The sequence below is a fragment of the Indicator indicator genome, chromosome 7 (genome assembly GCF_027791375.1).
Source record: "Indicator indicator isolate 239-I01 chromosome 7, UM_Iind_1.1, whole genome shotgun sequence".
Classification (NCBI taxonomy): Eukaryota; Metazoa; Chordata; class Aves; order Piciformes; family Indicatoridae; genus Indicator; species Indicator indicator.
In genome coordinates, this window is record NC_072016.1 from 12,922,850 (window position 1) to 12,992,611 (window position 69,762).

The 69,762-nt window shown below is 50.4% G+C and overlaps 3 protein-coding genes across 3 annotated transcripts in view; all 3 read right to left on the minus strand.

Annotated features, from left to right (window-relative positions):
* Nucleotides 1-1,232: 1,232 nt before the first annotated feature.
* DNMBP (dynamin binding protein) lies at nt 1,233-28,495 on the minus strand. Its single transcript, XM_054382305.1, has 16 exons — nt 28,336-28,495; nt 25,342-25,464; nt 22,361-24,295; nt 9,142-9,329; nt 8,447-8,546; nt 7,802-7,949; nt 7,065-7,082; nt 6,203-6,402; nt 4,674-4,804; nt 4,340-4,444; nt 4,001-4,129; nt 3,244-3,576; nt 2,643-2,825; nt 2,311-2,509; nt 1,776-2,215; nt 1,233-1,418 (listed from the first exon to the last, which is right to left on the minus strand). Exons 1-16 carry the CDS (start codon nt 28,478-28,480, stop codon nt 1,233-1,235), a joined length of 4,563 nt encoding a protein of 1,520 aa, XP_054238280.1. The 5' UTR covers nt 28,481-28,495.
* Nucleotides 28,496-42,351: 13,856 nt separating this feature from the next.
* On the minus strand, nt 42,352-53,800 carry CPN1 (carboxypeptidase N subunit 1). The gene is made up of 9 exons (XM_054382419.1): nt 53,578-53,800; nt 50,561-50,757; nt 49,760-49,915; nt 49,090-49,272; nt 47,508-47,619; nt 46,653-46,792; nt 46,254-46,353; nt 44,392-44,510; nt 42,352-42,483 (listed from the first exon to the last, which is right to left on the minus strand). Exons 1-9 carry the CDS (start codon nt 53,798-53,800, stop codon nt 42,352-42,354), a joined length of 1,362 nt encoding a protein of 453 aa, XP_054238394.1.
* An 8,264-nt stretch (nt 53,801-62,064) lies between these two features.
* Nucleotides 62,065-69,762, minus strand: part of ENTPD1 (ectonucleoside triphosphate diphosphohydrolase 1) — a 12,281-nt gene continuing 4,583 nt past the window's right edge. The window contains exons 4-11 of the mRNA XM_054382373.1: nt 68,595-68,745; nt 65,526-65,685; nt 65,341-65,343; nt 64,673-64,909; nt 63,934-64,194; nt 62,772-62,891; nt 62,435-62,572; nt 62,065-62,280 (exon numbers count right to left, since the gene is read on the minus strand). Of these exons, the coding sequence (XP_054238348.1) occupies nt 62,074-62,280; nt 62,435-62,572; nt 62,772-62,891; nt 63,934-64,194; nt 64,673-64,909; nt 65,341-65,343; nt 65,526-65,685; nt 68,595-68,745 (1,277 nt within the window). The 3' untranslated portion in view covers nt 62,065-62,073. The remainder of the gene's footprint in view (nt 62,281-62,434; nt 62,573-62,771; nt 62,892-63,933; nt 64,195-64,672; nt 64,910-65,340; nt 65,344-65,525; nt 65,686-68,594; nt 68,746-69,762) is intronic.

A 69,762-nucleotide genomic window follows, 5' to 3' on the forward strand; every position in this document is an offset into this window, starting at 1 on the left:
AATACAAGCTCCACACCTCCACTCCCACCCTGCTGAATCACAGAAGGGGGAAAGGGCAGGGCAATCACTCACTCCCTCTCAATCTGTGAGGTGTTCCCAGAACAAGGCAGACGCCTGCAAGACCCCACAGAACCGTAAAGGTTCTTCCTGGTCCTGCAGCGTCCACATGAGAGCTGTGGGCCTTGCCCCGCTACCCAGCACTGGCCAGGCACCTCCCAGCTCTCCCAACACTCACACAGGCACATCCTGTACACAAGGACAAATCTTTATTTACAGAGCAGCAGTACAGGGCATACAAACACCCCAAGAGAAGGCAGATTCCTTCCTTCAGGCAAGACACCTCCCTAGCAAAGGGTACCACCTCACTCCCAGAACAGTGCTCTTTCCAGTGCCCTTCAGGAAAGCACAGGTGAGGCAGTTTTGGTCAGAGCTGCCAAAAACCCATGCTGAAGGATAACCTGTGCTTTGCCTTGTACCCTGCCCCAGCCCAGAGCAGCCAGGTGGATGTGCCAGTGCAAAGATGGGTCTTGAGCACTAGAGATACTGCACTGCCAAGCAAAGGTGGTGTTCTGGACTTCCAGCTCACCTAGAAGATGAAAATCTGTTGGCTGTTGCTAGCAACAGAGCTTGAGGAGGCCTGAGGTCCCTGTTGGGAGCTCTGCTGTGGGGGCTTTCAGAATCTAGGCCCATCACAGCCCTGGAGCTCAACCACTCCCAGTGAATGCCAGAGCTGCTTCCCCAGCAGTGTGTAGATGGATGTAGCCCTGAGGTCCTGCACAAAGAGGCAAGACCAGGCTACTGCTTCTGCTGCTGCCATCGCCAAGAAAGCACAGGGCCCAAGCTGCTTTTAACACTACTTGACTAAAGACAGACTCCAGAAATTTGGAATTGGCCTTTGAGAATTTAAACCTACAGCAGGTTCTTGGCCTTGGTCATGCCTTATCCTCCTGGGTAATAGCCCCACGCTTTGCTCCTCTGCTCCTGGCTGGACACAGAAGGCTCAGACAGCACAGTTCCCATGCACTCACACAAGCTGCTTGCTCCTGCCTGCCCACCCTTCTTCCTCCCCAGAACAGATGGCAGCCAGCATTGTGGGGCTCAGGAGCATTGCACGATTGTGAGGAACACAGCCACAGGGTGAGCAGTGGAGGCTGCAGAGCTGGCCAGCCTCCCAAGGTCCCTGACAGTCCCAGCAGGAACAAGGCAGGGGGTGCAGTCTCCTGCCTGCTACCTCACGTGTACTCTGTCTTCCGGATGTAACTGGAGGGCACATAGCCCTGTTTCCCATGTGCCTCGGCCAGCCACCACTCCCGGTTGCCTGTGATGTCCTCAAACTGCAGGATCCTGAGTCTTTGGTTAGCTGACACACTCAGCTCATTGGTGTTTCGGCCTTTGAAGGTGTAGAGAGCATAGTATATCTGCCAGACAGAAGGAGAGGACAGTTTCAGTTGGGTGCTCATGGATCACAAGCTTGCTGTTATACTGCATAGCAGGTGTGGGTTTTTTTGCTCCTCCTCTCAAAAAGTGAGAGCTCCAGCCTCATTGTGGTCTTTCCCAGAGCTGCTCTCACCTACGCACCCCCCATTTGCAGCCTAGTTCTTTGCCTCTGCACCTCTGCTGCTGGAAGAAAATGTCTTACCTTCTACCACAGCCCTGTAGGACAAAGCAGCCTCCACCTCCCACCCTTCCCTAGTCACTGCCCAGAGCAGAAGAATTCAAGTGAGGATGTCAGTCCTAGACATCTCTCAGCCCCACTGAGGAGGCTGAGGGCTCACCTGGTTACCCTCAGACTCGCTGCTCTCCAGCCCAGAGTCTCTATCCTCCACTGAGGGTGCAGGCCTGAGATGTGCTTTGGTGGGGTGCCCACTGCAGCCCAGCTTGGGGCGACTGTAGCGATGCTGAGATGTCGCTGTACCAGCCTCCAGCGAGGCTGTCCTGTCACCAGAGCCAAGCTGGAGCACAGAGGAGGAGTCTGTCTCTGAAGGGGCTTGTGAAGCCTGGTACGGGTGTTCCAGGGAGGCAGAGTCCTGCAGGGGTTTCTGAGTGAAGGTGACAGTCCCCACACTGGGGCTGAAGGTCAGTGCGGTGTTGCTCTGGGGAGAGGAGCTGCTGTGCTCTGACTCGTTGGAAGAGTGGCTGCCCACAGAGACATCTGACTGGCTGTGGCGTTGGTTGTAGGGCTTCAGAAAGGAGCTGTACACAAAGCCCTTGGTTACTGTGGAGAGGAAGAAGTGAGCTCAGGTTGGTGCAGAGAGGGAGCAGAGGAGGGGACTCACAAGCAGGCACCAAGGGCAGGGAGCAGTCACTTACCCCCATTGTCTATGAGCCAGCGATTCTGGCTGCCCATGGGGTCTTTCTTTTTGATGACACCCACAATGTCTCCTTCCAGCAGGGAAACATCCAGGTCTTGGGCAGCATTGAAATTGCGGTCTGCCTGGAAGAGACTGTCTGGGGGATAGCGGACCAGGAGGGCAGCTCGGACCTCATCTGATTGCAGGAGGTAGGTAGGCTGAGGAAGAATAAGGCAGTCATGACTGTCTGTCCTGGACTCTACAAGCCTTGACATGCCTCGGTATAGACATGGCACTTGATCTGGACTCCCCACCCACGTTTGTCTGCGTAAAAGGCCAGACGGAACTCACCAAGCCAAGAAGGGGCTGCCGCCGGGCAGACTGACGCTCCACACTCTTCCTTTCAAAGGACTTCTTGGGAGCTCCCTGGGACTCTGGGAAGAAGGTGAAGGCCTGGAGCTGCTGCAGGACTCGACTGTGCTCATCCTGGAAGATGGCAATGAGGTTCCCCTCCCTGCTGGACACCTTCAGCAACTAGAACCAGAGCAGGATGATAGCTGGAAAGAGAGCTACAAGCAGAGACCACACTAGCTCCGAGGCCAAGCAGGGCTCCGAGTTCTGAGACTTTAATCAGTTCCAGATTTGCAGTCCTCTCTGGACTCAGCTCTGAGAGGTCCTCACACTCATGATTTGAGATTCTCTAAGGCAAATGTTCTCCTGCCCACTGCACCAGGAGCAGCCAGAGCCTTCACCGTCTCTAAGCATAACTGCATCATGACTCTGCAATCCCTACCCTGACAGCACCCTACAGGAGCCCTCCCTGAGGCACTTGGGGCCTGAAACTATAGCAGCAGTTTCCCTTGCAATGGGACAAGTCCCAGAGAGGCTGCAGGACAAGCCCTCTGCAGGTATTATTGCTGCACTGAGTGCTGGCTGTGCTCCAGGAACCCACCGACAAGAGAGGTCTCAGCTCCTCCAGGGCCAGTCGCACAAAGTCACAGTGTGCCTCAGCATAGCCCCGCAAGCAGCTGGCAAACAGCTCCTTGGCGAAGCGCAGAAACTTGGGCAGCTCGTCCAGTAGCTGTGCATTGAGGGCCTCGTAGTTGTTGCGGGCTGACTGGAGCTCTTCCAGTGTCCGCTTGTCCTTCAGCTTCTCCGCTCGCTCTGTGCAGTTGTGGAAGTCAAGGAGCTTGTCAAAGCGCTTCTGCACCAGCTTGTGGGGCCCTGCAAACATGCTGAGCAGCTGGTTCAGGGGCGAGCTCACCAGCCGCTCCGTCCGCTCTTTCTGGTGGGCAGAGATGCAGAGAATAGGTGAGACAAGGTGCCTTCTCCCACCATGCAGTGAACACCAGCAGCTCACCCTCCAGCACACAACCTTCCCAGAACAGCACAGGGTCTGCCTGATGACACCCACCAAAGCTCCAGAGGTCCCTTCCAACAGGAATTGTACTATAACCTTACATAACTGTACCAGTGTGGGCGATGCTATGGGAAGTATTTGAACCACTCACAGAGAGCTGTAGTGTTTCAGGTAGGGCTGAAAAAAGGCATTACCTAACAGGCATGCTCAATGTACATCAGAAGCTCTCAGGAGAGAAGAGCCAAACAGGAGTGCTTACACCTCTGTCAGGCTGTGTTATCCTCCCAGCAGCTTCCCAGAGGTTGCCCCAGAGGAGTGCCCCAGCACACAAGGGCACAGCCTCACTCACAAAGTTGGAGAAGAGCTGGTCGCTGATGAGCCGATTCACTTTCTGGAACTGGTCCAAGTCCCCACTGCCCTTCTCTGTGCACAGGTCCCACATGCTCCCTGCTGCCAGCGCCTTCATGCAAGCTGACTCCTGCACCAGGGACACAGTCAGCACAGCCATGTTTGCTGCCCAGCAGAAGAGGCCTCCGAAGGCAACTAAGACCCTCAGAGAACAGACCCCTGCTGGCAGTGTTGAAGGCAGGAGCACTGGCCAGGGGCACTGCAGGTATGCACCATGGAGGCAGGAGGGGCAGTGTGTGATGAGACCCACAGGGCAGGCATCACATTCAAACTGACTCACCCGGACATGCTGCAGGTAGAGAGAAAGGTCCCGGATGAAGGACTTTATTAGCCGCTCCTGCATCCGGAAATTTTTCTCTGTCTCTTCAAAGGCTTCATCCTTCAGCTGTGAGAAAAAATGTCTCAAGGGAGGCAGTGCAGGACTCCAGCACCTCCCAGGTGTGAGATACAGGGCCTCCTGTCCACATGCTGGACAGCAAAGGTGGGTAGTTCAGACTGTAAACTCACCCTGCCTGGATCAGAGCTACTCATGGGGGAAGGGGTGTGGAGGGAACAGCAGATACCACCACAGGCACCACAGGGTGTAAGGACACCGGGCAGCTGATCCACACTACCTGGGGCGCAAAGCCTGTGAGGTGCTTGAGATGACTGCTCACACGATTGGATTTCTTGATGATAGAGTGGAAGTTGAGCTTGGAGATCTTCTCCATGAGGCTATCCTCATCCCCTTTCCGGTACTTTAACACTAAAAAGATTGATGTAGAAATCAGAACCTTTGTCAGCACAATGCCCCTGTCTTACAGTGTCTCATCAACGATCTCATTGCTGGCTCTCCCCTTCTCTAAGCCTCTGCAGTCCCAAGCACATCATGTATCATACATCATATCCTAACACACATCATCTTGACATCCAGCACTGTGCTACCTGTAATCCCCTAACTTGGTTCTTGATATGCCCTACAGTTTGCAGTTTGTAGACCCACCATTCAAACTCTTCCACAGAACTATGCATAGCATTAGCCTAACACAACATAGGAGGTGGTGTAGAACAATCACTGGACATACATGAAGTATTTAGTTTGCTTCCTGAGAAAATGTAAGTAATCTTTTCAGGCAGCCTGTGTCATATCAGCTTCAGTGGGGCTACATGGAAAGAGTAAAGTGTAAGAATTGCAAGAGTCAGGGGCTTCTAAGAGAAAACAGGGAGGGTGGCCAACAGGTCAAAGGAAATTTTCCCCTCTCTTTAGTCTCAAGGAAGCTGCAGTTGGACACTGTTAGCAGTTTTGGAGCCTCCATACGAAGAGAGATGTAGGATAATGAGAGCTCCTGACCCACAAGAGCTCAGGCTCCATGAGGAGAGCTGGGGAAGCCAGGTGGGCTTCGCCTGGCTGGCAGGAGGTAGGGGGGGATCTGCTCACAGTTGGCAGCTACTTGAAGGGTAGCTACAAAGGTGGTGAAGCCAAACTCCTCACAGCAGTTCCAGACAATACAAGGAGAGACAACAGTCACACCTGGCACCTTGGGAGCTTCAAGGTAGATCAGGGAGCACAGCTTCACTGTGAAGGTGGTACAGCCCTGGCAGGGCAGACAGGCTGTGAAACCTCCATCCTTAGGGGTCAGTGAGAATTGGCTGGAGATTCCCTCAAGCTGATGGCTTATCAGAAACAATGTTTGAGACAATTCTGCTCCAAGTATAAGGCTGGACAGAAGACCCCAAAGAAGAAGTCTGGCAGCTAGCACCTCCACGATTCTGTTTTGTCTACAGATACACCTTCAATCTTAGTCTCCAAATCTCAGTACAGCAAAGACTGCCCTAGCAGATTAATTCCCTGCGTGTTTAAAATGGCATTTAACTTTAGCTATATATTCTTTAGTCTTATCAGTGTTTTTGTTTACATTTAATAGATGTGGTCAGCAGTTACACACATTTCAGCTCAAGTCAGAGGTATACTGTGTGAAGTACTGCATTTTAAAAAACCAAGCAGGAGATACTTCTCTTGCACTGCCCTTCTCTGAGGGCACAGCCCTTGTGAGCAGGTTCTCTCCACCACTGTGGTTGCCAGCTAAGACTCAGGAGCCAACAGGTGCAAACCTCAACACACCCACTCCAGTCTCTCTCTCCCCAGCACTCCCCAGCCACTCACCCAGGTCCTTCCGGCGCTTGTATTCGTTGATGTTGACATTGATTTCTTTAACTGCGAGGACAGCAGCGGTGAGCGGTGCCTTGTCAGGGTGAGCCTCGGGAGTGGCGCTCAGCAGCTCCATCAGCAGCAGCGGGTACCGCATCACCCTCTGCACTGGCTTGATGAGGAAGGAGCCCAGGTTAATGTAGTTTGTGCAGCCCCTAGGAATTGGAACAAAAAAGAGGCATCAGGTTTCAGTCCAGCTCTGCCACAGAAATTCTGCACCCTTCAACTAACTCCAACTAGACCCAGAGTATCGATGCCTCTAAACCCGCTCTACTTCTAAGTCATATCATCCTCACCCCCAAACTCACCACACCACTGAACCCTCAGTGATCTCAAATCATCCCCAGATTCCAAACCTCACTTACTCAAGGTGACTCTTTCCAGACATAATCCTCTCCATCACCACACCAACCATATAAAATCCCACAGGAACAGCCACATACTTGGTAGAGTGCCACTTACCTGAGACTGTCCCATCCTGCCCAGACCTGAGCCCCACTGTGGGACAGAGTGTGTTCATGACCACAACTGGCACAGGGCTTGCCTGGCTTCTTGGGACTGATGGCTCCCAAAACCTGTTTCCTGCCCAAGACCTCTCTTCACCTCATCACCTGCCTGCATTGTCTGCCTGCACAGCCTACCCACCAGCTCTGTTATAGTTGTGCCTCAGACACCCTGCTCCTCCCAGGTGTGCCTCTACAAGGCATTGTTAGGGCTCCCCGACATGCACGCAGCTAGTGGTAGGATGTTAGTTACAAGGGAGCAGCTGGGCCAGGGCAGATGGATGAGCAGAGACTAACAGGAAGAATGCACTTACCACTCACTGTACAGGCTCCTGCCGACCCACAGAGTGCCAAAAAGCAAAGAAAAGCAACGGGTTACTGGGGTGGCAGGTGTGCAATCCCACAGCCAGTGCCCTCGTGCCATCCTGCAGTAATGCTGCCAGGGCAGTGGGCAGCCTTGTCCCTCCCAAGCAGCAGCTGGCTCTGCTGGATGCCAGGGCATTAAGCTCCACAAGTTTTTGACCTGGCAGTTGCTGAGCCAGTGAATGAAGCTCCTTTCCTTATCAGCTGTGGTGAACCAGGGCTTGAGGAAAACTATCCCTCAGTCCAGAACATGTCCCCTTTTCTGGGCCTTGGTGACTTCTGCTCAGTTTAAAGGGGCCTACAGGTGTCCCTAAAGGGGCCTACTTGTGTGCTGAGGCAGAGGATGTTGAGCCTGATCAACCATGCAGTGACACAGCCAGCCCCTCTCAAGTCACCACTTGAACTGTCCAAGCACTGCTGGCATAGGGGTGGCAATGAGAGTGGTGAGACCCTGGAATGGGTTGCCCAGGGAGGTGGTTGAGGCCCCACCCCTGGAGGTGTTTAAGGCCAGGCTGGATGAGGCTCTGGCCAGCCTGATCTAGTGTGAGGTGTCCCTGCCCATGGCAGGGAGGTTGGAACTAGATGATCCTTGTGGTCCCTTCCAACCCTGACTGATTCTATGATTCTATGTTGGAGACTGATCCCCTCCAATCCCAGCCTGGTAGCTGACACAGCCAAAGGCTCCAACCTGAGACTATCCAGCAGCTCCAGAAGTAGTTTCTGCATCTTCTCATCCTTCTCATAGGCTTCCAGCAATGCGATGGCCTCGTCATGGTTCTGGCAATACACCCTGTAGACACTCTCCAGCTCTGCACGCTGTGCCAGGAACACTGGCCCTGCAGACAGCAGCAAAGCAGGGATTCAGTGTCTCCTCCTCCCCAGCTGCCTCCAATGATGCTGGCACGTCTCACAGCAAGAGGACCAGTGTGCCCATTCTACACACGCAGCTCAAGTAGTGCTACTAGAGCACCCAGGATGCTACCTTATCACCCACTACCACAGAGCTCAATTAAGCCAGGTCTCCCGGGGGTGAGAAGCATCACCGGAACCACACAGAGAGCAAAGGCACAGGCTGCCCAAGGCCTGAGTGGCAAAAGCTGGCAGTGCAGGAGTGTGGAGTGGGCAAGGGGCCATGGAGGGTCACAGGCACAGCATAACAATCCACAGTACAACACAGATCTGCTTGGCTTTGCTGTTGGACTGATGAGCAGCAACAGAGAACAGTGGGGAGGAAGCCCAGCCTCACGGATCCTCTCCCACCATTTAAACTGTTCAGCCTCAGCACCAAAGCCCATGCCAGCCTGCTGAGAAACGTTTACAGCAGAATTCATACCAATGGCATCTGACGCCTCCAAAGTGGACAGCAGCTGCTTGGAGAAGCTAATTACCATGTGGATGTTTCCAAAAAGAGCCTCAAAGTCTACGTTCTGCATCTGGGGAATAGGAAGAAAGATGTCCTGTATGGTGTAACATGTCCCAGTGAAACCAAACAGCCCCGTCTTGCCCTCCTGCAACTCATCACTCCCCAGCTTCAGAGCAGTGACCTAGTGTGACCTCCCATTACACTGACTTCTGTATTCACTCCCTCATTCCTCAGGGCACTGAAACTCTCACTCCTTATGTGCTCTATCACAGTGTCCTCTTCTTCGCCAGCAATTCCATCCCTGCCTCTATTCACCTGTTACTCTCTCTCTTATCCCACCAACTCTGTCCCCATGTCAAGACCCCATCTTTTCTTTCTCCTGACAATGAATTTAACTTACAAATCAACTGAAGAAGAGTATTTCCTGCCCTAGGAAATGAATTTGTGATAGTTGTTGCTAGGTCTCTTGCTCTCTGCAATAGTGAGAGCTTAGCAGGATCCCAAAACAGATGGGCTATTGCTATGAGTGCAAGGAGCAGTGAGAACCATCCTGCTGAATTTTCTCCATGGGTTCCTGTGCTGCTGCCTGACCACCTCCAAGAACAAAGCAGACTCAGTATTCTTGCTCCATCTTACCTGTGCTGCACCACAGCCTGTCCCCCTACCTGTGCCTGCTGCAGTGGCACCATGATCCTCTCCACACACATCTCCAGGTCTCTGATATAATCCCGCTCTGTCTGGAGCAGTTCCTCAATAATCTTGGACCTCTTCTCCAGCATCCTTTGCTCTGGGCTCTCAGTGGCAGCTGAGGAAGTCTCCAGGGATGGTATCTGGGAGGACAGGAGAGTCATCTCTGCAAGGCAAACAAGCAAGATCAGCATTCTCCTGCTAGGATGCAAGGGCAGGAGACAAACCAGTAGCTGAATGCAACCTGAAATCTGGCAAACAGGACTACTGGATAGCAGGCCTGTCCATGCAAGGACCTTTCTGACGAGGCTATCCTCTTCAGGGCAGCTTCAGGGCATGAGGGAGTCCCAGTCTGCTCCCACAGCCTACCCTTGCAGCACCAGTAATGCTGCAATGTCCGGACAATCGAGGCAGCAAGCACAAAGCACTACAAACCCGCTCCAGATCGACCCCACTGATGCCGGCCGTGTCCAGACCCCTCTCCTAGCCCGGGTTCCAAACTCTGCTGCTCCAGGAAGCTCGACAAAGCAGGGCAGACGGCAGGGGAGCCGCACTCCACTCCTCGCCCTCTTCCCAGACGGGCAATGGCAACCGCTCCCTCTCCTCAGGCTGGGAACAGGATCTCCATTCTCCGGCCTCGGGACATTTCCATCTGAATGGCCGAAAAGGCCTCGGGCACTGACAATGGGGCAGCCGGCGGCAAAGCCTGGAGCTGGATTAGCGCAAGCTGCGCCGGGAAGGCCGGGCCGGCGGCGACTTTCGCCGGGAGGCAGGGGCAGGGGCCCAGAGCTCCAGCAAGGCGGAGGCCTGGGGTGTGACGGATGCGCTCCGTGGGCGGCCACCCTGCCATGGCGGCAGCCATGGGGCAGAGAGAACCCCAGACTCCCAGCACTGGCCAGGAACCTGCTTCGAGCCCAGGGCGCCGTCCCGTCCCTGCAGCAGCCCTCCGGCACGGTGCCGGTGCACAGGGCACAACGCAGCCCGGCTGCCCTGCGGCAGGGCGTGCGGGCAGCTGGCCAGCCCCGTCTTGCCTGTCCCAGGCCACGGCAGATCCTTTGCCTCCTGGTTTTGCTTCCCACCTGCGGCTCCCAGGCTGACCCAGCCCCCCACAGTTTTCATAGCGACATCTTATCCCCCCAGCAGATTCCTGGGCCCCAACCACTCTCTATCCCAACAGCTTGCTCTGTCTGCTTTTAAACCATGTGCTCTCTGGGCAAAAACACAGCAACGGCACCCTGCCCTACGCCCCCACGGCGTCACCAGATTCAGCAGTGTCCCTGTCCCGCACTTCACTGGAACACTCCTCTGGGGCAGGGTCTGCCCCAAAAGCACTGAAGTCTCCCTCATTTTGTGGCAGCTGGCACCTTTGCAAACGGGACCTCTGAGTGCCGTGCAGCACTCCAGGCTGTCTCAGGTACCTGGCTTAAGCCAGTTACTGATTTGACAAAGGCTTGTCCACTCCAGCTGTCTCCCAGCTGCTTGTTCTCAATGGGATTTTATTAGAGCTGTGGACGTGCCCCAGCTCAGACATTTGTAACAGTATTTTTGCAGGACAGGCACTTCCACCCCCCTGAACTGTTTACAAACTTAGGCAACAGCAGCTGAGCCTGGAGTAGACAACCCTGTTAGGGCTTCTGCTCTAAGAGCAGGCTCAGCTGGACTCACCAGAACACACATCAGGGCTTGGGACTTACCCTGGTATCCCAACACCCTCTGTGCACAGCCCGAAGAGCCACCCCTCCTGCTCTCTGCTCACAGCCACCTCTACCCAGGGGCTGGCCACCTGCCCTCCACCCCCAGCCCTACCCTGCTGGGTGATGGCACTAACCAGCAGCAGCATTCAACACGAGATGGGAAATTGCTGCTTCTGCCTAAGCACCCTGCTTGCTGCTTTGCTAGGTTGGGATTTCTGAATTGAAATGACCCAAGAAAGAAACGAAATTAAATGAAAGGTGGCTGAAATGAGACACTGACTTGGCCCATAACTAGCTGAAACCACACCAGCTCGTTGCAAAGGAGCAGTGGCAAACAGAAGCCAGCAGCATCAGCATCAAACTGCAACTTCTCACAGCTACCTGGGCTGAGGATAAACCACTGTGCCTCTTGCAGAAAAGTAACTTCCAAAATGAGTCCCAGACCTATCTCCTGATGTTGGAGTTGCTGCCCTGCCCTGAAACTGAGCCTAGAGAGAGCCAAAAGGGCCAGCTCCACAGAGGAGGATTTAGTGGCACAACCAACACAACCATCTAGTGAACTAAGCCTGCTCAGTGAACTAAGTGGGCTTCACTGATTCCTACTGGCAAGTATCCTTAAAAATACCCCCATTACAGCCACTCTGCATAAGGGAAAAGGTTGTTTGGAGTTGACTCCTCACCAGTAAGTCCCCAATGATGAACTTTAGAGAGTCTGCAGAGAGGGCCTGTGAGCAACTGCTGGTTGTAACGTTTGCTTTTCCACAGCATCTGCAAAGCTTCAGTAGCAGACCAGACCTTTCTGTGCAAGGTTCTCTACAAACACAGGAGGGGACATCCTGTCCAAGACACAGCGCTTGAGCCTGAATAGGACACGAGACAGAAAAATGTACAGGAGGGACAAAGAAACACCAAGATAATACACTCAGCAGGTCTCTGAAGTGCAAAGTGTTAAGGTAGTAATAATAATAAAAAAGAGTTATTTTAAAGAAGGTAGTTTTTGTTATTTTTTAAAGGAATAGCATTTGTTTTGCAGGAAAGCAATCTCAACTTGGAAGGCAACCTGGAAGAAGCAGGAAGGTGTTAATTGTAAATGCAAACAGATGTGTGAAACTGAGGTGAGGTGGGTGGGTGAGCTGATACCAGCATGGGGTGGTCAGGGAAGAATCTTGAAAATGAAGACCAGCCAGACCAACACCCAGAAACGATCCACACAGCAGCATTTGGGAAGACAATGGAAAAGATTACACGTGCCTTCAAAGAATAGGATTTTGCATTTATCCCCAGGCAAAATACTACCAGATGAAGCTTTGCACAGGATGTCTCAGGAGTTCAGTGCCCCACCAAACAACCTTGCTGTGGGCTCAGCTTTAGCTGCAGCTAAACTGCAGTCACACAATGTGTCTGGCACCAGCTCACTAAAACGGAGCCAGTGATGGCAGTGCCACCAGCAGCTCCCCACGCTCTACCAAGCAAACCCTGGGCAAGTAAATCTAGGTCAGGTCCTTTCAGAGAGTGTCCTGCGGCGAGGCTTTGACTGACTCATGAGACTGTCAGCTTCATGCAAGTCTCAAATCCTCACCTGCAGAAAGGAAATGAAAACCTTCCTTGCACAGATGTTAAGCCCATTGTACTCATCACCTCAGCTTGCTTGACATGCCACAATGCTGGCCACTAGTTCTACCCACTTACACTGTATCAGTGTTCATGTCATTTTGAAAACGTACACACATTAATTCTGCTCTGCCCTTCTTGCCCTTTCTATTTCAAGATCTGTTTAAAAACAAGACTGTGCTGCAGCCAAGTCTCTTAGGACTCTTTGCTGTTTATCACTAGTCCTCCTTCAGCAATTAACTCGAAAGTCATCCTGCCTCTTTCCAAACACACTTCAAAACATTCAAATACACAATTTGTTTTTAATATTTGTGTAATACTTAGGGTTTGTTTCTGACACATTAAAAAACTCTCACTTCTTGTATTTCACATCATCTTTGCTGAGTGCTATCAGTTTCTTTTTTCCTGTTTGTCACATGTTCTTGTGTAGATTAATAGCAGTTTTCTCTAAATGAGGCTTATTAAGCATTTCACTTAAACCCATCCATTTCACAGCTGTGGGTTTTGGTCATCTAGTAAATGCTTTTGAAACAGATCTCCATTTTTCTTCACAGATTTTCTATTTAAATATTACCTTTCAGTTTGAGTCCTCACATCCATTAGCTCTGGAAGCATTGTACACCACAGCTGAAAAGGGCTCTGCAAGAATGTGACTGTTTTTTCTAATGATGCCACCGAATTCTGATCCGGTGACAAATTCTTGTTTTATCCATGACATGGATGCCAAATGGGCATTCAGAAATTCACTTAAAAAAAACAGTGTTCTCAATCACAATTTTCAGAGACTCAAAATTTGTTATCACATTGGTTGCATGAGCTCTGCAATCTGCCTCTCTAAATTCAAACCTCAAACAAAGTAGGTTTTTTCTATCCCCTTTAGTGCATTTGTGACAAGTCCATGGCTCCTCAGATTGGTTTGGTCTGCAACAGCCTCTCAGGAGCACCTGCTTGTGAGCTGTGCTAGTTCTCCTGGTTGATGCACAGGAGATTCAACATCAACTTGTAACCCAGCCCCTGGCAGCAAAGTGTCAACTCCTACCTCTACCCTTCTTGTGGATGCTACAATTTAATATTGCAATCACACGGACTGCACTTGGAATACTACTTCCACCTATTTGCTTCCAATTGACAAAAGCTTCTAATTACCCAGTCTCCTAGCAGGAGCATGCATGCAATTAGAGGTTTTCTCTCTGCCCTAGTCTGGAAGCAGAGTTGACCCATGAAGACCAGATCCAACAGAATGTGTGCCCGTCATGCATGGACTGGGGGGCTCACAGAAAGGGCTGCATCACCCCCCAGTTCCTCCTCATTGGAGCTCACCTGCCAGTATCCCCTGTGGCACGGTGCAGCCTCACAAGGCACCCAGGCTGCTGATCCAGTCCAAAGAGGGATGTGCTGCTTGTCAGTGCTGAGGACAACCCCTTGCACTGGCTCAGTAAGCAGCAATCTCGACAGGAGCTGCTCCCACCCATGAGGCAAGCCCAACCCCAGCTCAGCAGTCAAGCAGTGACTCAGGGTAAAACAAACCAGCTGCAAATATCTGAAGTATGTGGATGCCAGGAGGGGAGGAGCCACTGGCTACCATGACAAGAAACTAGGGCAGAGAGTAACAAATCTGAGTGAAAGGCTAAACTTCAGGAGGAGGAGCAGGATCTGGCTAGGGTGAAACTCTTGCTCTGGACATTGGTAATAAGCCTGTAACAGAATATATCTGCTGCTTCAAAAGCAACCGGCTGCATATATTCAGTGTCTCACTGCTCCTTAGCAGAAAGCAGATACTGCAGCAGAGAGGTGCAATGGTAAAAGAGGACTTCAGTCAACAGAAGTGAACTCAGCCACTGGCCTTGGCTGAATCCTGAGACTGAGGAGCAGGAGATAAATCCAGACAAACCACAAAATGAACTGAACAGGAGCAGACTGGGGACACTTCTCGAGGGCCACTGCAATGGCTTGACATTTCAGAGAGGTCTCATACAGAGCCTGCTTGGTGGGGATGTCTCTATGCCAGGTAAAATGAAAGCCATTGTTCCAACACAGCCTTGTTCCAGCACATTCAGTGTGAACATGGGAGGGCCCCAACCCGTGACACAGAAAAAAATGAAGTAACATGAAGTCTGCAAAGAGCTATCATTCCAAAGCTGAAGCATCAACTAAAGTGACTGGGATGACAAAAGAAACCCTTTCAATGATGCAATCCCACAAGTAAGCAGAGAATGTAAAATTCTTGATAAATTTGGAAAAAAAGGCAGAATTATGTAATAAATGTTTTGTTTCTTTCCATCTAAAAAGCAGAAATAAGACTTTGCTAGCTGGCACTTCAAAAACTCATTGCCAGTGGAGAACATCCAGAGAAGAATTCCTAATCAGGTTCTCCAGGGACTGTGTTTGAGTTGATCCTATATAACATTGTTAAAGCAAATGGAAAATCACTGCTGCCATGTAGAAACTGAACATTGATTCAACAGGACCATAAATGAAGATGAGGCAAATGAGTCACTGAGTGACCCAAGGTATTCTGAGTAAGACTGAACTATTCAAATCAAGTAGGTTTAATGCAGACAAATGCATTACTGTATTAATGGGGACAAGAAATGCAGCCACATGCAGGGCTGTATGCTGGGGTGTAATCATTCGTCCAAAACTCAGCAGGAATTCCTTGCACACTGGAAAAACAAACACTGAAAGGTCTTCCTCTGAGTCTTTGCTAGGAGTATTTTAAGACTATTCACTACAAAGAACTGAAGATTGAAAAATTACTTAATTACAGTACCTGCCTTGAGAAGAAAATACCATCAACTAAAAAGCTTTTATTTAGTAGAAGAAAGGTTTGGGTTCAGGGCTGAAATGCAACAAATTAGCATGCAAAACGTGTAAGAGTGATGGTGACTAAGCAGCAAAGCTATGACAGGCGGGTTCTCCTTCTGTTGACGTGGCAGGCAGACACATCTGCCAGAAGAGATGCTCTAACCAAGTAGTTGTCACTGGGCTGCACCAGAAAGAAAGTAATAACCAGAAAGAGCAATCTGGGAGAGAAGTACACAGCATCAGAAAAGATGCCTGGAACACACACACAGAGGGGAAAATAGAACCAGCTTTTTCCTACCAGCTGGGCGTCAAGGGTGTCTGTTGCCAAGTGTGGTGTGGGAGGGCTTCTGGGGAGGGTCCCAGATATTGGTGAAGTATAACACTGAAGAGGTGCTGGTTCTGGTGAGGTCTTACATTGAGGCAGCTATGGCAACAAAGCAAGTTTTTCAAGGAGGGCTGTTACTGGTGCAGTGCTGTGCCCCGGGAGTAACATAACAGGGTATTGCAACCAGAAGTTTGCCTCAGCATGGACAGAGTTACAAAACACACGGAGCCTTTCTCCTCCCCTTTCTACTGTGGGGCACTGACTGATGGTGAGAGCATCCTACCCTGCACCTTCTACAGCTGCTCTCCGACCCCTGAGCTTGCCACAGTGAGGAAAAATACCCCCACACCCTCCCTGCATGGGTGTATGCAGCATTGCATTTAATATCAGAGGAGTAAAGGTTCTCACCCAGCACTGCAATCTGTCCCCTCAACTCTTGTAAAGCTGGCCAGGCCAGCAACGTGCCAGCCTCCTAAGGCTATTTTATAGGCTGCTTCCCTCCCAGTTCTACTCCTGGCTCCTCCTAGCTTCCCTGATGCCCTTTGGACATCTGGGCACTGCTAAGCCTCTCCTTTCCCTTGCCCTGGGGACACAGCTGAGCAAAGTCCCACCCTACCAGGGCAGCTAGAAAGCACAGAAATGCAACTGGCAGAGCCTGCTTAATCAAATGCTTAACAGAGGTCGGATTTCACACTTTTTAAGATGACAGGCAGCCACAGCCTCCAGTTCTGCCACCTCTCTGGCTGCTGCACTGTGGTGCTGTTTTTCTCTATGCTCCTTCAAGGAGAGTCCACACAGTGGTGCTCAGGACAGAGGCTGGCAGAAAACGTGCAGGAGCAAACAGGTTTTCAGACACACAGCTGCCCAACAGGGAGGCCAGTCCATTCAGAAAGGCTCTTTCAGTCCCTCTAAACCAGACCCTATGACCTTGCTGTCCCTTCCCTGACACACAATAATTCTTACAACATGCCAAGCCCCACATAGCTGTCTGCAGCTGATTCTGTCCCAGCCACAGCATCAATGGGATGATTCTACCCATGCCAAGACATCCTGCGCCCTTCAGCTTTGGTATCTCTCCAGCTCCAGATTGCCAGCTGATGTGACTGGAGACCCAAGGATAGCTTAGGGACCGAGGACACAGGGCATGCAACTGCTGTAGCACAGTCAAGGGACCATTGTGCTGTCAAGGGGCTGGCGATGAAGGAGGTACCACTCCCATCTGTGACAGTCCCTCGAAGCATGGGTGCTCTGGTGTCCAGCCCATGTGTTAATCACACAACTACAAGTACTTGCCCTCCACGTGTTATCTCACTGCTACAAGAACTTCCCCAATTTTCTGCTTCATGCTGCCTGCAAACAGCTGCCATACTCAGCCTCCCTGGGGTCAGGAATATCAGAATCTGTTCATGATGGGTTATGAAAGTAAAATAGGCAGTGGGAATAACCCCAACACCTCACTCTTTCCCCTAAAGAAATCTCTCTAGAGCCCTGAGAGAGCAGACAAATCAGGGCCACAGGTTTTTGGGTGTACCCAAAACACTCAGGGCCATGGAAGAATGATCAAAAGGACAGCAGTGAGTCACAGGTCTGTGCTGCCTGGGCTTCCTTCCCACCTGGGCCTCTATGAAATGAGGTAAGAACCCTTGCAAGACATGTAGGTGACTGTACAGACGGGTAACAATGATGATGCCCACTTCAGCAAGCCTCAGGGGTTTCCCACAACAGCCTGGCTGTACTGGCCACCTGCCTGTGCAAGTCCTGGTGCTGCCCTGGTGCCAGGGCAGAGTGAAGGCACACCCAAGGCAAGTGTCCAGCATTTCCCCACGTACCTTGCTTCTCCTTCCTGGTCTGCACAAACTCTGAGTGTCGCAAGGCGCTGGGAGCCGTCCGTCTGTAGAAGCTGTTTCGCTGCAGCCCAGAGCCCACTCTGTTTGCTTCGTCAGCCTCCTGCTCCCAGACCTGGCTCCAGTCCGGCCGGCCTGTGCGTACCCTCGAGCACTCTGCTTGGTCCCTGCTCCTGGCTGGATTCCTAGGCCCTGGGGCTGTTCCTTCCAGCTCCCCATAGCCATCATAATCCATGTCCTGCATCCTGGATTTTGTATAGCAGGTGTCTGAACCCAGGCTTGCTCTACCATCTCCTGAGGACCAAACTGCAAATTCAGGAGCTTCCCAACCTCTGTCCAGACTGCTGCGGTCCATAATATGGTCTCTGGGCTGCCTGTGCTGCTTAAAGTCTTCTTGGTCCTTGAGACTTATATACTGTATTTCCTGCTCTCTACATGCCCCAGAGCCTCCATCCTCTCTATACCACTTTTCCCCTTTGCTATATACTTGATTGCTTCCATCCTCTCTATACTGCCTTCTCCCCTCCCTATACTCCCCAGCGCCCTTCTCCTGCCTATACCGCCTTTCCTTTTCTCCGTATCTTTCATCCTCACTGTAGTACCTAGGATCTCTGTCTTCCTGATACTGCCTTCTCCCTTCCCTATAGTCTCCAGGGCCTCTATCCTCTCCATATTGCCTTCCCCCCTCCCTGTATGGTCCAGGTACTCTGTCCTCTCTGTACCGCCCTTCTCTTATCTCAGCAGTGCAGTCTCTGTATTGAACATTCCCCTTCTCACACCTTCTATAGTTTCTACCCCCTGCATCCCAGCTTTTGCCTTCCCAAGCACGGTCTGCTCTCCTCCAGTCCACATACTGGGTATCTCCTTTCCAAAACCCTCCAGAGTCTCCATTCATGCTCTGTTGGTCCACACAGCTGCACTCTCCTCTTCTTCTGTAAGTGTCCCAGTTGTGGTCTGCCCCGGGGCAGCCAGGGTGCTGCCTCCTTGCCTTGGGTCTGTCACCGCAGCGAGCCTCACCGTGCAGCACAGAGACCCCAGCCACGTCCTCTCTCCGCACGGCACAACAGTCCTCATATTCCCAGCCCAGAAGCTGCAGGCCCTGCCTCCGATCCTCCACACCATGCTTCCTCCCAGGATAACTGCACATAGTCCTGCCGGGGTGCAGTGCAAGCACTGACTCCCTTTGCTACTTGCTCCCTGAGCATGAGCCCAGGGCTGGGCTGATGCCGTTTCTCCGCTCCAGTGCTTCTGTCCCAAGTGGAATGCAGGTGGTGTTTCCTGAAACCAGCCAGCAAGGGTAGGAAGAGGCACTGGCCCAATCACTGCCAGCTCCAGTCTCCTCCACCTGCTGCCCAAAGTAATCAGTAACCAGCCCCGAGGAGGGAGGCCCGGGCTGGGCAGGCTCTCACTGCCCAAACCGGCTCTGCAGCTTTGCCAAAGCCTCTCCGAGGAATCTCAGAGACAGGCAAAAGGAGAGCACTGGGGCTTGTGGAGGCCCTGCCCTAAGATCCACATCCTCAGGGAACAGAAAAAGATGGTGTGAGACTGTGGGAAGCCACAAACCAGAATTGGGATACTAGATCTCCTTCCACTCCCTTCACTCTCCTGCTGTTGTGGAGGCTAAACAACATGGTCTAGCAGAGGCTGGGCTCTACTCCTGGGGGAAACAGAAGCCTTCAGGCTGCCCCTTGCTCAAACCTGATGCTGAATCTGTCTGTCTCCTATCCCTCATCCACAGATCCTGGGAAGAGCTGAGATGTGCAGCATGACAGAAAACTTCTGAGTGGTGCCTACATAGCGTCATGCAGCCACAGCTGCCCGGTTCCCTACTTCAGGGAAAATGGCTGGTGCCCCACTGATAGGAACAGGCTTCAAGGGTCTATGTGGGTTATGGAGTCCAGTGCCAACACATAATATGTTTCCAGAAGGCTACAGAAACATGCACTCCAGTAACACCTCACTGCAGGGCGCAATGTACTCCCCAGCCTTCCATGCCAAATGCAGAAGTTCCTGTAAGAAATCAAGAGATGACCAAAACACGCCCTAGAGAGACACCAGCAGGGTTGGTGAATGTCATCCATGTCTCAGTTTCTTCTAACACTCATTAGGTATGTACAGCCAATGTTCCCACCCGGTAGAAGATAGAAGTAAAACCAAGGGACCCTCCTACTCCAACTGCAGGAGAGCAAGCATTAATCCTGCCAAAGCCTGGTGATCAGCAATCCACCAGTCTGCACTCAAGATGTGCCAAAGAAGCAACCTACAGATTTTAAACGTATCTTTTAGAAGAACACATACTTTCTCCTCTTCCTTTGACTCCCCAAAAGACATACCAAGGGGCTGGGTTCCCCCTAGATGACTCCAGTCTTGTTTGCTGGTCAATGCTTAGGGCAAGTTTTACTTTCTTTCATGTGCCTCCATGTGCCCCAACAGCAGCAAGGCAGAGGCCATACCTGAGGCATGGTGCAAACTCATTTTATCACAGTGTCACAGTACATTAGAGGTTGAAAGGGACCTCAAGAGATCATCAGGTCCAACCCCCCTGCCAGAGCAGGATCACTTAGGGTAGTCTGCACAGGAACGCATCCAGGTGGGTTTGGAAAGCCTCCAGAGGAGGAGACTCCACAACCCCCCTGGGCAGCCTGTTCCAGTGCTCCATCACCCTCACTATAAAGAAGTTTCTCCTCATGTTGAGGAGGAAATCTTCTATGTTCAAGCTTGAACCCATTGTTTCTTGTCTTGTTAGTGTGCACCACTGAAAGAGATTGGCCCCCTCCACTTTTGCTGAGTCGATGCAGCTCCACATCACTGATCCGGCCCATTCTACTCAAGCTGAACTAGCAAGCCTGAGAGATTTGTGTATTGGAGTATTGTGTCCAGTTCTGGGCCCCTCACTACAGAAGGGACATTGAGGTTCTGGAGCATGTTCAGAGAAGGGCAACAAGGCTGGTGAAGGGCCTGGAGCACATGGCCTACGAGGAGTGTCTGAGGGAGTCTGGAGGAGGCTGAGGGGAGATCTCATCGCTCTCTACAACTACCTGAAGGGATGTTGGAGTGAGGAGGGGGCAGCCTGTTCTCCTTGGTGGCAAGCGACAGGACTAGAGGAAATGGTTTCAAGCTGCACCAGGGCAGGTTCAGGCTGGATGCTAGGACATAATTCTTCACAGAGGGGGTTATCAAACATTGGAATGGTCTGCCCAGGGCAGTGGTGGAATCACCGTCCCTTGAGGTGTTTAAGCAGCATGTGGACCTGGCACTGAGGGACATGGTTTAGTATTGACCTTTCAGTGCTGGATCAAAGGTTGGACTGGATGATCTTTAAGGTCTCTTCCAACTGGATGTTTTCTGTGATTCTCTCTGGCCAAACTCAGATGTAGCAGGAGGGATGCAACAGAGCTTAGGCAGGGCACATCTTTACCAAAGAATCAGAGAGGCTACTTATAATCCTCAGATCTCTTGAAGTGGTAAAAAGTCCCCTAGGATTGCCAAGGGTATACATTGATGGATAGGATGTCTCAGGATAGTATGTTAGCTCCTGCCTAAAACTTCCACTTCCAGTACCCAACAGGGCACAGGCTCTGTAGGATTTGTCATCTGTCACAAAAGCACTGTGACAGTAGGAGACATTTCCCAGCAAGACCCATTCCAACAGAAAATTTTCCTTGAGATCCAGTCCAGATGTTCCTCTTCCTACCTTCAAGTTATTTCATCTAGCCCCAAGTACTCCAAGCCTCTTTCCTCTTGTATGCTACTGATATGGAGGCTGTTTGTCACCTTGTTTCACTGATGCTCCTGTATCAGCCTTCATTCCCATGTGCTCTGCATCACACATGATCCTGCAGCAAAGTGCCTAGGCTCCCCAGCACTGTTAACAAGTGGGAGGCTGGAGGCAATGAAGTCAGAGTGAGTAATCCCCAGGCAGGAGCTGGCATTTCACTCCACCTCCCGCATGCAGTGCCCACATTTCCTGCACATTGTGGGTTTTGGTTAACAGAACTGCAGTGTCAGAGCTCCTGGGAGAAGCTAGGGAAGAGACTGTGGGAGATACACGTGGTCCTGTCTTTCCAGTTTGTCTACTGTAATATCAAGTGTAACATAATTAACAGTACTGACCTTTTAATGTCATCTTTGGGTTTTGGAGCCCAAATGTGCTGATACGAACAGGGCAAATTTCTCCTCACTGAGTAATTTTTCTGGGCTGCAAGGACAGAAGCAATCTTTTTGGCTACAGACATGCTGCAATGTAAAGTTCTTTGTTGCTGTTACTGACAGTGCAGCATCATTTTTCTGTCCTGAAATTCTGGACTTCATGGATGGCAGAAGCACAGGGGCAGGCTTTGCTTCTTGCCCACTAACCTTCCCCACTACCAGGTCAGGTTCAGTGTCCTTCTGTACATCCCCTATGATTTGAGTGACAAGTCCCCAGAGGTCTATATCACCACCAGAGAAGAAACTGCAGAAAACCAAATGCCCTAACAGGCTGAGGGCAGTCCCACCACAGACATCAACTCACACCTCAAATGCAGGACCACCAGCAAAACCACTTGAAGCTGCTGCTCTACAGTTAAGAGGGAATGGGGCATGGAAGTTGAACCTGCAGCAGCTGTGTTTTCACTCATGAGTAAAGACACACTGGGAACGGATCAGATGAGGGCTCTGGATGATGAGGCTGGAAGAGGAGACAGGAGAGTTGGAATGAAAATGGGGTGGAGAAGGCCAGGGCTGAGGGATATCCAGAGAATGACACTGTTGTTCTCCAAAACAAATCATGATGATTTGTACTGCAACAACACTTATAGAACAACCAGAATCAGGAATTAGAGAAGGATATAAAAGACTGGCTCCAACAGTGCCTTGTATGCAGCAGTGGTCAGCTGTCCCCCTAAAGCACCCCCATCTCATACCACTGCAGACTCACCTCTCAGCTCCTGCAGCTCCACACTGAGGCTCTCGATGTTGGAGTCACAGAAATCAAGGTTTTCCAGGGTCTCTGCTTTCACCAGCTCATCCTGCTGCTCCTCCAGCATCAGGCTTAGCTCAGCGCGAGTCTTGCTGTAAGCCTCCAGGTCTCGCTCCACCTCTCCAATCCTTGTCAGCAGGATGGAACAGGGGGAAGCTGATCCTGCCTGTGTCAAGTCCTCATGTCCCTCCTCCACCCGCTGCTCCTGGGTGCTGGGCTGAAGCTGGGCAGGGGCCACATTTTTCCGCTGGTTGCTTGATGGAGGCCGAGGCGCGGGCCGGGAGGGCTTGACTGAGAAGGACAGAGACCTGCCTTTGGGCACCCGACCACCCAGCGTGTGCAGAGGGGTTGTCACAAGGCTGCTGGGCCGAGGAGGGGGTGGCCTCAGGGCCTTTCTCCTCTCTGGCTGCTTGGTGTGGGGCGTACACTCAGGAGACCCACGGACAATGTCCTTCTCAGAGCTGTAGTCCAGGATAGAGAAGTGGCGGGAGATCTTGTCCTGCTCGGCGCCTGTGCTTGACAGACTCTTCTCAAACTCTGCCAGCTGCTCTGTCAGTTTGGAGTCAAGGTCTGTGCAGCCTTCCCCCTGTGGTGCGTGTGGGCAACATTCCCCCCAGCTCCCAGACCACGTATCTAGGCCCACTTGGGCACCTCCCAGGCTGGAGGAACAAGATTTGGACTTCTCCTGTTGACTGTCCACCCAACTGTCAAGGTCCTGGGTGCTGCTCTGGCTCTCCTGGGGCTTGGATGCTGCCCAAGTGTTAGGAGGAGAAATTGCCTGGCTCCTGCAAGGATGTGGGGGGGAGTGGGGAGCCTGTAGGGGCACAGTGGCACTGTCTCCATCATGCTCATGAGTTTCTGAGTTTCCTGGAGAGGCTGAAATAGTCCCACCAAGCTTTAATTCAGCTGCTTGGTCAGGACTGTTGCCCTGCTGGATAGGCAGCTGAGCTGAGTGGAAAAGACCATTGACTGTCTCTGTGTGGTCAGAGGGGAGGGAGTCCACTGTGCCTTTGGGATGTGACCCTTGATGGCCTGTGCTGGGAAAGGTCTGATGATGACTCAAGTCAGTGCCAAGAGGACCCTCTGACCTCCCTGCCTTGTGAGACGATATGGTGTCAGGCTCAGGGTCTCCAGCTGAGCCATCCTTCGTTTCCTTGCTGTCTTTCCCTATAAAAGGAAGAGCTTCGGAGCAGGTGCTTTTCAGGTCCTGATGGATGGTCACTCCATGGTTGCTCCCACCTTGGGGATCCCCAGCACCTGTCTTTTCCTTGCAAGCCTCAGAGGCTTCCAGCCTCACAAATCTGTGTGGAAAGATGCCACGTTTCCCTCTCAGCTCTCCCTCCAGCCATCCATCCTCCAGAATGCCTATGATCCGAATTCTGTCACCCACATCAAAATCCAGTTCCTTGGACTCCAGGGCTTGGAACTGATAAAGGGCAATACCATAAGTGCTCCCTGGCTCCTCCCCCTCGTTGGAGGGCATCTTCACTGTCCCATTGGTGTCCCAAGTCCCTGTGGGCTCTGAATCCACTGAGGTTTCTGATGCTTGCAGAGGAGTAAGCAATTCCACGAAACCCTCTGGAAAGATGCCCCTGCGGCCTCTGAGCTCACCTTCGAACCAGCCAGGCTCTGGGACACCAATGATGTTGATCACATCTCCTTCCCTGAAGTCCAGTTCCTCCTCCAGCTGAGCAGATAGGTCCATCAGGGCCCTGGCCTGGCCCAGTGAGTAGGCAGGTACCTCCAGGAGAGCACTCTGGGACAGCTGACGGCTCCGAGCTGAAAGGCACAGCTCCCGCACACATGATGAGGGGAAAAAGCCCTTGGAACCCCAGCTGCTTCGGCCCTGGAGCCAGCTGGAGGCCAGGGACCCCCCCAGGATCACCAGGTCTCCTGCAGGAAATGACACATCAGTTCAAAACTGCCCTCATGATTGCTTCCCATCTCTTATTCCTGTCTCCCTGTGTCCTTGCTGCCTGTGGATAAGGTCTGGCACTGTGCACAGAGTACAGTGCATGCTCAAGATGGGGAAGGGAAGGGAAGGGAAGGGAAGGGAAGGGAAGGGAAGGGAAGGGAAGGGAAGGGAAGGGAAGGGAAGGGAAGGGAAGGGAAGGGAAGGGAAGGGAAGGGAAGGGAGGGGAAGGGAAGGAAGGGGAGGGAAGGGGAGGGGAGGGGAGGGGAAGGAAAGGGAAGGGAAGGGAGGGGAGGGGAGGGGAGGGGAGGGGAGGGGAGGGGAGAGGAGAGGAGAGGAGAGGAGAGGAGAGGAGAGGAGAGGAGAGGAGAGGAGAGGAGAGGAGAGGAGAGGAGAGGAGAGGAGAGGAGAGGAGAGGAGAGGAGAGGAGAGGAGAGGAGAGGAGAGGAGAGGAGAGGAGAGGAGAGGAGAGGAGAGGAGAGGAGAGGAGAGGAGAGGAGAGGAGAGGAGAGGAGAGGAGAGGAGAGGAGAGGAGAGGAGAGGAGAGGAGAGGAGAGGAGAGGAGAGGAGAGGAGAGGAGAGGAGAGGAGAGGAGAGGAGAGGAGAGGAGAGGAGAGGAGAGGAGAGGAGAGGAGAGGAGAGGAGAGGAGAGAGGAGAGGAAGTGCCTCTTGCACACACAGTTTTGGCTGCAAAGCCTCGAAGGCGCAGCAAAGCTCTGATTTGTCCCACAGATGCAAGTGTAAGATATGGTTGCTGGAAAGCTGTTGAAAGGCAGCTGTTAGTTTAATATGATCAGGTGACTCAAATTTTTGGAATTTGGAGTAATGATAGGTCATGAGAAACTGGTATTGGAGTGGGAGAAGCCCAAAGGTCTGAGGTGGATTTGACATGACCCATGTCACTGGGTACTGGGAAATTCCCTGTCTCTCTTGCTAGTCTAGGCATGATGCTGTGACTAGGTTCACACTTCTGGAGTAAACAGTGAGGGCTATGGGATGCAAAGCAGAGGAAGGGAATGAAGATTACCTCTCTGCAATGACAAGCTTCCTGGTTCTTGAGATGTGAAGTCACTGGTACAAACAAACAATTTTTCTCCCTGCTTCAAAGGAGGAATATCCACAGATTCCACAAAGCTGCTAGGAAACTGTCCTAAAATGAGAAGCAGTTGTCAGCAATGAGTCTTTCCTGCAGCCCGTCACCACTCCCTCCACCCTCCATCCGGATTTTGGGATCTATTAGCCTCTTTTCAAAGGAAAATAGCCAGCTACCCAGGGTGCTTCAATAGCACAGTGGAATCAGTTTGGGAGTCAGGAATTCCTGAGGTTTTAAATGCTTAAGAACTAACAGAGAACAAAAAGCTTTGTACCCTCAGCTCACTCCAGGCAACCAGCAGACTGTGTTCATTACTGGGTCTATGCCACCATCATGGAGTTCCTGAGGAGACATATTAGGTTTTCTCTACTTTCATTGCTTGCTTTGCAACTCAGAGCCATGGTGAGGACTCAGAGCGTTGGATCATGAGACCAGTGTCTTGTGACTGGGCACATCTACCTGGTGCTCCTCACTTTGTAAGTCTTGACCACTGTGTGGCCTTAGTATGGAAGTCAGGCTGCCACACTTGAGATGGCCACGTGCATTTTCAATTCCCTACAACATTAGCTTAGAAAAATGGGCAGAAAACTACAACAGCTGTTCCAGGGGAGAGGAATGCAAGTGATTTTGAGTTAAATACTGATGTCATTTACTTGGACCTGAGCAAAGCCTTTGACACTGTCACATATCACATCCTGGTTTCCAAACTGGTGAAACATGGGCTTGATGGGTGGACCACTAGATGGATAAAGAACTGGCTTGATGGCCGCACCCAAAGAGTGGCTGTCAATGGCTCCATGTCCCAGTGGAGGCCAGTGACAAGCGGAGTCCCTCAGGGATCAGTCCTGGGACCAGTCTTGTTCAACATCTTTGTTGGTGACATGGACAGTGGCATTGAGTGCACCCTCAGCAAGTTTGCTGATGACACCAAGCTGTGTGGTGCAGCAGACATGCTGGAGGGAAGGAATCCATCCAGAGGGACCTGGACAGGCTGGAGAGGTGGGCACAAGCCAACCTCATGAGGTTCAACAAGCCCAAGTGCAGGGTCCTGCATCTGGGTTGAGGCAATCCCAGGCACAAATACAGGCTGGGCAGTGACTGGCTGGAAAGCAGCCCTGAGGAGAGGGACTTGGGGGTGCTGGTGGAGGAGAAGCTCAACATGAGCTGTCAATGTGCACTTGCAGCCCAGAAAGCCAACCAGATCCTAGGCTGCATCAAGAGAAGTGTGGCCAGCAGGTCGAGGGAGGTGATTCTCCCCCTCTACTCAGCTCTGGTGAGACCCCACCTGGAGTACTGCATCCAGTTCTGGAGCCCCTATTACAAGAGGGATCTGGACATGCTGGAACATGTCCAGAGGAGGGCCACCAGGATGATCAGAGGGCTGGAGCACCTCTCCTGTGAGGACAGACTGAGAGAGTTGGGGCTGTTCAGTCTGGAGGAGAGAAGGCTCTGAGGAGACCTTATTGCAGCCTTCCAGTACCTGAAGGGAGCCTACAACAAAGCTGGGGAGGGACTTTTTAGGCTATCAGGTAGTGATAGGACTAGGGGGAATGGAACAAAGCTGGAAGGGGGTAGATTCAGACTGGACGTGAGGAAGAAGTTCTTCACCCTGAGAGTGGTGAGAGCCTGGAATGGGTTGTCCAGGGAGGTGGTTGGGGCCCCATCCCTGGAGGTGTTTAAGGCCAGGCTGGATGAGGCTCTGGCCAGCCTGATCTAGTGTGAGGTGTCCCTGCCCATGGCAGGGGGGTTGGAACTGGCTGATCCTTGTGGTCCCTTCCAACCCTGACTGATTCTATGATTCTAAAGGTCATTAAAAACCATTTGGTTTGACTTCAGCATGTTTCTTTATCTTTGAGCTATGATACATATCTGTTTATTACTCCTTAATATCTTCATCTCTTGAGAACAAGAGGCTGGGAGACAAAACTCTGGTGAAGTAGATGGTGATTTCTGTGGAAGTAATCTGTGCCCAGTGACTTTAGCAGCAGCAGCAGGATGAGGCATGTGCTCATTTGATGTGCTCATTTATCAGCTACATGAAGCATGGGAAAGAAGTCTTCTCCACCTTTGCTCCTGTCCATCTTTGTTTTAGCCAGGAGATAGCCTGTGGTTGCTAGCAGACTCCAGACTGCTGCTGCATCAGCAGCCCCATCTCCACAGCTAGGAATGAAATTCCAGTCCCACCCCCATGCAAGTCAGGCTTATGCTTTGAAGTGGCCTGGTTTTCATCTCCCTGAGAGCTCAGACATCCTCTCAGTACTAAGATGAGAAAGGGCTGCTTCAACAGGGACTACGAGACTCTAAGTGTTTCACTAAGAGAATTTTGCTGCTTCAGAAGGTTCTCACATCCCTTCAAAAGTTTAAGCAACTTGCACACTACTTCAGAAACCCAGATACTGCTGCCAGCTTGTGCAGGAAAATGCTTTAAAGCGGAAGGGAGGAAGTGGGGCTGAGTCAGAGGGCTTGGAGGAGCACATGGATTCTGTTGCTGCATCTCCCACTGATTTGACCTGACGAGGTCATTTGGTTGTGGATGCATTTCCACTCTCAGTGCATCTGTTTCCTCTCTCCCTTTCCACTGCCACAGCAGGTCAGTGCATAAGCTAGCCAGGAAATGGGCTGTCCCACCACAGAGGATGGAACATCTAGTATCATGAGGCTCTCATCAAATCAAGAGCTGACACTCCACTAATCTTTCTCAAGAAACAAATGAGCTGTCTGAATAGCTGACACAAAGCTGGCAAGACAGCAGTGGCAGAGAACCTGCATTCTCAGTTCCAAGCAAAATCCCTTGAAAGATTTATTAAAACCTATCTGATCCTGCACAGTGCTAGCCAAGGGAGGTGTGCTCAGAAGGTGGATGGTTAGCTGGCTCATTTACAGATACCTGCTTGCCTGCAGGCACGTCCAGCTCTTACCAGATCTTACCTGTGACACCTTCCTTCTTGCCAAAAAGCCAGAACTCATCCACTACAGCCAGCACCTCAATGACATCTCCCACGAAGAGGGGCAGCTCCTCAGAAACGCTGGGACAGAAATCAAAGACTGCTCGTACCACTGAGCCTGTCTCCATTGTGTGGGGTTTGAAGGCAGATCAGTACCTAAGGCTGAGACACAGCAGGAACTTTGTTAGCAGCCAGAAACATTTGAAATCATCATATAAACTCTTCCTGAGTGCAAGAGGCAAAAACAGTGCAAGAAGGTCCTGTCCTGAGCTCCCTGAAAACCCCTGCCATGTGAACCATGCCACAAGAGCCTCTATGTTCTAACCTACCTTGTCCAGCCCCTCTGGCTACCTCTGTGGGGACACATGTTTGTGCTGCAATGAGGGGAGAAGCAGCAAGAAAACTGGAAGTGAATTCCTGTCGGGAAGGAAGCAAGAGGAGGAAGCTCAGCACTTCCCTGATGTGCAGGGCAGGGCCCTGAGCCCTCTAAAGGCTTGCAGAGTCCCGCTGGGTGTGCTCTGGTGCGATAGGCACGGGCATCTACTGCTCAGGGCCACAGGAATTGCATGCTGGAGCAGCATCTCACTTGGGCCCAGCTAGAGAAATAGCAGAAAACAATCATGAAAGGAAAAGATTTGGATCTTCACTCAATGTGGGAAGCCCAATTCCCAATGCACAGATCATTTCCAAGGCCCCCATATCATACGGTCAGTGATGCATACTATGCTTTATAAGCAGCAAAGAATTTTAGATAACTTGAGAAGAATTGTTTTATTCGTAGCCTTTATAAAAAGACAAGGCTGGTATTGTTTGAGTAACTGTGGAAATGACCAGAGGTGAACTAAACTGCCAGTCCCTTATTAGCAGTGGGAAAGACAACACATCAATGCACAGGCTTTCTTTAATTCCCATAAATATTCCCTTAGTCCTTATCAAAGTTAATACCCATGCTGACTGCTTGCTAACGACAGCAATTTTCAAGGGTTTCCTCTGTCTTAAAACTTACTTTACAATCATCATTTTAGTACTACATTCTGTGACAGAAGAGCTTATAAAGGAGTGTAACATATGAGTTCATTTGCCCCTGCATCTCTGGTAATGGGCACCGTATGAAATATGAACTTTCTTATCTGCGATACGTTACCTTTTGCTTGAAATATGGCTAATTACTGTCATTTGTTAAGAGATAGGACAGTTCAGTATCATGTCTTGATTCACACTGCTTTCAAGTTGCTTATGATTGCATGAAATTAGTGAATTTCTGAATACAGATTCCCTAGGTACCTCATAATTATCAATACACTGCCTTCACTGAAACGTTCATCTGCGGAGTAGTTTCAGCTGCCTCTTCCCCTTTTCCCAGATCCCTCAGGGGAGGAAGAACTGAAATGTGCATCTCCCCTCAGCCTCCTTAGCTGGACAACTCCAGCACCCTCAGTTCCTCCTAGGACATGTGCAAGGACGTTCACAAGTCTCACTGACCTTTGCTGGACATGCTCCACCACTTCCATCTATTTCTTACAGTGAGGGCCCCAGAGCTGAACACGATCCTCGAGATGTTGCCTCACCAGTGTGGAGTACAGGGGGATGATCACCGCCCTCTTCCTGCTAGCCACAATGTTTCTAATATGAGCCAGGATGCCTTGGCTTTCTTGGCCACCTGGGTACACTGCTGACTCAAGTTCAGTTGACTATCAATCAGCACCCCCAGGTCCCTCTCCAAGTTGTAGCTTTCCAACCACACATCCCCAAGTCTGCCAATATCTGTATCTCAGACCAGTAAGTGCTTCCCTTCATCTTCCTGTCCCACTGCCATTTCAGGCAGAGCACAGCATTGCCAACATCTCTCCAAGGTGCTTTCATAGCTCTGCCCTCTGCAATTCTGGGACATCAGCATCCTCCCCACCAAACCCTCTGGCACAATCTGCTTTTCTCCCGTATCACAAGAGAAGTCCTTTCTCTGGTTGGCTGGACACAACATGCCTGCAAGGGGACAAAACCTGTCCCTCTCAAAGTGCTTCTACGTGCACAGTTAACAGTCACCCTCCAAGTGCTGCCCAGCCTGTGATACCTGCCCCATGCTCAGCATGGCTTGTTCAAACTCTCCTAGACAGCTAACAGCAGAGAGAGCACAGTGACAAGCCACACACCACCACCCACAGTGAATACACGGGGCCCACAGGCTCCCAATTTCTCCATGTAGCCACGCACAGACCACCTGAGCCCTGGAGAGTCAGGAAGTGGGGAAGCTATCACAGGGAGGAGAAAAACATCCCTGCTGATGAGGTGCAGCCAACTTCCAGCCAGAGTGCCAGTGGGGGTTCCAGCCAGGGAAAGGCTTTCTGCTGACGGGACTGCTCTGTTTATCCAGTCCAACTCACCTCCTGGGAACAAAGCGGGTTTGTACTAGGAACAGCTTCCTCAGCACGTCCCTCCCAACCCCCAGCCATGTCCCTGATGCAGCCAGCATGCTGCGCCCTGGCCCCCGGCCACCCTCACCTCTGCCGTCCAGTTCGTCACTCCTATTGCTCTCCACCACTTTCCCTTTAGCATGTGGGCTCCTTGGGGCACAGGCTGTCCCTTTGTCACCAGTGCTGTGCTGGCTGTAGCAACAAAGAGCCCAATATCCAGCAGCCGACAGCACTTTGCCACAAAAAAAGAGATGAATGGACTGGAGTGAATCAGGAGCACAAAGAGCTGCAGTTCAGGATAGCAGGAACCTACTGAGGCAGAAAGAGCAACAGTATTTAGAACATGACCATGTGGAGCAAGGAAAAAGATGGAAGAGTCATCAATTAGCTTGGAAATAATAAAGACAAGGAAGGAGCCTTGCACTGTTTGAGGTGGGGTGGCAGGGACATGCTGCTGCATGCTCTGACAGGAATAGTACAGCAACAGTAACAGGCACAGCAGTAACAGCCCCTTGCAACTGGGGCCACCCTCCGCCACACAGACAGGCTGCCAGCTAAGATCAGGGTCCCAGGAGTCTTCGCCACACTCTGAACACACAAACTCCATTGCCACACTGGACAAAGGGGTAATAAATAGTGTAGGAGGCATAATTGATGCCTTAAAGTAGTTTCTTCAGGAGCACTTGATGGTACAGTGAAACTTCTTGCCTTTCTTCTGTCAAACGTGGAATGTAAGAGTGGGCCAAAGAATGCAAGGATTACAGCATGTATACTGCAGACCCAAAGCCTGTTTGTGCTGTAGTCACTGGTGCTTAGGACATGGCCCTCCTGCTGCCTAGAGCTCATGTCCTGCCCCTGAAAACAGCAGTATCACTTCCTTAACTCACCTGCAGCTCTGGGACCCACTCATTAAATTATACAAGATTTTACAATGAGACAGAAGATTGAGAGGGGCAGGGAGAATTGCAGTTGTCCTGCCATGCATACATTAATTGGAATGGTAACAAAACGTGGGCACCAACATATTCCATATGAAATGCGTTCCCTGAGATCCAGCCTATGATGTAAAAAAGCATGAACTTCTGAAACACCCAAAAGCTCATGTTCCCTCAACAGTATTGAGAAGAGGAGGATCACTCCCTGACTCCATCCAAGTCTAGGCAGTATGCCCCTGCATTCAAAAGCAATGAATCAGTCTTGCAGGGTTTGCTTGCTCCGTAACATCAACTGAACACCTAACATGTTTTCCAGGACCATGGCCTTGTCTTACTCCATGGAGTAGTTTACCAACATTGTCTCCAAACCCACACCTAGAGAAGGAAGCCTCCCAGCATATTCCAGACCGGAAACTTACTGAGTCCAACTCTTCAGGCTTAACGGTGAACCCCAGCTTCTTCTCAATCCACCCTAGAGCTAGTGAAAACACATTCAGCAACAGCTTGTGCAGAGGTTCCAGCAGAAAGAGCAGACTGCAGGGAGAGCTGGGCTCCGCCTGCTATCCTCAGTGAGTCACAGCTCCTGACTGCTGGCCAAGCACCATCCCCTCTCACCTCCACGATGGGTGATTCCTGCCCACTGGAGGGAGGGAGGATGGACTCCTCCACAAGTGAGCAAACACTGGGACTTCACACTGGTGGAGGTCAGGACTGCAAATTGCAGGACTCCTGCCCCCACCCAGCACCAGACCCGCATCCAAAGAGAGCCTCACTGTGCAAGTATGAAGCTGCAGCGCAGCAGCGAACTCGCCCTGCTGAGAACACACTGTCTCTGTCTGGCTGCCTGATCCTGCACAAACTAGGTAACGTGTTCCTGGCGCCTGCCTCCAGTCTGTCCAGTGCCAAGCTCTGGGCCTGACACAACAGCATTGTGTAGCTAGGCAGACAGAGGATTCCCAGGACATTAATCACTCCCCCTAAGCCTGCCTGCATGCATGCTCAGTGCACATTAACATTACTTCCATGGAAGACTGCCTATCCCATTTTGCCATTAGCTCTGGAGCATGTCTAGTCCAGTGTGGGCTAATGAAATGAGGGACCTGAATGAAAAGATAGCGATTAACTCTGTTACAATACTGTCTTGAGACCTTCAGCCCAGACTGGATTAGGTACAGAGAGGTACTGACTCTGGCAACTTCTTGTATCTTCCTATTCTTTTTGCAGCTAAAATTGGGCAGGGTAAGAAGTCTCAAATAATAGACTCACCAGCACCACAAATAATGGTCAAACACTTGTTGAAAGTGTCATTGCTTAGATAGAAGCAGACCTACTGAACATGGAGATACAAATGCCCTTTTTGATGGTAAGGGTGAGCAACTGAATCTCACAAGTTTCTGTGCCTTGGAAAGTTCTGTCTTCCCTGGATTTGCTGAAAGATGCTGAAGCAAGGGTTCAAGCACATGCAGTGTGGGCTTCTACAGGCACACTTGGTTTGCACAAGAGGAACATGTGGATTCTTGTGCAGCAGATGTCTCAATCTCTATAAAAACCATAGAGCTTGCCTGCGCAGTAGACCAGGAAGGAGTCAGATTCCCAGAAATGTACAAAAGCCAAGCTTGTTGTACAATGATTAAAGAAAATAATATTTAAAATATCAGACAAATTCTCTTTTGAAAATTGACAAATGCCATGCATTTCACCTAGGTCTTTTCATGCCTTCTTCCACTCATTACAGCTCAATGTACATGCCAAAGCATTCCTACCCTTCTCCTCTGTACCTTCCCACGGTTTCCAGATCCACACAATCCTCCTTCCCTCCTCCTTATTCCACTGCATCTGCACAGCCTACAGTCCTCATCCACATTCAAGGGTTGCCTTCACACCAGCAGGTCAGCCTTCATAGCTGCCACCCCCCGCAGTCATTCCCCCTGCTTAGAGCAGAACATGTTGCTCTGTAACCTCCCGGAGGTTCTGCAAGTTCCTAGGTGGGATAAACAATACCTTGTTGAGCCAGGCTGCCTAGCCTGGCTGGTGATAGTGCCAGGGCAGGGACCACAGCTCTGGCAAACTGCAGAGCTGACCCTATGAACCCTGATAAAACAGCCAACGCAGTAAGCAATGAATAGTGCAGAGGAAAGGAGCCTTCTCCCACACGGGAAATGCTGACCACTGCAGCTTCTTGTTAGGACTTGCTGCTTTCTCTCAGCAGATCCCAAAGAGCCTGCCCCCACTGAGCTTCACACAGTGGGAAACATGAGATCTCCTCTTCTGCACTCCACCTCCTAACCCCATATGGCTTCCAGGAGTAAGAGGAATCCCCTCACTTCAAAAAGAAATAGCTTCTTTTGCTTTGACTGTGACCTGATATACCAAGTATTAGTGAAATGAACACATTTAGGTTGGATCATAAAGCCCCCAGAACCAGGGCCACCAAGGACAAGGGCTGCTTAAGCACTGTGGCCTTCTGCTACATATGACTGTTCAGGGTATTTGCCACAGGACCTCTGCAACATACTGCATAAGCCATTCAAAGCACTACTTTCTATCTGGGCTGTGGCATTCACAATGTTGTTACCTGCTGCATTGCAGGACATGGCTGGGGGCAGGCTGGTGGTATTTGTGTGGGGTAAGCATAGCTTGGGGGGGAAGGACAAAGAGCTTATGCTGGGCCAGATGGCAAGCAAATGAAAGTAATCTGGAAACTAGAGAACTGCATCAATTTTTAATGCAAAGCAGAACACCTTGCCACAATATGTGAGCAAGAAAACAGTGATGGATATTTAATCTCAGTCAGTGAGGACCAAAACACACAAAGCCAGAATACCAGCTTTGGAGACAAGAGTTTTGCAGATTCTGCATGGAGTAGCTATGAGCACCTTACAGATCTTGTTACCAAACCTTGTCTTTTTACACCCTCAGGAACACAGCTGTCTCTTGTTCAGGCAGGATTAAATAATACAACTTAGAATAAGCAACAGGCAAAACCTCAACAGCGGCACTACTTCTGCTGTGTGGTACTGGTGGCTGGGCGACTATTCAGTATACAATTATAAAATTAGTCATTACACCTTTAGTTCATATACAAAACAGGTTGAACTGGGGCTACAAGGTCAGTTCTGAACACTGGAGCACTTGCCTTTGCACCCTGAACAGTATTTTTCAAGATAACCTTTGGACAGAAGCCCATTATAATGACTTGGTTGCTGAGCAGGGAGTACAGAAATATGGAAACTACTTGAGTTTGATTTGGAAGTTCTGCGCTTTGCCTGCCCTCACTCTTGTTCTGTGTTGCTCATCATCTCCAAAGAACCTAAATCCCCAGCAGGGACTCTGCTGATACATGGACTTCTTTCTTTCAGAGCTCCTAGGAGTACTTTCCAAGAGAAAGGTTCTTAAGACAAAGTAGAAGCCTGTTACTCAGAAGCCAGTTACTCAGAATATGATTAGAAAAATACTTTTGCTGGAGGTCAAGGGGAAATTATCAGTTAAGGTCCTAAGGTAGGCACAACGCAGGGTGACCCACCCAAGTTCACATCACCAATATCACAAAATCCATCTGAACAGTCACCTGCTGCAGGGACATCTCAGCTCCATGCAGAAGCCCAAAACGTCACACAGTCAGGTTTCATCAGCTAGCAAAGCTGGTGCTCTGCAAGGCTCCAAGTGTTATTCCTTTCCTCTCCTCTCCTGCTCATTTCCCCTCATCCCATTTCAAAGATTACATTTCTATAAAATTGTTTTATGTTTACACTTGTTTTTTAATGTCACTGCTAATCATAAACAGAACAGCTGGAGAGCAAATAGAAACTTTTGGCCTTGGCAGGGCAGATTTCAAGAACAGAAGAGCAGAAGCCAGCTCAGAAATGTGGGCATTATCAGCATTATGGAAGACCTTGCAAAAGGCAGAATGCATTTAGACACAACGATTTAGACACACTTGCAGTCAGAGGAGTGAGTCAAGATGAGGGGGATGATGGTGACGTCTCACAGCACAGTACCGAGGCTGTATTTGGCAAAGCATCTGCAAAATTCTGTATCTACAAACTCTTTCATGCCTTTTGTGGAGGAAAAGATAGAATTGCAGTGGAAGCCATGGAGAGAAAGGCAAGGGAAGAGAGAAACTTTTCAGAAGAAATGGAAAGCTATGGAAATGTGACAAACCTCAAAACAGACATTAATGCTTTTGACAACTAGAGGCTTCTCACCATGTGAAAGGACAGAGGTGGGGGTAGTACTTCAAATACCAGGAACAGCAGCAAGAGATGTTTAAACTCAGAGGCCAAATTGTGTCAAGGACAAGATCTGCTGAGGCATTGCTCAGGGTCAGCAAAAAGGTCAGCACAGGAGCAGCAGCCACCTTGCTGAAGGTGTTGAGGGTCAGCCAAGCCTCCATCCCCTGGGCAAGGCCACTGGAAAAGACACCTCCTCTTCACCTCTGTTAAAAGTACAAGGTGATGGTGTGAGGGTGGCAGTGATGTAGACAGATTTGGATTTGGTGGAGTAATAACAGAAACTCTTGTTAAGTTTCTCTTCTCAGGCTGGTGCAAGCAGAGCAGATGCTCTCAGAGGAGCACCGGGGGAAGGCACAGTGCTACAGCCTGGAGCTTCTGCTCTCAGTGTACAGTCACCTGTGCCACCCTTCACAACTGCTATTACTTTAAGGTCATGGTGCCAGACCACTCCAGGCCCCAGTTGCCTGCACTGTTTCTACATGGCCAGGTATTCCCCTGTAACGAGCTGTCCAGGCAAACCCAACTAGCACCAGCTGTGTGCCTGCCTGGTGGTGCCCACCCAGGTTACGACAGGCTGCACAGACATGGCCCAAGAGCGCATAATCAAAATGGATGCAATGTGGGGAGTAGACAGATGACTTCTGCTGTGTCCCACAGCTGCTCCACACTGCCAAGGTGCCAGAAGTGTTCCCGGCGGAGCGTGGGTGCTGTGGGGCAGTGCCAGCGGGGTGCACCGAGCACCCAAACTGGATGCGCTGGGCTGGAGGGACACTGGCTGCCACAGCCCGGCTGCTGTCACAACCATGCCGCACCCGCAGGAGCTAGCAGCATCCCAGCCAGGGGCACCCGCCAACCCCAGACTGGCCAGCGCGGCCCAGGGCAGCCCCCCGGCCCAGGGCAACCCCCGGGGCCTCAGCAAAGGCGCGGGAAAGAGGGTACCGGTACGGGGTGCGAAGGCAAAGGCAGGAGGCGCCGGGCGGGATGGGAGGCGGTAGGCTGAGGCAGGAGCCGCGGCGGAGGCAGGCGGCCAGGGCCCGGTGGAGGCGCAGGCCAGGCGGCCGCGGGGGCGCGCAGGGCTGGGGGAAGCGGGCGAGCGGGCGGCCGACGGGGCAGCGGCCGGCTAGGCCGGGCGGCGGCAGGCAGGGAACGTCTGGCTCCCCTGCCCGCTCCTGCGGATCCCTACCTTCTCCCGGCCCGTTCCGGGCGCCGCAGCCGCTCCGACCCTGCGGGTCCCGGTCCCGCTCCCGCCTCCGCCCCCCGCGGCCGTCCAGCCCCTCCTGGGCCCCGGCCGGCCCGGCCCCCAGCGCCCTCTCGGGCTCGCCGGGCCCCGCCCGGCCCTGCCGCCCGCCGCGGCGCCCGGCTGCCTCCGTCCGGCCTGGCCTGACGTGGTGCCTCAGGGAGGCTGCGGCCAGGGCCAGCAGGACGGACCGAAGCTGATCCGCGGGGCCCGGCCCGCAGATGGGGGACGCCGGCTCCCCCGGGTGACATGGGGTCATCCCCTTTTGGAGCACCGCTCGGCCCCACACTACGAGGCAGTACCCACGGCGGTCCACGGGTACACCCGGACATGGGAGACGCTTCCCAGCGTGGTGTGCCAAGCGCGGGCACATGGGACGGCGCCCCCCAGCAGCCTGCAGCGCCATGCACCCGTGCTAGAGCCCCCGGGCGCCTGGCTGCGGAACAGGGCAGGCAGCTCCCTGTGCAAATCCTCTGTGATTTCTTCCCTACAAAGCCCTGCTGCCTCGCAGACATGAGCAGCACTGGGGCTCCTCTTCCCCTGTGCTGCCTTCTTCTGGGAGTCTCTCACTGCCTCATGGACTTCAGCTTTGGCAGCAGCTGGTGAGTGGGTCTACACTGTCCATCTGGTGCAGTCCCAGTTTTGCTGCTAAGAGCTGGCTTGGCTGCTTAGATAGACCGTAAGATTGTGCCAGAGCATCATGATGGTGAAAAACAAATAGCTTCCCATCAGAAAACCGTAACAGGGAGGGCCAGTTCGTGCATCATAGAGGGGTTGGATACACTAAAACCAGCAGGTCCTGCACTATTTTTTTTCCTGCACAGGCCAAAAAAAGCCTCCATGCCCCAAGAGATGCTATTTCTCAGCAACATGTTGTAAAGCCCCCAGAGCAGTTATCACTGTTTGGCACTTGTTTGTGCATTTAGCTATACTTCTCCATAGCAACCATCCAGATCCCAGCTTGGCTAGCCACCAGCCAGGAGCAAGGTTTGCAGAGCGTGTGGCATGCATCGCTGTCAGTCGTGTTAGTGTGTGCACAGGCTGGATGCTGTCTTGTCATCTGCTCGCCTGAGGCAGGGACCCACACTGCTGACATGACGGCATGCTGTTGACAGAGGGCCTAAGTTGCACAGAGAGCTGGGTGCTCTCTGCCCCATAGGTATAGATGCTTGTTTACGGTTTGTTGAAGCTGAAGAATGGACACCAGCCCCTGCCACAGGGCTTTGGATATTGTCCTCTGACCCAAAATTTCTGCTTTTCTTGCCTGCTGAGACAGGTTTTCAGCCTCTCTCATCATCCCAATCCCTCCTGCAGCCTTTCAGGTCACTGCTGTGATGAACTTCCTCTGCTGACATACCCAGCAAAGCTGCCTCACTCTTGAGTTCAGCTATTTGTATTTTCCCTTTTTTTCTGCCTCCTCCATGTCAGACAGAAAGCAGCACGCATCACAGGCACAAGAGTCCCATCTGCCTTTCCCACTGGGGTTTCTGCTTGTCCCAAGATCCTCACAGTTTTACTTGGAAGAGTTTTTGTTCATTGTTCTGAGCCTAGCTTTACTTTTTTTATGTTTCTCCAGTGTCTGCATGCAGTTGTGGTCCCCTCATCTTGGAAAAGGTAAGAGAATGGAAGATTTGGAGGCAAGCAGCAAGAATTCTCAGAGGTATAGGAACAGACTGTACAGTGAACAAACATGTAGGCTAAGACTCTTCAGCTTGGAAGAAGGTCATAGGGTAGAGGAAGAGGCCTACAAAATAATGAGTGTCCCAGAGAGGATGCCTCTTGATGCAGCCCAGAAACATAGCCAGCAGGTTGAGGGACGTGATTCTCCCCCTCAATTCCTGTCTGGTGAGACCCCACCTGGAGTAGTTTCCAGTTCTGGATCCCCTATTACAGGAAAGATATGGATGTGCTGGAATGTGTCCAAAGAAAGACTATGAGGATGATCAGAGGGTTGGAGCACCTTTCCTATAGAGACAGACTGAGAGAGTTGGGGCTGTTCAGCCTGGAGAAGAGAAGGCTCTGAGGTGGCCTTATTGTAGCCTTCCAGTATCTTAAGGGGGCCTTCAAGAAAGCTGGTGAAGAACTTTTTAGGATGTCAGATAGTGATAGAACTAGGGGGAACGGAGCAAAACTAGAAGTGGGTACATTCAGATAGGATGTTAGGAAGAAATTCTTCACCATGAGGGTGGTGAGACACTGGAGCAGGTTGCCCAGAGAGGTGGTAGAAGCTCCATCCCTGGAGATTTTTAAGGCCAGGCTGGATGTGGCTCTGAGCAACCTGATCCAGTGTGAGGTGTCCCTGCCCATGGCAGAGGGGTTGGAACTAGATGTCCCTTCCAACCCTAACAATTCAATGATTCTGTGAGTGACTGTTCACTGTATCTTCTGATAAAAACCTGTCATCTGCTTTTGCCTTGACTGGAGCCTCAAAAGAACGTGACACCACTGCGCTGTTATGTCCAAAGGTTCAGTGCCGGTTTTGGCCCATGCTTCTTGCAACACTGGGGGCTAAGTTCATGGCAAGCCTTTGAGAGGCGTGCTTAAGAGAGTGCTGCCTTGGAAACATTTTGTAACCATGTCCTCACATGGAGACCTCACTCATGGCCAAGTGGAGCTTTCCCAAATTGTTCAACACAAAAATATTCAGAGCTGGAAGGAGAATCAGCTGGACAAATCCCAGCCCAAAAAGAGAGAGTCCTCTATAAATTTGTTTCTCATAGGATTCCTCTTGAAGGGAAAAAGCTTGAGGCCGAGATTCTAATTTTACTGCTGCACTGCCAAACCCATAGCAGCCTGTGAGGGTGAGTGACATTGTCTCCTGGACGGCTGTCCTGCTCTAAAGAAGAAATCCCCCTCCTCTGACTCTGGAAAGTAAGGGGAATTGAGATGGTCCTACATTTTCTAGGACCACAAGAGGGCAACATGAGAGCACCCTGCAGCCAGCCGGCTGATCTGTGACACAGCTGGGGTGCAAGTGGCATGGGTAGCTCTGTGCAGGATGAGCATCACCCTATCCAGGGACCACCCAGCTGCATTGGCCAATTGAAGGCTGCTCCTGGAAGCCCTTTCCTTGCTCTGTTTCATAGGCATCCTCAGAGCTGAAAAGTTCGATCAGCCAGCTAAGCTAGTGACATGGTTGGAGGCAGCAATATCTTCCTGCACAATGGCTTGGATATGTGGTGACAAAAGACCCTTCTGCACCTTCCATGGGGCTAGGCTGTGGGACAAAGGGTGGCCTCCCTCATCCTGCCTTCAAGTCCACCAGGAAATCTTCTGGGTGTATGTGCACTGACGTTTAGCTTCAAAAACAAGAGTCCTGCATCTGGAGTGATGCCGTTGGGCTTGGCCAGAAGAGGTGTTAAACCACACAGGAATGTGACCATCTCAACCCCACCATCCTTTTTCACTTCCTTCTGCCACCAAAAGATAAAAAAATAAGAGAATCTGAATTCAATTTTGGTTGTGAGTGTGGAACTGGATGGTGGCTCCAGCTCACACTGGCCTCTGCAGACCAAAATCCACTCGCAGTCATAGAATCATAGAATTGTCAGGGTTGGAAGTGACCTCAAGGATCATCTAGTGCCAATTTTCCTGCCATGGGCAGGGACACCTCACACTAGACCAGGTTACTTAGCCACGGTTAAGTGCACTACCATTCCTGGCATTTTTTTACAGTAGCCTGTATAAATAACCTGTGAGGGACAGTTTGCTCTGCCTGTCATGATCATGAGAGAGAGAGAAAGAGCTTCTGTTTGCAGGCAGCGCTACAAGAGTGTGCATGCACTTCTAGGGCAGAAAATGTCACTGGCATCTTGTAGCAGATACAGAGGATGAAGTGCTAGTGAAGGAAGACGTGCAGAGTATTGCCTACGTGATAGGGTGGTAGAGGCTGCTCACATGAGATTAAAAGATGTTTGCAAAGTTGAAGCAAAGGGATGTCTGGGGGACATGTTTTGGACAGGCTTGAGACATGGAGAGGGACAGTGCAATGGAAGGCTGGGAGAGACTGGGATAACTAGGCAAGCAAAAAGAAATCACCGGGGCACATCCCGCTGGAGTTATTTATTTTCTATGAGAAATGCTAGAAAGGTTTTACCTGCTTATGGTATTTTTACCCTGGAAATAACCAGCTTTGTTTCTACTCTTGCTTCCACTTTGGACCTGCCCACGTAGCCAAAGCAGCATTTTAAGGCCCAGACACTAGTAGTCCACCTCACTGAACTACGGATTATGTCTTCCCTCAACACAATTACAACTCACATGGCTTGTGCTGTACAGTACACTGCTGGCACCAAGCATCCACACTTCCTCACTGCATATTGACAGGACCAAGTCTCAGGGTATTTGTCTCAAAGGAACCTCAAATCATTTGTCTCACACTCCTACTCATTTCCAGGTGTCAGACCTCATCTAGTTGCTTCTGTGCTCAGACTAGTAGTTTGTGCTGGCTAAAGCAGACCCATCAATGAGCCATCTGGTTTGGGTCTGAAGACATAAGGAGATGGGATAATCCTTGGCTTTTGTAAGCGTGTATCACTTCAGCCTGTCTGACTACAAAGAATCCAAACCAGTTACCAGCAAATCTGCACATCAAGATAAAGGTGACATCAGCCAGGAGATGACCTTGGCCTATCACCTCCCATTGCCACATTCCTATTTGTGGTGCTGCCAACTGGTCATCACTGTGCTGTGTGTGAGACAGACTGTTCTGAGCTGATCATGGCACTGACTGCTTTAAAACTGACCTCCCCTTAACTTCAGGGCCTACAGGCAGTAAGCATCCTTACCTGAAGGAGATGCATGGTGCTTGCATCCAGAGGACTAGTGCCAGGATTTGTGAGTGCAGTAGTCTAAGACCAGGGTCCCTGCTATGCACTAGTGTCTGAGCATCTCACCTGAGCTGTAGCAACACAGTCCACAAGTAAAAGGAGCAAAGTTCTCTGACATGGAGCAAGTGCAGAGGAAAAGCTCAGCAGCTACAGACACTGCCCAGAGAACTGCAGCCCAGGCATATTTTGTTGTGAATGACTCCACAATTTGCTCAGGGATTAAATACTTCCTTGTTTAATAACCTAGTAATTTAGGCTAGTTTCATGCTGGACTGTTGGAAAGTTCACTGGCTGGAGTCATCAGCCAATACTCATATAAACAGCTTCCCCCAGCTCTCAGCCAAGTGAGCTGTCCTCATCTTTGGGTCCCCCGACGTGTTGCTCTTGGCACTACCTTCTTTTGAAGGGCTTTGTTGTTCGCACGTGTGCCTGAGGCTTTACGCTCTAGGGGCTTCTTCACCACATTTTGTTTGAGCTGGAAATGCACCTAGAAAAAGAACAAAAACAACCATGTAACACTTTGTGTGCTCTCTGCTGGCTCAGGACTCTGTAGGACTTCCCTCTGCCACTAGCCTTTGAAGGTAACTCTTGGGCCAAGGCAAGCAATAAGGGGCCTCAGCCAGTGTTGCAATATAATGAGAACTCAGTTCTTAAATCAGCAGGAAAGTTTTCTTTTTTTTTTTTTTTCCTCCTATGGAAAATATTGGACCAACAATCAGCTACACTTCTTATGTAGAGTTGCTCCTATAGCAATACAATGTCCTAGGATGGTTTGGAAGCTGGGCTGTGAAAGGCAAGGGTCTAAGCTATGTTCTTTCTTCATCTTCTCCCACCAGAACATAATGAAATGGCATTGCTTTGCATCTCTGTGAATATTTAATACACAGGATGCTTTAGGACAGGCAGTCCTTTTTCAATTGCGTCTTGTTAGCGGAATCCTACTTAATCAGTCTTTCAGCAATCCATGCTTTCAAGAGATCCAGGGGAAAAAATATCCAGGAAAGAAACCTCCATCCACTACAGCCACCTAAGTGGAACAAGAGGGAGAAGGGGTCGAGGAGTGTGCAGGATACTGTATCAAATAACCAGGGAATTGGGAGGCTGTACAGAAAGGTGAAACTGGAATGGGACTGTGTGGGCTTTCTAGGAAGGTATGGGGTAAATGGTGGGTACAGGAGATGTTGCAGTGGCACAAGGAAATGCAGGCAGAATGGCTGTGGTGAGAGGAGATGCACAAAACCCAGACCATCAGGGAACAAATCAGTCTTCTACAGTAACATTGTAAAAGGAAAATCTATTTTAAAAAGGAAAGCCAAAGAGCTGGGTATTTAACCTAACAAAACAAAGGCTAGGACTGGGCTCCACAGCTCCACAGCTGAGGTATAAATACCTCAGGAAATAAATACCAGGGAAGAGGAGCAGCTATTTAAAGCACAACATTGGCATAAGAACAAATAAGAATAAACTGACCATAAATAAATTTAGGATGAAAATTAGAAGGTTTCTAATCCTGGGAAAAGAGCAGCTCTGGAAGAACTTCAGAGGCTGGGTAGGGTGGGATGAAAAAATGGAGGGTGGGAGGACCACTGAAGTATATTTATGTCAGAGCTTGACCAGAGTACATGTAGTGAAGCAAATAATAGGCCAGGATGGCACAGCCCGGGGGATCTTGCTAATCCTTAAAGGAGACTGCATCTGCAGTCCCACCATGTTCACAAGGCAACAGCAGGGGCAGGAATCACTGCCACTGTTGTTACAACCAATTTCTATCTGTCCAGTGTGCCCTCAGAAAGGAGATGTAGGGGCTACACTGGAGTCAAGAACATCTTATCTTCCAAAGGTGCTTGGCTGTTCTTTGCTGGCACCTAGCTCCCATGTCTCTTGGGTGCTCTCAGCAGAAAGAAATGCAGACTTTGGCCTCTTGCTGTGAGTCTGATAGTGTGTTTGGTCCCAGGCAGTGTGCAGATGATAGCAGAGCACTGAAACCCACAGAGCCAGGAAGATAATGGAGCCTCAGAGAACAGATGCTGTCTCCATATCATCATGTCCTGGAAAGTGGGAAGGAGGGAGGGAGAGCTAAAGAGCAGCAACCCAAGCCAGCCTGGGGCTATATATCCAGGAGACAGAGAAAGGTCACAGGAGCTGGCATGGCAGCCCAGTGCAGCTGTGAGCCGTCAGTAAGGAATCAAGAGGCATGTGGCATTGCCTTCACCCTGTTCGTTTCTGTGAGCTGCAGGGAGTCCTGTGTCTGCCAAAGCAGACAGCCTATAGCCACTGGCAATGCTCTACATCTCTTCTCTTTCTTTTCTGCTCACTAGACATCCCCTGCTACATTTCTTTCTGCCTGGGGTGAAGACATTTTGAGACACCCTCATGACTCTGCAGCCTGACTCACCAATGAAACTGCAGCTGGGCCCACTGTTGTTATCACTGTCTGGGGCTGGTACCCTTCTGCAGAGGCTGTGACAGTGTAAGTGCCAGGCAGCAGCAGCCGGAAATAATCCCCCATATCACCTGGAACACAAGGGGGAAACAGAAAACAGTCAGGATGCACAGGAAGCACAGAGTAGAAGATATTCCAAGTATGTCTTGCTGCATGTAATTCCTTAAGGATGAGAAGCCTCCAAAACCCAGGCAATTTTTGGCCTTCCTTCCAAGTCTGTTGGCTACCTCAAGGCCGGATCCACAGTGGTACACCAGCATTGGCTGTGCATGGAGGCTGCTGATGTGAGCACTCGCCAGTCAGATGACAGCAGACCTAAGGGCAGTCACAGCTCCAATCTGCTCCTTATGCGTAACACAATCTAATTGCTGTCATACAGAAGTCTGCCATGATTGGGTTATCAGCAGGGTTTTAATTGCTTCTCAGCTGCTCCCTCATTCTTTCCCAGGAGCATTCTGATGGACTGTGTACTGGCATGGCTAGGGACGAAGGACAGCAAACAGGGAGGCACCACACTATGTTTTATCTTTGACAGTTTCACTATAGATGGAACTGGATGGGTATTGTAAATTTGAGTCATCATTACAGGCAGCCTGTCTTACTTTGGCTTAGTACAAGTGTAATTAGTACAAGTGAGACACATGAGCCAGTTGCTTCCAAGGGAAAACAGGGAGGGTGGCTGGCAGGTCAAAGGGAATTATTTTCTCCCTCTCTTCAGTCCTAGTGAGGCTGCATTTGAATACCATGTCCAGTTTTGGTGCCCTCAGGTCAAATGGGAGAACCCAAGCTCCTGTCTGACAGGGAGAGCTCAGTCCCCACAAGGAGAGCTTGGGGAGCCAAGTGGGCTCAGCCTAGCTGGGAGGAGGTGGAGTATGATCTGCTCACAGCTGGCAGCTACTTGAAGGGCAGCTGCAAAGGTGGTGAAGCCGAACTCCTCTCAGCAGTTCCAGGCAATACACTTGGGGGTTTTGGGGTGGATCAGGGAGCACAGCTTCAATGTGAAGGTGGTGCAGCCCTGGCACAGCAGACAGGCTGTCAAATCTCCACCCTTGAGGGTCAGCAAGAATCAGATGGAGGGAACAATGGTTGATCAAAGTCAAGGTTGCAGCCAATCCTGCTCCAAGCAGAAGGTTGTACAGGAGACCCCAGGTGGCCCTTTGCAGCCAGCACCTCTGCAGTTCTGTGATTTTTTGCACACTCCCCTTTCCTATGCAAGTTGGAATAATAAGTGACAAATATTAGCTTGTTACTGAGTTGCAGACCTACAGCTAGAAGTTTTGATGATTTCAGTCTGATTTCTGAAGAGCTGGAATATTGGCTCTTTTCTGCAGCCAGTCTGTAAAGCCTGGTTCATTTGTTGAAGGGTACATATGCAAAGAGGTTAAAATCAGCCAGCAAAGGAGAAATCACCACAGCTTGGATAAAAGAAGGGGCACTTTATCCTCAGTCTAAATTTGTCTGGCTTGAAGCTATCAGGCATTTCAGATACTTAAATGTTTGAGTAGATCATTCCCTCAATTTTCTCTCTTGTTATATCCAAACGTATTTTCTCCTCTCAGAAAAAATAGGAGGTGACTTTCTGAAGTCCTTTACGATACATTTACAGTTGCATTGCAATTCTCACCTCTTTCTTTCCTAAGCTCCCTCTGGTTTAGAATGCACAAGCACATTTCTCACAACTACTGTTTTTGGAAAGCAAACCATGCTGGCCATGCATACTATATCCTCACCTGCTAACCTCCTCCCACATACCCAGATAGTGTCTGAGAGGCTGTATCCACATTGGACAGCATGCAAAGAGACTGACAACCTACCAGAGGTGACGTCATGGCTGATTCCCTGGACAGAAATCACTGCTCCTGCAATGCCATTGCTGTTCTCATCTGACACCATTCCTTTGATGCCCTGGTGAACCTGTGGGGAGGGATACAGACTAGTGGGTCAAGGACCTTCCTTTGTTCAAGAGGGTACTGACAAGCACAAGAGGAAGGCAGAACTCTGGGGACAGTTCCATCTTGCCCTGCACTTTTGTCTCTCCTGGTTCTTCCCAACAGAACTGGTCTCAGACATAACAGCCTCCCCAAAGACCACCAACTAGAGCACCCAGCAAGCTTTATGACCACCTCCCTCCCACCCTAGTGTCTACTGGTCCCCTACCATCGGGGTGCATGGGGACCTGCAGGAGAGCTTACATCTCAGGACTGCCCCCTTACCTCTTCAATGAAAGCCACAAGGGCCTCTCGGTTGGCCATCCACTGCCGCTCCAGGTCCTCCTCAGGGGGAAACTTGTCACAGCTGAGCTCCAAGGTGATTTCAAAGCAGTTGGTGTAGAGGTAATTGAAGTCCTGCATGCCTGGAAGAGAAGAAAGGTCTGTGGCCAGGGGAATGCAAGGCCCCTTCCCCTCCCCCCTCCCCTGTCCCAGGCATCCTGACTCCTGTCTATCTGCTACCAGAACTGTTCTGTTCTCCCTCTTCACTCTGCAGGTGCAGCCTCCTTCCTCCAAACCAGCACAACTAGGTCCTTCTCCCCCTGTGCAGACCCCTCCCTTGTAGCTGCCTGACTCTCTCCTTCAGCCGAATCATTCACCACCTTGCCTTCAGAAGCTCATGGAGGTTGGGTACCAGCAGGGACTATGTATCTTTTTCCAGTTCATCTTCCATCTTTTTTCTAGCCTAATTTGCTGATTTTCAGTTTCCTGATTGTGTCCTGATTTAAAATCAGACTTTTCAGAAGCCATCAGCAACAAGGAATCACAGAATCACAGCTTTGGGTCTTGATGGAGTAACTCTGTAGCATTTTTAGATACACTAACAGATTAATGCTTCCTTAGTTGGGCAGCAGACAGCAGATCCATGCAGACTTTGGCTATTTCTGTGTATCTCAAGCACTTCCTGTCTTCCCAATCCATTTCCCTGTCTATACACCAGAATGGTGTATAGTAATGTGCACAGTACTGTTGCCACAGTCCTTCCCCATCCCATTCTGTTCTGAGGTTTCTCATCTGCTGCTTCACCTCTCTTCAGCTCAACACCTTGCTGCAGCTGGTGCTCATCTGCCCAGCCCTTACCTTTGCTGAGTGAGTACCAGGATGCCCCATTCGTGATGCCATCGGCAAAGTAGTCCCCACAGTTCCAGCCACGGTGCATCCAGCCGTGGGCGTATGAGTAGGTCTTGGCCAGCTAGAGAGAGTGCAGTGGTCACCACTCTAGCATTGTATGGCTGGGGACCCTGCTCAGCCCTGGGCATCCTCCCTCCCACATGGGTTTCACTGAGGACTGTTGGAGGGAAGTCAGAGAGGAGACAACTCGTGCATTTTACTGCCATGAAATGGCCAAGATCGCTACGAAATGAACACAGGTGTAGGTGGAGTAGGGAGAGCAGAAATCTGGCAAGCTGGAGGCTTGATGGTGGCACAAGCAACTTCTGCCCTTCTCCCCTGAGAAAAGGGGCAGCAGAGAGCACTCGGCCCACACAGGGGCACCCAGTCCTGTTGGTGCTGGTCCCCATGCAGGATATGGCACTAACAATGGGGGAAAATATGCAAGGAAGGCTAAGCAGAATCAGTCTTGTTGCAAATACCATATATATCAGGGGAATTTGGATTAGATGCAAATGCCATATATAGCAGAGGAATTTGTGTTAGGAAAGAGTTTGGGTGACTTCTAGCAGTGTATTGTCCTTATTAAGTTTACTGCTTACTTTTAGACATGAAGGCAGGGCTAAAATTGGGCCACTGCATTCAAGACCTGTCCTTTGCTTAAGACAGTTTAAGAGAGACTGGTGTTTTCACTATCTAATGCAATCTCTGTACCCTTGTATTATGCTTCAGATGCTGGTATAATCCCATTCTGTCAGCAGGAAAACAGTTACTTTGCTCCACTTCTGACTTCTGAGGCTACATGGGTATCATTAGCCTATGCCCCAGACTGAAGCCTCTCTACATCTGGGTAGGAGTTCAGCCCTGATCCCAACAGGTCTTGGCAAACCCCTGCACAGCCTCTGCTTCCAGAGAAGGCTGAACTCCAGTTCAGACTTATTTTTCTCATTAACTGTTCTAATGCAACTTGCTTTTTCTTGTGCTGGGTATTTCCTAATGGAAGCAGTGACTGAGGCACTGTTTTCTGGAACATTTTAACAATGGCTTCAGTTAGCACTTCTGGGATCAGCAGGACAGACTGATACATTCCCTGATGTCTGCCTAAGCTCCTGGTGTGCTTTATTTTGGTATTTCTTACCCTTTACTATTGGCAAGCTTCTGCTGGGCACTCCTTATCCTGCTCTTAGGACATCCCCAGACAGGCCCTGCCAGCTACCCAGGTTAAAAACAACCATATACATGCTACGATGGCACAGCAAAGGTGGGGACAGGCTGGGGTTATGGGGACCCCAAATATGGTGTGGACAAGAAAGGGGCTTCTGAGGGTTAAGACTGGTCCATCCATGTGATACTGGTTCATGATGGGACTGCTCTGACCCGGCTCATGGGCTGGCAGTGGGCAGAAATGCCGTAGTCTGCTAATGGCTATCTCCAACATGCTCCTTTGCTCAACAGCTCAGTGAGGCAGTGTCCAGAGACTTGCAGCCAGTTTTCACATAGTACACCCTGCCAGGTCTGTGGGAATGCCCTGACCCACTGAGGCAGTGCTCACCTTCTGAAACAACTTGTCATCAGGGGTAGGTGTGTTGACTGTGCGCCGGTGGTTCCGGAACCGCTGGTCCTGAGACTTGTCATAGGGGTAGTTTGCCACCACTGCCCCACCATGCAGATTGGCTGAGAGCACAAAGTTGTAGTTGCTGATCCACTGGATCACAGCCAGTGTCTCTGGTTCTACCTGTGAAAAGAGGGATGGGGACAGGGAGAGGATCTCAGCCATCTTTGGGCCAGCAGCTGCTCCACAGCAGGCTGCATTGTGGTCACACCAGACTCTGCCCTGCACCATGCCTGCTTGAGCCCTTGTGGCCTCCTCCGTTCTCCTGAGTTCTCTGTCTGCCCTGTTATGCAGAGCAGGTTCCTTGCACACATACCCTGCTACAGCTCTCGCAGCAGAGCCCCAAAACCCAAGGCACAGACATTAGCCAGCACGTGCCACATCTTCTGCCCTATGCATTGCAACCTTCTCCCCAGACTGGCTATGGTACCAGCCTCTCCTTCTGGCAGAGGTGGGAGCTGTGATACAGGATAGGATTACCTACTTGCCCGCATGCAAAAGGCAGCAAGAAGGAGATAAGCATTCTGCAAGCCAAAGGACAGTATACTCCCTTCTGTGCTGAGCCACTCTGAGAGAATGCTGCAGCCCTCACAGCATTCCAGACTGATACCTGGGTTTTCCAATTGTCAGGCAGTGGAATGTGGTGATTTGGTCCGCTGATTTCCCCACTGTAGTACATGAATGTGTTAAGGTCAGGGAAGTTGCGGTTCAAGTCCACTCCATTGGCATTGTTCCTTCCTGTCAAGTAACCATTGCTGTCTGGGCCCTGCAGGGCAAAAGTACATCATGGGTGAGTACAGGGTGGGTGCCTCAGGCTGGGTGGCAGGGACTGGCCGTCGTAACAAAGCTTTGGTGCCTTTGATTCACAATATGTGTGTTATTGCTGGCAGGAAAATAAAACGTATTGGCACTAGCAGGGAAAGTTAGTAACAATATCTTCGTCTTCCAGGGTGACAGAGCAAGGCACAAGCCAAATAAACAATTTGCCTCAACTGAAAGAATCATGAATAAAGTATCACCCCAAGATCTGGTGGTAAAAAGGAATGGGTGGGGTTTTGTGGGAGCCTAAAGTGCTTCCCCTCAACCCAATTCCTCTCTGTCTGCTCCTGATAGTGGCATTCAGCTTCCCCAGCCTGGGGCAGGGGATTTTCAGTGATGCTCCTGTGACAAATAACTTCTGGGGAGGATAAGACAGGTGTAGGAAGCCTCCTCCATCACTTGCCAGGTCCACCTGTGGCACGACACACCGCTGGAGCTGTTGCTCCAATAGGTGACAATCAGTGACACTCACTGAGGGAGACAAATTTGGAAGGGAGGAAGGGTGCCCCCTCCCTGTAGCTGTGGTGAATGGGATCCCACAGGTCCTCTTTCTGCCCCTACCAGGCTGGAGAAAGCGATTGCTGCCTGGTACCTGCTTGGCAGCCACTTCGTACCCGTCGGGGTTCATGGAGGGCATGATGTGGATGCGTGTGCCGTGGATGAGGCTGGTGATCCGCTCGTTGGCCCGGCGGTACTCCTCACAAAGGAACTCGGAGAGCTGCAGCAGCAGCTCACGGCCCAGCACCTCATTCCCATGCATGTTCCCAACATACTTGAACTCTGGCTCCACTGGAAAGAGCAAGAGAGTGACACCATCAGCCAGGACTGGGAGAGGAGGGAAGAGCCAATTCCTAATGCAGGCAACTCAGGCCAGCCCAAGGGATCCCCAATAAATGGTGTGAAATGGCCTTTTCCCTTGGAAAATGCAAACCTTAGGAAGGGAGCGCAGCACAGTTCCCAAATGGGCTTCCCTCCATTTTGCCACAGCATCCCTGGGAGTAACTCAGGCTTTCCACTGAGCTGCTGATTGCCTTTGAAGAATACAGTAGGATGTATCTGCAGATAGTTTATTCTTGGGCTAGAAAACGGCAGCTTAGAGGGACCAGGGAGCCTCCCAGCTCAGCAGTGAGTGGCAGTGGAGGGTCAGGCTATTTCACCCACCTCTGCCCTTTGTGGTTTGCTCTCAGTACCTCTTGCCAGCATGGCACATTTCTGGCTCCGCATGCTTTAAGAAGCTTTAAATTACTCTGCAGGACAAAATCAATCCCTAGCTTCAAGCAAGCCATGCTCTTTCACTGGAAGGACACGGCTGCTTCCAGCTGCTGCTGTCAGCTCCTGACTCCCTCCCTTGTACCTGCCTCCAACAAAAAGATTTAGGGATTCCTCACCCTCAAGGGACGGGGACAAGAGCCTAGAGAAACCCTAGGCAGCTGAGTATGGATCAAACTGCCCCTCAGGCAGCTCTGGTATGAGCAAAAAGGTCTCTCGCCATTAACTTTTCTAAAATGAGGTCTCAAAATACAGACAGAGAGACCACAGGCTGACAGTGCCTGGAGCAGGACTCACTGCTTTGCTGAAGGAGAGGCAGCACATGTGAGGGTCAGGTTATGCTTTCCCAGAGGGTCTTTTAAAGCAGTTACTTTTGGGAAAATAAAATGTCCTACTGCAGGCTGGAGTCAGCAATGGTAGGATAAAAGACAACAGAGGAATTCAGTTAAAAAAGGGAGCCTGACTTTCATACAAAAGGGTCAGGAAAAAATAGGGTGTTGCTACAAATGTCAGCTTGTCAGAACTTGAGATTCCTACATCACCCTGAGTTTTCCAGCCACCAGCAGTAATCAGACTCTGCAGCAGCATGCAGTCCTGCTTAGGGTAAAAGGCACTGCCGCCCCATGTAGGGAATCTGCTACTTCCAAAATCCCCTGTGCCTTTGCTGTGCTGGAAAGAGATACCACACCCAGACACACTAAAGACAGATTCTAAAGAAAAGTTCTAACTTTGGCAGAAGATTTTGTTTTTCCACATCTTTTGATTGCTGTGCCTCAGCATAGGACATCACAGGTGGGCAAAATGTTTTGAGCTGGTTAGATTTCAGGGACATCCAGCTATAAAAATGTCCTGGGGATATGTGCAACCTTTATTTAAAAAAAAAAAGAAGAAGAAGAAGAAGAAGAAGGTCTCAGCAGGGATTCTCCATCTCTGCTTTGTTTGAGACTGCGGCAGGACTTGTCAGCCTTTTTCAGTATGCAGATCCCTAAACACTGCCCATGTGGACACACAAGCCCTAATTATTGCACTCTAGGCTTGCTTTTTGGAGTTACTTACTGTGGGCTTTAGGGAATCCACAGTTTCCCAGTGTCTTCGTGATACAATCTGAAAGTGCCAGCCCAAGCTACAAGCAGTGCCACAGGTCCATACTGCGTGCCTGGACAGGAGAGATCTTGGACACCTTCTTATGGCCCTCCCAGCTGCTCTCCCGGTGTTCTGCTAATCTAAAATCCAGTGGTGCATTGCCAGTGCCCTTGCTTTGAATCAGTCCCTGATACGCCATGGAGATGTCCAAAGTGTCCCTCAGGGTCATGCAACTTCCCTGAACTGAAAAACAGGGCTGGCATGGAACTGGCCAGGGTAGGAAGCTTCCCATCCTGCCTCCCAGCACCCCTGCAGGATGGGAAGAGCACTCCCCCAGTTCAGCATGTCCTTGGGAAAGCTGATGCCAGACATGGGATGCTGTGGGGTTTGGAGGGGCTGCTCCACTAAGGGGGACACAGGTACAGGTCCTGCTCACCCATTCAGTGCTGCCAGCAGTTTTCCACATGACAAGACTGTCTGGACTTGTCAGTCCCTGCACTTATCCACACCAGACAGGATTTGAAAAGGCAAAAGATCCTGAAAAGAGTTGGCAGAGCCTTGCCCACATCTGTGGCCCAGGGGCACACAGCAGGGTAGCAAGGCAGCTCTCTGTGCACATCCCCAGCCTGGAAAGCCAACTGGTCTCCTCAATCCCCCAGGAGTGCCTGGTTGCCTGCAAGTTCTGGCTCTGCAGTCTCCATGCCGCACAGGCAGCAGTTCAAGGGGGCCATAGCTGCCAAGGCTCCATTGAGCCACGTGGCAGCAGGTAGAGATCCCACAGACAGGCCAGTCACAGGGGCTGCATGGCACGCAGGGCTGCAGAAGCTCAGCATCCACTCTGCTGCGGTCCCTCTGCTTGTTGATCCCCTGGCTTTCGGGTCTAAAAGCAGTAAGGGCCAAAGCTCTTCCCTCCTGACTATGCAGCAGCAAAGGGTGGAGGTGGATGCTGCCTCTCCCTTCCAGGGTGGCAGGGTAGGTGGGGTGCTGGGATGAACTCGTCTGGGTTCTCGCGTTAGCTTGTGCTGAAAAATTAGATCTCCGTCCAAAGTACGCGCCTGGGCCATGCCGCAGGTCACGCATGCCGGTTTTGCATGCGTGTCCCAGTACCGACTGCGGGGTCCCTGCCAGAGCGGGCAAGGACTGACACCCGGCCATCGTCAGGAGGCCTGCCTGGAAAGAGAGATACCCCCGCGCCGTGCTTCAGCAGTGCCGCATGGCAGGGAGGGTGGCGACGAACCCCCGCCCCCCCATACTCACGGGGCTCATGGATGCCCGGGTAGTCGCTGAACTCCAGCACGTAGAGGTGTCGGCCCTCGACGCTGCGGCCGATGCTGTAGATGCGGGTGATGTAGGGGCACTGGCTCTGCACGCGGAATAGGGCCTGCACCATCTCCTCGTAGCGGTGGTGGAGGAAGCTGAGGGCAGCCGCCACCTCGAGCAGGAGCAGGGCTCCCACGAGGGACCGCAGCCACCGAGCCATCCTCCCGCGGCGTCGGGCGCCCAGAACGGCTCCGAGGCCCCGGCTCCCTCGCAGCCGGGAGCTTAAAGTGCAAATTCCAACCAGCGCTTTCCAGTTTCCGAGTGCCAGCCCCCTGCACCTGCGGGCGGGGGGCGGCGGGAGCGGGGTGCGCTGGGGCCCCGCGGAGCAGGAATGCTCCCCCCGCCCGCCAGCGAGCCCGCTCCGTGCCGTCGGAGAAGCTCCCGCCTGCCTACAGCTCACTTATTAACCGGACAGTAAACAGGTTCCCGCAGCCACTGTCTCTCCTTGCAGAAGAAGCGCAGGGCTGGAAAACTGGCTGCCGAGGGCGTCGGGGCTGCCAAGCGCTCGGCAAGCGGCAGGGCGGGGGAGAGGAGAGGAGAGGAGAGGAAAGGGGGGCAGCCGGCCGCGGCCATGCCTGCCGCCCAGCCCTTCCCTGGGGACGGAGCCCGGGCGGCCCTGGTACCCTAACAGCTCCCGCAGCCGTCTCCGGTCCCTGGCGGTCCGACGCGGGCAGGTCCCGCCGTTCTCCTGCGGGGCCCGGCAGCCAGCTCGGAGCCGTTCCCGGTCTCCTGCACCATCTCCTGGAGAAGCAGAGGGAGACATTCCGCAGGCTCCGGATCAGCCGGCCCCCATGTCCTGGCCCCTTGCTCACCTGGCAGTCCCACTGCTCTCGAAGTAAACAGAGACAGGGACGGCACCGCCTTCCCGACAGCTGCCTACACAACAGTCGAGCTAGGACGTTGCAGGGGGGCAAGAACAGGGCAACGTGAGGTCTGATGCAGTAGTTGTCTCCCGAGGAGGTACCAGCAAGGAGAGCTCTGCTCAGAGGTCTGCTGTGCACTAGGAGCGGGCATGACAATGAGCTGCAACAGGCACTGGGTAACTGGCAGCAGAAGAGATCTCAGCAGCCTGAAGGCAGACGAAAATGCCCTTCTGCCTGTTAAGAGTTGCAGACGGTCTGGATTTGGGGGAACCTGGTTTGTCTCTGCTTTGCCATATGCACCGTTGCCTCAGCAGGCAGCAGTCATCTCAGGGTTTCTGTGCGCTGCCCATGGACAGGCAGAGATGTGGGAGGTAGCCTGGCTTTGCAGCCTTACTCTGTGGGGCTAAGAACTCCAGCAGCTTAGTGGCTCCAACAGAGATCTTTATTAGGACATCTCTGACACACAGCACAAACAGCTGAAAGATTTACTGTCACTGCTGCACATGCCAGGAGAGAGACTCCCTTTGGTAACATGAGAGTGCCATACTGCTCTGCTCAGCCCATGCTAGAAAAGAGCTCCTCCTGCCATCAGCAATGGGCTTCTCAGGATACTCAGTGGCATGCTAAAAATCTGCTTTCCCTTCAACCTTGAAGTGGATCCATGCTGCGTTGCTCTAACCACGGTGTACAAGGGTTGTTGTAGCTGCCTCTTTCCCCTTTACTGGTGCTGATCAGCACCACTGCTTTCCTACCTGCCCTCCGCATCTGCTTGGGAGGCTTTCTGCCTTAGTTTCCCAGGAAGAGCTGTGGTAACATCAGGGACCCCCTGTTTATAGCTTCTAATGCAAACAGTGTAGGCTGGTGGGCAAAACACACAGCTTGCCTGCTCCTGACTTAGCTTATTTGGACTTTCCTAGGTCCAACTTTCTTGTGCCCTAGGTCCACCAGAGTGGTCCTTTCTCTCCTTGGTCTTCTGCCCAATATGCACAGCACCCTCCTCTAAATTATGGCTCCTTTCCAAAAAAAAAAAAAAAAAGTGTAGAAGTCCTGGGTTTGAACAAATATCTTTTGAAAACATGTCCAAAAAAAAAAAAGTTATACATATACAAAGATAGCAGTAATCATATTAATACCTTCTTCCAGTTAAGCTCCATCCCACCACATCCCCACTTGTCAGTCAGTCTCAGAACAACACACATTCAGGAGCAGGAATGGCACTGCACCCATCTTCAATTCAGCTAACATGAAACAGTACTGGAGGTGGCAACTTCTTCCAGCACTTGAAGGAAACAAAAAAAATAACTCTAGCTGTGGCATGGATGTGATAGGACAGCTCTTGTCTCTACAGCGTGTCACATATTTTGTGTTGCTGCTGGCCCACACAGCAATGGGAAATGCCCTCACCTCCTTTGTATCACCACTCCCAGGGCTGATAAGTTCCCATGGAGCTGCTTTCTCCCCAGCTTCCACAGCAATCGAGGCAGTGTGAAAGAGGTGGGCAGGTTTGCAGTGCCAGCCAGTGTTACTTGGCAGCCAGAGCACAGTAGGCAGGGCTATAGTAAAATAGCACATACCCCATATTTGGTCTGTCTCCCTGCTTGCCTTTCCTAGGCTGTTTTCAGAAGCATGGGACAGCAGTGGCAGAGTTGGAGCTGCAGCTGGACACATGAGAAAAGCTTTCACTTTCCTATGGGGACAAGCAACACTGATGTGGGGGGGAAAAAAAAGATATTATAAAAAAAAAAAAAAAGCCAGGCTGTTAGCTCCTAAAAAGGAGACATGAGCAAAAAGTAGGGTGGGCAGAGAATGCATCTCATGCACTAGTAGGTCTGGAGAATTAGTCAGCGTTATCTGTAGCATAGGGATGAAGGCAGCTTGTTATCAGGCAGCAGGTTTAAATCAAACAAAAGGAAATAATTTTGCACACAAAGCACAAATGAAATTGCCTCATCAAAGCTAAAAGTCAAATGAGTGCAAAAGAGGATAGGATGAATTCATAGAAAACTAGGGGGTTCACAGCTATTAATTATGCAGATCCAGAATCAGCCACTTGATTTCCTGTGCCCTTGGTTGCTAGAAAAGAAGGATCATGCTTTTTCCTTAAATGTCCACTTAAATCCATGCCCACTGTGCAGCTGGAAACAAGAACCAACATGCTGCCTGTCTGATCTGACCTCGCATGGTTCTTACTAGATTCTAGGAAAACAACATACTAATGAAGCTTTAAGCCAATAAGAAGTTGATACATGTTAAAAAACACTTGAAATTGAAAGCAGAAACAAACAATAGATGACATCAGCTCTTAGAAACAGTGCAGGAAGTAAAGACTTGATTTGGAAAATGCAGCTAATACAACTGGGAAGGATCATGCACTCCACCTCCCCTAGATGTTCAAAGACGAAGAGACCTCAAGGCAGTAGGAGAAAGAACACAAGCAGCACCATGCTGTGCCAAGGCAGTGAGAGAGAAACATGAATGTGGGTCCCATGCCCCCTGTTGCTGCATGCCTGAGGGTCACAGGCAGCAAGGAGACAATTTCTCTGGAGCTGGCTATGGAAGGACTCCATCTGGTGTGTTTGTTGTAATTCTGGCCGTATTGTTACCAAGGGAAGATTGGAAAATTTGAGGAAAGTTCAAGCTAAGAGACGTAAGAATGAGAAAAATGGGGAAAGTGTTTGCTGAAAGAAAAATGATGGACTGTGACAAGCATGTTTGTCTTAGTGGAGCTACAGTGGTGGCTGCATAGAGACACGTGGCATTGTGAATGTGGGGCACAGGTCCCCTGGCCTTCACCTGTTTTGAGGGCATTGCAGTGCCAGTATATGCCAGTGATGCTTGCCTGGGGGAGGAAGAGGAAAAACAAGGACAGAGGACTGCAGCTCTCTGGCATGTGGTGGGGGAGAACAAGCTGCTTTGGTGAGGTCAGGGTGAAGCTAAAGCAAGGAAAGATGAGGTTTGGCACTAGCAGCTTTCCCAGGAGTGAGGCCATCCCTGTGAGGTGCCCAAAGCCTGGGAAGGACCACAGTACCTTTCCTTGCCAGAAGGGGATGCTTCCTATCCACTGGGAACTTCACATCCAACACAGAATAACAGCAGGGAACTGGCAAGAGAGGAAGTCCTAGCTTGGGACTTTTCCGTGTTTAGTGCCAGAAGCTCCATTCCACTGTTGGCAAGTTCTCATCATACGGAAAACAGCATAGAAACTTTTCTGGCATCAGTTTGGAAGTCTTTATTGTGATAAGGATACAGAGATTTGTGCAACAGAACAAAGATCCATTTCATCAGGGCTGAGCCACAAAAAGAAAGTGCATTATCCTGGTGGCAAGGGACTGCTGTCCTCTGCATGTCCCCTCTCAGACCCTTCTAACAGGCTGACACAGCCAGCAGCCCCACAGAGCCTGCATGTCCTACCTGGCACACAGAGCATGGGAAAAATTGGGACAGATGAGGAAGGGGTATGCGTCTAGCTGAGAGCTGCTCATGGAGAAGCTGGGGAGCCCTGGCCGGAACCAACGCTGCAAATCAGCCTCTCACTGCAAAGGTGGTGATGGTCCCACTTCTGAGAGCTTTCTTTCAGATGAAGGTTCTGTCATGCTTTGCTGTAGGGCCAGAGAAATCAGCTGTAGCCCATGCAGAGGAGAGCTGTCTGTGTTGGGGAAAAGCACCAGAGGTGCGTAGAGCCTGTGGTGTGGACTGTTTTCTGCAAAAGGTGAGCATGCTGCAGACATCCAGGCTTTCTCTACTGATCCCCAAGGATCTCAGCCTCACTGATAGTTTTGCCTCAGACCTGACCCTTGGGTGAACATGAGAGCATGTGGAAGTCATCAGTCCCAGAGAGACCAGACTGCTTCCACAACCTGCAAAGCTATCAAATCCTCCTGCAAGGAACCTTCCCAAAAAGGAACCACTCAGCATTTGAACCTAAACCAGAGAGAGTCATCCCACTTTGTTGCAGTGTGTTTCAGGGTTTCCTGTGGAAAACTAGGAGACCCCAAGGTCTGGAGTTTCAGCAGCTCAGCAGAGCTAATCAGTGAATAAATATTTGCAAGACAAGGACAGGTAGTGTTAAAAGATGCTTTAAACCAGAAGAGCAAAACTGTCCAGAAGCCAGTGGCTGGAAATTAAAGCCAAAAGCTATCACATTAGAAATAAGGCACAGATAATTATCGGTGAGGCATTAACAAGAGAAGTGACACCACATTATTTCTGGCATATGTGGAAGTTCTGCCTACTACTGTTAATGTTCTTCATTGGGTGGTTCTGGAACACACATTTGAGCTGAATACAGCTGGGTCAGATGCAACATGGTAGCAAAGAAACGAATGCTCATTAAATGTAAACTCCTTAACCAAGGATTTTGAGTAGCCTCCATGGATAAAATCCTGCAATAGCAGGAGAAAGGAGATGAAAAAAAAAATCATGTACTTTTCTGGGAAGGTTCAAGTACAGCCAATGATATGCAAGGGTCTCAGTCTATAAGGAATCCTTCAGTCAGCTAGTTCCTAGAGCCTCAGCTAGCTCAAGTGGTTTTTAAATGGCACATCTGGTATCACCTTTGAAATTCGAGTTCTGGAGAGATTCGACTTACAAATGTGGTCATGAGGTTTAAAAATATCGTAACATTTTGTACTTATCTTAGTTTGGGGCCTTTAGGTTGCACTCAGGTTACATTTGCAGCTTTAAAAATAACAAAATCCAAAGCAAAAACCAAGAGAAGGATGGCAGGAGAGAGTAAGTAAAGATACCAGCTGGTCACTTGACTCCAGAATCAAGAGCTATCAATATTAATACTATGGAACTTGCAATAAAGATACAAAACATTCTAAGGCTCTTCTTCAGGTTCTGTATTTGACCTTTTTCTTTGGCCTAAATCCTTAGCAGTGACCAGAAAAGCAGTCTGACACAAGCTTTCTCTCCACACCAGCTTCTACATCAAGTTTCTGCATCAATTTCTGAAACATCCCAATGTAGCTGCCAGTTCCAGCATCACAGATACTACTAAAAAGCTACCAGATCCATGAGGAGATCTCAGGAGAGGAATTATGATTTTGCAAGTTTCCACACTGTTCATGGGGAAGAAGGATGCTTCCCCAGGGCACCTGCTCTGCTACAAAGACTCCATATGCAAAGAAGGTGACTGTGTTGAAGCACGACTGACTAGGGAGCAGAAACAGCTCTGATCATATGCTCCTCTCCTGCATGCCTTCCAGCCATGAGCAAAAACTCCTCTTAATCTCTCATCTACCTATCTTTGATGAAAACAACAGATGGAATACTCCAACTCCAGATGAATTTCAGTATCTCAATGTATTTGCAGATGGAAAAAAAAAAAAAAGGTCAGTGGCCAAATAGTGTGGGGGAGTGTCATTTGCAGGTTGATCTCCATCACTTGCCTGGGGGAATATTCTTTGAATACTACATGTTTCAGTGGAGCCACAGAGAAGGCAAAGCAGCTCATGTTAAGAGACAATGATGTATGGTGTGAGACCGCAGCCGTTCTGGAAAAAAACAAAGGCTAAGTTGCAGTGGTCCAACTGGACAAAATAGTCTCAGAACGTTTTCATGTGTGAGCAGACCTGGTCCTGAGATACGTGAACAAGGAACACAGAGAACAGATCAAACCCAGAGGGTGTTACTTCTATATACACTATTAATGACTCTACTACCACTTGTTCCTGAAAACTTTGGTGTCCAAATTTCAGAAGGCTGTAAAAATTTTCAAGGAAGTGGAGTCAAGAGCTACAAGTGAGGTCAGCATGGAGCTCTTTACAGATTGAAAATCAATCTATTTAATATGATACAGTGATGACCTGCAAGCACCAAAAGGGAAAGAGGGATTTTGATAGCAGAGAGTTACTTGGTCTTTCTGAAACAGGCAGAACAAGATCCAACAGAAACTGAAGCCAGCTGATTCAGAGCAAAAAATAGACATAGATTTTTGGAAGAACAATGAACTGCCCAAGGATCTTGCTACAAGACAGGATAGATTTTTCCCTTACCTTTAGGTCCTTCAATATGTTACAGATCCTACTTAAAAGCATGAAATAACTGGGGGATAATTTCCAGCCTGAACTGTGTGGAGGCATAGTCTGGGACTGCATAAAGACCCTGAGCTCTGTGTCTGTGCTTGCCTAAAGAAGGCTTTATTGGTGTTGCACATCCTGATCCCCTCCACACTTTTTACAGCTTTGCTTGGGGAAACAGGTGCAAGTGTTTGTTTGTTTGCCTTTCTCTCTACAGTATCTACTTTCATTTGGCCTCCAGCAGCTCCAGGTTATTAGGAGAAGAGATTTCTGAGATTTCATGGGAGGTAAACAGGCACCAGTGGTTTGCAAGTGTTTTTATAAAAATGAATTTCTGACTTACCTTTCCTTTTTTTTTTTTTTTTGACCGAGGAATGGAAAATGGAAGGAAGTGATTCATAAACTTGATCAGTGGCATTGCCCCAGTTGTGTCCTAGAACATGGGCTGCAGTATGTGCACTCACAAGCCTCAGTGCTTATGGGCATGGGATAAGCCTAAGCCATGAGGGAAGGCAAGGTAAATTTTCACTAATTTTACTGGTGGAAAGAGTGATTCAGTCTGTGCATGCTGATGTTGGTTAACTGCTGCCAGCTGTCTATTTGTAAAGGAACATGACCTAATAAACATTTTCCCTAGATTAGAGGCCACTGTATGGTCACCACAGTGACACTAGATTACTTTAGTGGGTGTATACCTGTAGGTGTGCTGATCACACCAGTGTCCTTGTAGGCATAAGCACTCTGTACTGGTCAAAGATCCTCACTCAGTATGAGTTGTTCCTACAAAAATCAGCAAGGCCTGGCTGGGAACTTGTGTCTTGATGTACCTTAGGGACTCGGGAATGGCTCAGTATAACAGTGAGCCAGCTTTGGTCCAGCAACAACATCAGGAAGACATGGGGAAGAGGATTCTTGCCACCTGCAAATGGAGCAGACAGCCACTAGTGCCCAGCTAAGGGCTGATGGCCACCAGCACGTTCAGTTTCTTCATCCTCATCCCTTTCTTTTTCTGGAGTGGCATATGGGAGGTCAGCCAGGTGCAGGTGGCCATATCCAGCTGTAGGACTGCAAGGGCTCAGGGCAGGGGGAGGCAAGTGCAGGTGTGCTGGTGCAGGAAGGGCTCTCAGGATGAGCTTCATCTAAGAAGGTGCAGGAGCTCTCTGTGATTGTTCCCAAAAGCTCTGTGGGATGTGTGACCCTGAGATTACCCTTGCAGGAGCACTGGCTCCCAAAGATTGCTGCCACTTTTCATGCACATCTCTTGTGCACAAGGCAAAAAACCAATAAGCAGCAAAGTGTCACTGAATGAAAGTATGATCCATTATTCAAACAGGGGACACCTGCTTGACTGTCCTTGGTAGAGAGAGGTGGCAGTCCTGATGTCCCAATGTCTGTCAGTGCAAGTATGAGTCAGAAGAAACGAATGCCCTTGTTGTACACAGTCAGTAGCTTCCGTGAGAGAGGCTCTGCAGTACAGCCTGCTCTGCTGGGGTCTCCTAGCCTTAAGCAGCCAGACTGCCATGGCCCCTCTCCTCCCAAGGCTCTTCCTAAACAATCCCCTTCTGCAGGCACTTGGGCTTGTGGAAGAGAAGCCAGGCGAACAGGAGCATAGACACCAGCACGAGGGAGCACAGCACCATCAGCCCCACGTAGCTGCCATGGGAAAGAGGGGGCTCAGCAGGCTCCTCTGCAGGGATCATGTTGGTCAGGTTCAGCATGTAGCCCAGAGTCCAGCCTGCATCGCTGCCACCAATCTGAAATGGGAGAGCAGCAGAATCAGTGCAGGCAGGTGCAAGGGCTGCTTGCAGCATTGCTGGAGCAGTGACACTCTGGGGAAAAGAGGCCTGGCTGTGCAGCGGAGGTTGCAGTTAGCTGCTGGGGTAGAGCCCTCCCTGCCATGAAACACACCTTTCCAAGGAAGTGGATGGTTTGCCAATTCTTTTCAGTGAATTTGTAGCCATTTTCCAGGAGAGAGAGGATGTAGGCTCCAGAGAAGCAGTACTCACTCAGGTACTTTTCTTTTACATGGTGATACACTGTCTTCACCTAGAGAACAAGAAAGTCACCAAAGCTATTAAAAACAGCTTCTCACTGCTCCACCTTGTGCCTGAGAGTCCACTGCAAGTGCTGGGGGGATCTTCCCCATCTTGCTTTGGAAGTTACCCCCAGCTATTTATCCTACAGGAAAACATCAGCAGCTTTTGCCACCCTGAAGCCCCAACCCAATGCCCCAAGCACTGCTCACCTCATTCCAAGGCCGAGCACAGAAGCTCTCAATGGTGCTGGCCACTTTGTCCAGGGCAATGGGGCTTTGTTCACTGGTCAGGTTCAAAAAATTCATCACAAAGTAGAAAGCAGAAAAAGCCTGAAGGACAAAGAATATTTTAACCTGCCTAGGCCTCAGAAATGAGCAGAAAGTAGAAATCCTACAAAAGAAAATGGTTTTAATTGCAGATAGAGAAATATAAGAAGCAACATCTCTCATACAAAAGTAGGCATATTTTCAAGAGTGATGAATTTTGATGCACATCCCTCAGAGCTGATGAGAGCTAAGGACCCCAAAAGCAAAGTGGAGGTAGGAATTTCACTGGCTGCAGTATCCTGAAGTACTTCATAAATCTCTCTGCTCTATGCAATGGTGCCGGTGGCACATGGTGAATGCTGTTTGTTAATCCTATTTTAGCAACTGAATTGAGATGAGTGTGCAGTCAGTATCACCACAAACAGCAGAGGTGATGGTCTGAAAGGACTGTACACAGCCCCAACATATAATCTAAAGTCCAGAAAACCCATCTCTGACCATGGGCAATAGCTGATAGGTTGGGGACAGTTTATGAACAGGGCAAGGGAGTACTAAGAGTTCCCACAGAAAACCTCACACTGAAATCTTGCAGCTCTAGGACTGATGTTCTGTGTGCTGTCACACATGATGTGTGTTCAGAATATGCACTCTCTCCTTATCACATACGGGAAGGGGACAGGTGAGCTGGTGTCAGTGGTGCTTACACAGTCCTGGATGAATTTCAAATCTGGCATAACCACTGACCTTAGGAGACAAGGATTGCAGGAGCTGTGTGTCATGCATGGCCTGCAGCAGGCTCTCCTGCCTCTGGTGCTGGCCTCCAGGAAGGATTCCTTGAAAAATGAATCAGTAAATGGAGCACCCCAAGGAGATGTCTACAGGAGCCGGGTTAGAATGGGAAGAGTGCAGTACTGGTAGGCAAGTAGCTATAACAAGTGCTGTCTTCACAGCAAGTGCAGCACTACTCTTTTAGATACATGGTCAAAAAGTCTTCTTGTAAATGATTTCCTGACCCAGCAATGGAGAATGCACTCTGGTATTACTCTTGAGTTTCTACTGTTGTGATATTCTGGGTTACAGAGGGTTGAAGAATGTGAAGACTTACCCCAAAATCCCCTTGTAATGGAGGTAGGTATATCCCATTGAAGGAGCAACTGGAGTGAGGACAATTGGTTTTGTTAAAGAGTTTCTGGATGTTTCTCCGGCACTTTTGATAATCCCCCTCTCCCTGTATGAACAGCTGGCTGAAAGGGAATTGCTTTTTCTTGTCTGATGTACAGGGGTTCTTGAAGAGGTCACTTAGATTTATAGTCCTCTGATAGCCTTCGTGAAAGCATGGATCAAAGAGGGTGCTGTTCTCCGTGGTCTGCAAGCAAATTCAACCCAAGATGTTACACTTCACTCTACAGTAACACCCTAGGAAATAGCCACAGGGAAGGGTAGCCAAAGGGCACTTGACACAGTACATCACACCACTGGCTGTGATTAGGGAGATGTGTGTACTGCCACAGGCTCCCAGTAGGATCCTGGGCAAATTACTTTCATCTGCGCTTTGTGCAGCTGCTGTTGATTTGGGATTGTCAGGGCTGGTGAGACATCACCTCCCCTGAGTACTCCAGTTCAGCACAGTACACCTCCTACCCCAGGTCCAAGAATCAAAGCACCTCAGATTGGTAGTACTTTTGAAAATGCTGGCTGTCATCTCTTTGGCCATCTGCCCAGTCTTTATGGAAGATAATGACATTTCCCAAGTCCAGACTAATGGATGGGGCATTTATCTGGGACACATAAACTTTTACAGCACCAGTATGTCAAAGCCGGAAGGCTCCAGGATCTCTACTTGCCTGTAGGTCCCTGGCCAGTTTCTGTTGCAGAGCTTGGTCCTTCCCATAGCAGAGAAAGCTGTGTGTGTATACTTGGTAATCCTTGCCATAGAGACGGAAATAGAGCAGGTTCTCTGGGGACTCGTGAGAAAGTTCATTTGGTACAAAGGTAATTTGTGTTGAGGCTCCTCCAAGGTCTAGTGCTCCTGAAGTCTCACTTAGAGATTTCAGAGAAAGCAGAAATTTTGTCCAGCCAGACTTTTTGAAGGAAAAAAAAAAAGAAAGAAAAAAAAAAAAGAAGAAGTAAACCAGGTACGTCAGGTGTGGAGAAGGTTTATTTGGGAACAAAAAAAAAAAAGAGAAAGGCCTATGAGGAGAGAAGCAGGAGCACAGAACGCAGAAAAGGCAGACCTAGAGAAGTGCACAATATGGAAATTGGAACAAGCCACAAGAAAGATGCAGGCTTGGAAAAGTAGAAGATGGATAATGTCTGAGTGTTTGCAGGAAGACTAAGAATATGAAATCTAAGACAATCATTATGATAAAAAGCCCACACAATTTACTGTTTCAGCTCCCAGATGATTTATAAACTCAACAGTAAAGAGTCATTGTCGAACTTTCCAGGCACAGAAATGTTTTAGTTCAAGCAAAGTTTTATTTCAATGCTTTAAGTCTGAATACAGAGGTACATCCTGATACATAGTGGTATCAGGATGTACTCAGCAGTAATTGCTGAGGCAAGATGTGCAGTCTCCTGATCTCTGGTAAATGGCTTACAAGGGAGGACAGTGCCTATGACACCCTCCTGCAAGGCACAATTTGCAAAGCACTGCAAGCTGATGATTCAAATAGGGACTTGCCTTTGATACAGTACCTGCTTGAAATTACCCAGCAGATAGTTAATGGTGATCCATCCATAGGCTCCTTCTTCCTGACCAGTGATGATTCTGGCACCCTGGAAGTTGAAGGGAGCTGAGCGTAGCGTCTTCTCTACTGAGGACAAGACTTTGTCAGCTGCACTTTTATTCTCCAAGCTGGATGAATGGAAGAAAGGGTGAAGTGACTCTGGCTGACAGCTCTCTGCAGGCCACAAGTCCCCACCAAACATTAATTCATAGATTCACAGATTGCATTGGGCTGGAAGGGACCCTCAAAGGTCATCTTCCCCAACTTCCCTGCAGTGAGCAGGGACACCTCCAGCTAGATCAGGTTGCCCAGGGCCACAATGAGTCTGATCTTGAATGTCTCCAGGGATGGGGCCTCAACCACATCCCTGGGCAACCTGTTGCAGTATTTTACCGCTCTCACTGTAAAGAACTTCATCCTCATGTCCAACCTAAATCTACCCTGCTCCAATTTAAAACCACTGCCTCTTCTCCTTTTGCTACAAGCCCTTTTAAACAGTCCTTCCCTGGCCTTCCTGTAGGTCCCCTTCAGATATTGAAATGTAACTATAAGGTCTTCCTAGAGCCTTCTCCTCTCCAGGCTGAACAGGCCCAGCTCTTCCAGCCTGTCTTTATAGCAGAGGTGCTCCAGCCCTCTGATCATCTTTGTGGCTCTCCTCTGGACCTGCTCGATCAGATCCATGTCTCTCTTATGTTGGGGACCTCAGAGCTGGACACACACAGAGGTCTCACCAGAGCAGAGCAGAGTGGCAGAATCACCTCTCTCAACCTGCTGGCCTTGCTTCTTTTGATGTAGCCCAGGATGCAATTTGTCTTTTGGACTGCAAGTGCACATTGTTGGGTCATGTCCAGCTGCTCGTCCACCAGCACCCTCAAGTCCTTTTCTGCAGTTCTCAATTTCATTATCCCCCAACCTGGATTGATATTGAGGATTGCCCTGACCTAGGTGCAGGACCTTGCACTTTGCCTTATTGAACCTCATGAGATTCTCCTCAGCTCACCTCTCCAGCCTGCCCAGGTCCCTCTGGATGGCATCTTGTCCTTCAGTCTTGTCAACCACACCACTCACTTTGGTATCATCTGCAAATCTGCTGAGCATGCACTCAATCTCACTGTCTATATCATTGATGAAGCTGCTGAACAGCACTAGTCCCAGTACAGACACTTGGGGACACCACCTGTCATCAGTCTCCATTTGGACATTGAGCCATTGACTGCCAGCCTTTGTGTGTGATCATCTGTTCAATTCCTCATCCACTGGACAGTCCACCTATCCAATCCATATCTCTCCAACTTAGAGAAAAGGATGTTGTGGGGCACTGTGTAAAAAGCTGTCCACACTTATGACATCTGTTGGTCTTCCTTTGTTCACTGATAAAGTTATACCATCGCAGCAAGCCATTAGGCTGGTTGGGCAGGACTTGATGAAGCCATGCTGGCTGTCTTGATTCACCTCCCTGTTCTCCGTGTGTTCCATTATAGCTTCCAGGAGGATCTGTTCCATGATCCTCCCAGGCACAGAGGTGAGGCTGACAGGGTGCAATGTTTCCCTTCTTCCAGTCTCCAGGGACTTCTTCTGACTGCCAGGACTTTTCAAATATCATGGAGAGTGGCTTTGCAACTACGTGAGCCAATACCTTCAGAACTCTGGGATGCATCTCATCAGGTTCCATAGATTTATGTAAATTGAGGTTCCTGAGGTGGTCCTGAATTTGATCTTCCCTTACAGTTGGTCTGCATCTAGTGGTCCAGCAACTCAGAAGGGGGATGGAACAATATCTCCAGTAAAGACTGGGGCAAAAAAGTTGAGTACCTCAACCTTCTTGTCTGTTGACACCAGCTCTCCATTCTCATTTGCATTTGTGACAATCAGGTCCAATACTGCATTCCTTTGGGTAGGGCTGTCTAAGATCTGTCTCAGAAAGTTCTCATTGAGGCACCACAGGAGTCTCCTTGGTTGCCTACAGCTTGCCATGCTATTTTTCTAGCAGATGTCAGGGTAGTTAAAGTCCCCCAGCAGGACAAGAACCTGCAAGCATGAAGCCTGCTCTAGCTGGAGTAGGAAGGCTTCATCAGTGGGCTCCCTTTGATCAGGTGGCCTGTAGTAAACACTGAACACAAGGTTCCCTTTTCTGCCTTTGTCTTTAATTCTTATCCATAAGCTTTCGACCTGTTCATGGCATTCTTCAGGGATACTTCTTCACACTCTATCCATTTCCCAGCATAGGGGGCAGCACCTCCACCCCTCCTTCCTTGCCTGTCTGAAGCCATCAACAACCACTTACCATTAATTGTAATGGAATAGTCATTCATAGGGGTACATCCAGCTCTAACTGGCCATGGCCCTCTCTGTCACACCTTAACAGCACAGCTGCTACCTGCAGCTGACTCTGGTACCTGGAGCAGAAACCAGAGATCTTGTGTTTTCCTGGAGCATGTGCTCTGGTGCCTCTCACTATTTGCTATGACCATTACAGAAGAAATCCAAGCCCTCTGGTATCCCCAGGTGATATATACATAAGATCATCTCCCTGGCCCAGTCAGGCAAGAGGCCTAGGACACCCCCCCATGAAAATCACAAAACAGAATTAAAGCAGGATATAATTATAAAGTTACTTTAGTTCTGATGGTCTTAGGCTGAGTCCAGCTATGTGGGGAGTCACAGCATGGTTGGGCTCAAGAATCCTGGGCCAGGTCTAACACAAGGCTGGGGGGGAAATCTGAGAATCCCTTTGATTTGGAGGATGTCTGAGAAACACCTGAGCATCAGCCTGGGCACTACTATCCTGGTGTCTCTGTGCTGCATGGGGGTGCTGGGAATGACGGAAGGTTGGAGTGAGTAGAAATGGACCTGATGGGCAAGCAGGGGAAGTGCCCAGAGGGACCTGAGGCTCAGAGAGGCCAGTAGCAGAAGAAGGTATCTGGACAAAGTGTGAGCTGGCAGCATTTCCAAAGATTTTGCCCAGGAGGTCCCTACTGATCATCTATGGTGGTCTTAGGCACAGTACTGGAGGGGGAGGGAACAAGCCCTGCAGTACCTGAGAAGCCGCATGCCAGCAGTTGCTCCGAGGTAGACAGGTGTCTCTTGGTGCTGCTTCGAGGGAATCACCTCTTCTGCTTGTTGTAGGCACTGTGCCAGAGAGGGACCTGCCTTCTCTGTGGCATGGGAGTAACCTGAGATCCCAGGGCCTACAAGAAATAAGGACACTTCATTGCTCAAACCCCAAGCATAACCCCAGAGTACTATCATTAAACTGTATCACTATCACACACAGCAACATCAGACTCAGCCATCCCATTTCTGAGGAGTTTCAGAAATTCTGCAGCACCAACTAAGCATGATGCATGCAGGGACACAGGTCCCAGCATCTGCCATCCACTCTGTGTGATGCAGGCTGAACTACCAATGAGGGCTGCAGCGATACAGATCATTTGCTTAGTATGTCCTGAACATCTGCAGGCTCATCTCTGCTTCAGCTTGGGTGTACCCTGGATCTGTGCCTGAAAATGCCTGATCCTTCACTGTGCTGGGTCCTCTGGGGGAAGATGCTGTCATTTGTTTGTGTATTGTATGCTCACGCTACAGCAATGAGTGTTTTGCAGCTATGTTCTTTCATGATAACTCAAAGAAAAATTCATTGTCTCTCTTTGCCATGTGTCTCCTGGTGAATGGGCTGCTCCAGGAGCAGTGCCTGCATGGGCAGCAGTAAAGGCTGCTCTGTGTTTGCCCCAGGTTGCAGTGTGCTCAGCGTGCTGCTTGTGGTGCGGTATGCTGCAGCACCGAGCAGCTGTCACGGCAGCTTGATAATGTGTGGCTCTGCCCTGTGCTGCAGACAGGCCTGAAAAGACCCCAGCCAGGCTCTGACAACACCTCTCCTCCCTCAGAGTGCAGGAATCCACAATGGTTTACTCTATTCCTTGTCAGGAAGAAGTTCTTCACTATGAGGGTGGTGGAATAGTGGAACAGGTTGCCCAGGGAAGTGGTTGAGGCCTCTTCCCTGGAGATATTCAAGGTGAGGCTTGATGAGGCCCTGGGTAGCCTGATCTAGTTGGGGGGTGTCCCTTCTGACTGCAGGGAGGTTGGACTAGATGACCTTTGGAGGTCTCTTCCAGCCTGGATCATTCTATGATTCTACAGTTCTATGATTCTGGATTCGATGTGCATCCCTGGCTTCATTTACGCCTTCCTAATCTTATCTACATAGC

What these genes read in the sequence shown, in the direction of transcription:
- CPN1 (XM_054382419.1), bottom strand. Translation starts at nt 53,800, where the DNA reads ATGGCTCGGTGGCTGCGGTCCCTCGTGGGAGCCCTGCTCCTGCTCGAG. An exon ending in CTGACAATTGGAAAACCCAG is followed by an intron (nt 49,273 to 49,759) that starts GTATCAGTCTGG and finishes CTCTTTTCACAG; the next exon opens with GTAGAACCAGAGACACTGGC. An exon ending in CTGGTACTCACTCAGCAAAG is followed by an intron (nt 46,793 to 47,507) that starts GTAAGGGCTGGG and finishes CTTCTCTTCCAG; the next exon opens with GCATGCAGGACTTCAATTAC.
- DNMBP (XM_054382305.1), bottom strand. Translation starts at nt 28,480, where the DNA reads ATGGAGACAGGCTCAGTGGTACGAGCAGTCTTTGATTTCTGTCCCAGC. An exon ending in TCTACCTGCAGCATGTCCGG is followed by an intron (nt 4,130 to 4,339) that starts GTGAGTCAGTTT and finishes TCCCTGGTGCAG; the next exon opens with GAGTCAGCTTGCATGAAGGC. An exon ending in GCGAGTCTGAGGGTAACCAG is followed by an intron (nt 1,419 to 1,775) that starts GTGAGCCCTCAG and finishes TCTGTCTGGCAG; the next exon opens with ATATACTATGCTCTCTACAC.